General features: G+C 39.9%; 6 protein-coding genes across 6 annotated transcripts; all 6 read left to right on the forward strand.

The window, feature by feature from the left end:
* The first annotated feature begins 740 nt into the window (after positions 1–740).
* LOC121167341 (olfactory receptor 2B11-like) lies at positions 741–2,895 on the forward strand. Its single transcript, XM_040996793.1, has 2 exons — positions 741–749; positions 1,939–2,895. The coding sequence occupies exons 1-2, from the start codon at positions 741–743 to the stop codon at positions 2,893–2,895; spliced, it is 966 nt and encodes a 321-aa protein (XP_040852727.1).
* A 9,495-nt stretch (positions 2,896–12,390) lies between these two features.
* Positions 12,391–13,329, forward strand: LOC121167342 (olfactory receptor 2B11-like). Its single transcript, XM_040996794.1, has one exon. It carries the CDS (start codon positions 12,391–12,393, stop codon positions 13,327–13,329), a length of 939 nt encoding a protein of 312 aa, XP_040852728.1.
* Positions 13,330–26,061: 12,732 nt separating this feature from the next.
* Positions 26,062–27,018, forward strand: LOC121167343 (olfactory receptor 2B6-like). The gene has a single exon (XM_040996796.1). The coding sequence runs from the start codon at positions 26,062–26,064 to the stop codon at positions 27,016–27,018; it is 957 nt and encodes a 318-aa protein (XP_040852730.1).
* Positions 27,019–37,986: 10,968 nt separating this feature from the next.
* On the forward strand, positions 37,987–38,928 carry LOC121167308 (olfactory receptor 2B11-like). The gene has a single exon (XM_040996758.1). It carries the CDS (start codon positions 37,987–37,989, stop codon positions 38,926–38,928), a length of 942 nt encoding a protein of 313 aa, XP_040852692.1.
* A 17,829-nt stretch (positions 38,929–56,757) lies between these two features.
* On the forward strand, positions 56,758–57,714 carry LOC121167344 (olfactory receptor 2B6-like). Its single transcript, XM_040996797.1, has one exon. The coding sequence runs from the start codon at positions 56,758–56,760 to the stop codon at positions 57,712–57,714; it is 957 nt and encodes a 318-aa protein (XP_040852731.1).
* A 12,638-nt stretch (positions 57,715–70,352) lies between these two features.
* On the forward strand, positions 70,353–71,297 carry LOC121167312 (olfactory receptor 2B11-like). Its single transcript, XM_040996763.1, has one exon. The coding sequence runs from the start codon at positions 70,353–70,355 to the stop codon at positions 71,295–71,297; it is 945 nt and encodes a 314-aa protein (XP_040852697.1).
* The last annotated feature ends 792 nt before the right edge of the window (positions 71,298–72,089 follow it).

Raw genomic sequence — 72,089 nt, forward strand, 5'->3', positions numbered from 1 at the left:
ACAGCAGCAGATGGCAGGAATGCTTGTCCCTACTATCCACCTGGGACACCCGGGAGAAGCCTCTTTCTACTGAATTCAATTGTTGTCACCATCAGGGCATGGAAAGACCTTTTTATCCTCCATCCTCTCTGTGACCCTGACCTTCAAATATATATATATATATATAAAATAGCAAATGTTTCCTTCTCAATAATGTTCAAAATAGAATACTAACTGATTCAAAACATTTTTAAAAATCTTTTCTATTATCTGACACAGAACTCATTATTACTTTATTCTTGTTATTACAAAATTCTGACCAAAGATGACTATCACTGAAGGACAGCATTCAAGTTCACTTTTTTAGTAGCTTTGTGTCACACCTCACAGATTGACTGAGGTTTTAACTAAGCTGTCAATGTGAAAACTGTGCTTGCTTTGTAGCCTTAAAAATATAATGTAGTGCTTTTATACTACTAATTGTTTGGCAGAGAAACTCATATTTTCCCCCACTGGGATGCCATCTTACCTTTCCATATGAATATGCACCATCTTACAAAGACTGTGCATTTCATTAAACATACCTCACGATCTAAGGAGAACATCAATTCTTTCACTTTCTCAAACAGTGCTTTACTTCACCAGTTGATTTGCTTTTGTTTGTATGTGCCTTTCACTTTAAAAAAAAAAAAGTATTTGCAGCTGTCTCTGGGCTTTCCTCCTGACAGCAATTCCAGGAACGTAAAAATATATTTGTGCCCATGCCAACAGTGAGTCTTTCTTACCTATTTAGTACCTTACAACAAAACAGGATGGTAAAGTATTTTGCAAAAGGAAAATACCTACAATATAGGCAAACTCAAACAGAATGTAACAAAGTACATGTGATCAAAGTTCAAAAGCACTCAGACACACAAAAACAACAGCTTGGAAAAATGAGAAACTTGTCAGTAGCTGAACTCTTTCCGTTGATACCTACTGAAATTGATGCTAAAATAGTCACATGTTTTATTGAATCCTAAAGAGCTAAGAAATGTCCGTTTAAACCCCAGTTTTCTTACTATCCAGAAATGATCATTCATCCACTGGGAGTTGATGACAGCTCTCCTGAGATTCTCATAGATCCAGGTCTTCTCTACCGTGTTCTAGTGTCTCACCATCTCATACTTGAACTCTTGCTAGCCACTCAGTAACATCTGCTTGGCAATGATTCTCACAAGGAAACCTCCAACTCCAGAGACCAACACTGCCCCTACTCTGTCAGGGAACACAACAGACTTCTGTTAAACCCAAAAACCTACTTACCAGGTATTTATGCAAAATAAGGTTAAAAAAATGCTACTTCAGTGTTTTCCAAACATAGCCACTTCTACTTTGCATTTAGTAATCATTACAAGTGATACAGAGTTGTTGTCACACTTTCACTTTTGAAGAGGAAATTCAGATCAAGATTTTCCTTGCAGAAGGCTTTCAATTAAAGTCAACTCAGAAAATAAAATCATTGAATACCAGATCCTTTATACCATTTAACTCAGATCTGAATGGCACTGTCTATTAATGGCTAGTGCCTAACTAATTTTATTACAGTGTAAACCCATCATGTTTATCTGCTTTTCTTATTTTTTCTTGCAAAGTCACAGAAACAAGGAGAAGAGACATGGAGGAAGATCTTCCATCGTGGATTCACTCCCCAACTGGGGACCGATGACAGGAGCTGAACAAATTTGAAGCAGGGAGCCCAGAGCCTCTTCCAGGTCTCCCAAGCAGGTGCAGGGTACAATGTCTCTGTGCCTTCCCCAACTGCTTTCCCAGGTCACCAGCAGGGAGCTGGATGGGAAACAGGATCACTAGGATTAGTCCAACATCAATATGGGATCCCAGCACATTGAAGGGCAGGATTTTGGCATCTAGGCTACAACCCAAGACCACTACATCCTTTTGTGACTTTGTTTGATTCAGGTAAACAAATTGAACACAATAGCACCAATGAATGAAAGCCACCCTGAAGAGTTCATTCTACTTGGCTTTGCTGACCGACCTTGGCTCCAGCTCCCTCTCTTCACTGTTCTTCTCATCACATACCCCATGGCCTTGGTGGGAAACATCGCCATCATCCTGGTGTCCAGCTTAGACCCCCGGCTCCACAGCCCCATGTATTTCTTCCTCACCAACCTCTCCTTCTTGGACATGTGTTACACCACCAGCATTGTCCCTCAGATGCTGTTCAACCTGGGAACCTCTAAGAAGACAATCAGCTATGTGGGCTGTGCGATTCAGCTTTACATCTTCACCATAATGGGGATCACCGAGTGTCTGCTCTTGGCTGTTATGTCCTTTGATCGCTATGTGGCCATCTGTAGACCTCTGCACTACACCCTCATCATGAATCGACGTGTCTGCATCTTGTTAGCGTCCATTGTGTGGCTGAGTGGAATCACTTATGCAGTCTCAGAAGTCACTGTTACATTACAGCTCCCTCTGTGTGGTGTCAATACATTGGATCACTTGCTGTGTGAGATCCCAGTGCTGATCAAGACAGCCTGTGGTGACAAAGGGGCTAATGAACTCACACTCTTTGTCGTTTGCATTTTTATAATAGCTGTTCCTCTATGCCTAATTCTTGCTTCCTATGCTAGTATTGGACATGCTATATTTAAGATTAAATCTTCTGAGGGAAGGAAAAAGGCCATTGGAACATGTTCCTCTCATCTCATTGTGGTTTTCTTATTTTATGGTCCAGGCATTAGCCTGTACATTCAGTCCTCTTCCTCCATCTCAAGGGACCAGCCCAAGTTCATGGCTCTCTTCTATGGAGTGGTGACTCCAACAATCAATCCCTTCATCTACACTCTGAGGAACAAGGATGTGAAGGGGGCTTTGAGAAACCTGATGAACAGTAATTTCAATTTTAAGTGAAGTAGACACCAAGGGAAATGGTTTAACAATTATACTAGGTTAATATGAATGTCTCTAATACGTCAGATTTTTTTCCTCATTGTTATATTAGATGTTCTTGAAAATATGTCATATTTCTAATGCCCTTTGAGAACATACAAAGCAGACAATAAATTCAGTTAATATCAACCTGCTTGAATCTGTGGAGATGTCTTGAAACTGTCACATTCTAGTTGGTACAATAAAAATCAATTGTGCCATGTAATTAACACCCAGTAGTATAATATAACATATAAATTTACTACTTCAAATTATCCTCCAAAGTCTATCATGATACATGTTTATCAGTATGTTCCTATCAATGTCACTTGAGAATTGATCATCTTACCCTTTTTGTTTGTCCCAAGCATGCTTGTCCCAACACGGAACACTGAACATTCTATGTGGACCAGAACAAACTTTCAACAAATCATGAGTTTTCTCACTGCGTAACTTTAAGTTATTTTGATGGCATAGCTTTATAAATATATTAAAATATTAAATTATTGTGCTCAATGCTTCATTATTTTGTTTAGAAAATATAATTCCTTATTAAGTAGATTAGATAAAGAGAAAAGTTACAGATTAAAATTCCTAAGCTTTATCTTACATACCATAGCTTTGAATTTTCTGAACCAGAGTTCAAAGATGTTATCAGTCTGTTGTGCCAACATTCCTATGCTTAAACCAGAACAATGCAAAATGACTTGTGAATTGATGTAAGAAAGTCAGCAGACTCAAGAAAACAATGTGAAAAACTTTCTATAGTGTAACCTTTGAATACAAATGATACTCAAACTTGCTTAAAATGACTTAAACATCGTTAAAGGAATCACACCTGCTGTGAATATTCAACACACCGTGGCTTCATGTGTACCCTCCAAGATTAACACATTGAAATATGATGTCCAATGTGATTATCCTGAGAGATAGGATCTTTAAAGTTTGGTTCAGTCGTGTATCTTTGTCCCTTGTGAATGGTATTAAGATCGTGATAAAGTGGCTCTGTATAGAATGTGTCCTTATTGACTTGACCCTTCACATGAAGACACAGGACAGAGACACAGGACACAGGACACAGGACACAGGACAGAGATGCATCAGTAGGGCACCCTCTAGGAAGCTGAGACTAGAAAATTCCAGAAGACAAACAGCCCTGATACCTTAATCTAGCATTCCAGTTAAGAACTCTGAGAATTAAATTGCTATTGTTTACAATCTACTCCATCTCAGATATTTTGCTCTGGTAGCACAAACAGAGCAGGACAAAACGTAAAATATTATGATAAAAATTGCAATTTATGGGTATGGTAGCCTAGTGGCTAAAGTCCTCCCCTAGCACTTGCTAGGATCCCATGTGGTTGCCAGTTTGTGTAGTGGCTTCTCCATGTCCATTCCTGCTCTCTCCTTGTGACTTGGGAAAGCACACAGGGACAACCTACAGCCTTGGAATCCTGCTTTCCTGTGGGAGACCTGGAGGAGGCTCCTGCTTTTGGATCGGCTCAACTCTGCCCATTAGGACCACTTGGGCCAATTTCAGCTGATGGAGATATTCCTCTCTGTATCTCCTCATCCTCCTCTATATCTAGCTTTGAGTAAATATAAATAAACCCTTAAAAATAGCAAATGTTTGGGTAGCAAGTAGGACGTCTCTGCTAGTTGGTGTGGAATTCATACACTGAGAATTAAACACAGTGCTGTATCAGTGAAGAAACGGGCACTTCAAGGAAGGCAAGAGTCAGCCTGTGTGGCGGCATAGAAGGCTAGTCTGTGCCTGCTGCTGCTGCAAGCATACCCGTTTGTGTCCTTGCTGCTCTACATTAGATCCAGCGCTCTGCTAATGGCTTGGAAAGGCAACAGAGAATGGTTCAAGTTCATAGCACCCTACACCTGTGCAGGAGGCTCAGAAGAGGCTCCTGACTCCTGGCTCGTGACTCATGGTTCCTCTCCGTGGCTGCTGGATTCAGGTCAGCTGAGCAAAAATAACCTTAGCAGCCATTTAGGGAGTGAACCAGCAGATGAAAGATCTCTCTCCATCTCTTCTTCTCTATATGGAATCTGTCTTACAAATAAAAATATATAAACCTTTCAAAAAGAAAGGACAAAATGCAAAAGCCATGTCCTCTGGTGTGATCAAGACCTAACCAAGACACTGAGAGGAAATCTGCAGGCTAATTTGAACAATTACAACTCAGATCCACTTGGAACAATTACAGTGCTGTTCCAGTTCCTGAGGCTCATATATTTTGGCACATGCAGTTGGGAAATATCTTCAAATACTGCAAATGTATGACTGAAGGCTGGACTGATTGCCAGAGTATGTTTTTAATGTTTGCACACACAGAGAAAATAAAAATCTGTCTTCTCGGGAAGCATCTGTTATCACTTTAATGAGTTAACGTGTCATTTTTCTAGCTCAATCTTACGTACTGAATGAGAAATACATTTCCATTTGGAGATCCTTCACAGCAGGATTTCTGTCCAAGCAGTAGCTATGGAGACTAGCGACAATTGTCCTGATTATTTTCTGAGATGATCCTCTGCCATGAGCTCGGTAATGTGTATTCTGCCTGTTGGGTCTACCAAGATTATACTGTCAGATCATGGGAAGAAACTAAGAAATTCTGAGAATTACATACAAAATTACCAACAGGAAGAAACCTAAATAGTAGAGCAGATATGTGTTATTGGAACTTATGAAAATGTGTAATACTCTCCTTTCCGGGGTGTGAACATTGAGGATATAAAAACATGAACAACACCTTGACTAATACTGAGAAGTTCCATGGAAGGAAAGGCCCTTTTAATATCTGAAGGTAAAAAGTGGGCTTTGCCTTCAGAGTGAAGCCTGGCAAAGCCCAAGAGAACATTTTCAAGGAAGGTCATAGATAATTTTCACGCTTCACTAGCAAGCAATTCTTTCCTGAAAAACTAATGGAAGATCACAAAGTTTAACAATTAGAAATAATAAGCAGGAGGATGATATACACTTAAGAGACTATTTAAAGGAAAACAACAAGTGTTCCAATAATGGATTTGTCCACCCAGATGTGCTCTCAGACATGTATAGTGTAAAACCTGAGTAGTAGGATGTGCATGTTTCACGAAAAAACGACAACTAAATAGATCTATGTGTGGATTGTGATTCAGCAAATGCCTTCATGAATAATAAATATCCAGTTTTCAAACTGTGATATACAAAATTCCAACTCCTTGAAGGAGTCCCAGAGAACAATGGCGAGTGAGGATGCATTGGATGTGGTGGAGTAGGGAACTCCAAGTCGGATCATGTGTGAAGAAAAGACACTACACCAACACAGTGACAACCACTGCCCTAGTCTAACACAAGAAGTAACTATCTTACCGTATGTTCATGTTCCTAATAGTATATATGTTTGGGCTGGTGTTATGGCACAGCAAGTGTTGTGGCCCTCTGTAATACTAGCTTCGCACTTGGGTTCCACTTAGAGTTCCAGCTGCTTCCACTGTCAATCCAGCTCTCTGCTACTGTGCCTTGGAAAGCAGCAGGAGATGGCCAGGACTTGGACTCCTGACACCCATGTATGAGTCTTGTTCCTGGCTTTAGGTGGCCCAGCTTCAGTCACAGCAGTCACTGCAGAGAAAACCAGCACACGGAAAATACTTCACTCATTTTTTTTTTCTGTCACTTCCTCTCTGTGTAACTCTGACTTTCAATTAAATAAACGGTATTTTTTAAAAAATCACAGATCTGGCACAGTAGTCTAGTGGCTAAAGTCCTAGCCTTGCATGTGCTAGAAGTCCATATGGGCACCTGTTTGTACCCCGGCTGCTCCACTTCCTATCCAGGTCTTCATTTAGGTGGGCTCTGTGATCTTGACCCAGAGACCAAGGCCCTTTTGGGAACCCTACACCTGGCACTCATGGACACAGCACCAACAGCACAAGCAGGCCCAATGACCTGAGCCAGGAGACACAGGTCCCTCTAGACCCCACTTCCTGGATTCATAAAGATGACACCTACTACTTAGGCATGCTAGGGACCTTGGCCAGAAGACCCAAGATGAGGCCAGACCACACACCCTTGATGTTCATGCGTTCAGCATCCTCCTCACAGGCAGGCCCAAGGCTCCAGTCCTTGTGACCCAAGACCCACTGAACCAATCACCCCTGAGGATCATGGACCTGGAACACTCCATTTAGATGGGCTCAGTGACCTGAACCCAGAAACCACGGCCTCTCCCGGGCCCATTCTCCTGGCACTGATGGAACTATCACCCACCACACTGGCAGGCCCATAGACCTGGGCAGGAAACCCAAGTCCCACATGAACCTTCACCCCCACAACTCATGAACCCAACACCCACTACATAGATGGGCCCAAAGAGGTGGGTCAGGAGACATAGCACCAGGCCAGATCCTTCACCCACCCCTTGGTGCTCACAGAGTTAGCACTCATGTTGCAGGTGGGATGGGCACCTGTTTGTGTCCCAGCTGCTCCACTTCCTTTCAGCTCCCTGCCTGTGATCCAGGAATGTAGTAGAGGATGGCAAAAAACCTTGGAACCCTGCACCCATGAGAGAGGCCGGGAGGAAGTTCCTGGCTCCTTATTCTGGATCAGCTCAGCTCAGCCCTGGTCATGGCAGCCTCTTGGCAAGTGAACCAGTAGACACAAGATCTTTCTTTCTGTCTCTCCTTCTCTCTGCAAATCTAACTTTCCAATCAAAAAAGGAAGAAAAAAAATAGAGTACATTGATATAAAATTTAAATAAATAAAGAAATACTTTTAAATGAGAAGATAGGATTTAGAATGCTTTCACTACAAAGAAACGTTAATTATCAAGGCAGACATGTATTTTTATCCTAGTATGACATTACATGATGAATACATGTATTGTAGTATATCAGCATGCCATAAATAGGCACAATTTTATATGTCTGTGACATTTGTAAATGTATCAATTAATAGTGATTGGACTTATTTGAGTTTGTACTATTACTTTTCAATACACATATATTGATGTGTACTGACTAAACCTGAATAATCAATATTTGCTTTGTTTTAATATGACTTTATAATTGGAAGCTTGGAGCTAGCTCCCTTTTACTTTCTAAATTATGTTCTAGCTACGATAATCACCCGATAAACATAATGTACAATATCTACAAAAATAAATCACTGGTTCATCTATTGGGAATCTAAATGAGTCTATTTTGATTACATCAGGATAGTCTTGCTCCACATTCAGTTCAGTCGGTAACTGCACATACATTGAAAGCATTTCCACAGAGACTTATGCATGCCCCCAAGGAAATTTCTCTGGGATAAGGATTAATGACTTATTTGAAAACAATGCCCAAGGGTTTTTTATTGCAACAACAGCATACAGATATATGTGCAGTCTTCTTCACATTTCTACTGCTGTTTCCCTGTTCCATGGGTTGGTTTTCTCTTTGTCATCCTGAAGTTGTCCATTCAGTATCAACTGAAAAACTAAGAATTCTGATGCTAATTCATAGGTACTGTACTCACCTCTGTAATGCAATTCCACTTTCCTTCTCTGAATGTTTGAAGGATTCAGCCACAGTCATTCAGAATTTCTTTCTGTTGGAGGATATTTATCAAAATAGGGTAAGCAAAAAGATACTTGTGTTTAAAGATTTAGAATTTTCAGAAAAGAGGAGTGGTGGTGGTGGACTCTGTGTGTGTGTGTGTGTGTGTGTGTGTGTGTGTGGTGTAGTTTGCATGTGCACAGAGATTTTATAGCTGTTACATATATGCAAAGCAGAGAATGTCATTTTAAAACATCTATTTCAATTGTTCGACAAACAACTAGGTTTCTCATTGCATTAACCTTCTTCTCATTGGCTTAAATCAGACATTTAGATGTTAATTAAAACTATGTTGAACAGATGCTAAATAATTATCTGTGATATTTTCCTTAAATCAAATGGATACATTACATGAAGCGTATGGTCAAAATGATACAGGTTAAACTGCTCGTGTGTTTTCATCCAAAAACCTAGTTTCTCATTTTACTATTGCTAAATTTATACATAGATGGATAGATAGATAGATATAAATATTTAAAAGATTCTGTATGATGAAAAAGAAGGGTGCATAAGATGAATTAGAATGAGAAAGTATAGCTACAAAGGATATGTCAACACGAATAAAATGTTGCACACTATTAAAGTGAGTTAGAAATTTTGTGTGTAAGTAGATTCCTTTGCAGTGAAACAGTGACAGTAAAAGTCCTGAAATTAGAAGATCCAGAAGACAGATGGACTCTGATAACCAAAATAAAAAAGAAAGAAAGGAAACAAAGAGAAAGAAAGAAAGAAAGAAAGAAAGAAAGTCAGGAAGAAAGAAAGACAGAAAGAATGAATGAAAGAAAGGAAAGACAGAAATATGAGAATTACAGGCAAAGGATGAGCAATCTAAGCATATTATTATACAGATTAATTACAAATCAGGGGTAAATGACTTAGATTGAAACACATCAATAAATTCTCCAATGTCCCAAGGGGAAATCCAAAGAAATAAAGAGACATTAAGTTTTCAACACTCACAAACAAATTGCAGTTTGTAAGGTGGCATTATAAACAAAATTATTGAACAAATAATGGAGAGATTACTGTCTCAGATTTAGACATAATCAATTATGGCAGAACTCATGGAACATCAAATAAAACCCCCCCAAAAATGAGTGACATCATGAACAAATATAAAATGGGTATATAAAGATGTCAAACCAATAAACAACAAAATTTCAATTAATCAGTTGTTTGAACATGAGTGCATGGAAGTTTTGCAGAATACAATCTTTTTTTTTTAAAGATTTATTTTATTTTTTATTGGAAAGGCAGATATACAGAGAGAAGAGAGAGAGGAAGATCTTCCATCTGATAATTCATTCCCCAATTGAGCACAACGGCCGATGCTATGCCGGTCCGAAGCCAGGAGCCTCTTCCGGGTCTCCCACGCGGGTGCAGGGTCCCAAAGCTTTGGGTCATCCTAGACTGCTTTCCCAGGCCACAGGCAGGGAGCTGGATGGGAAGCAGGGCTGCCGGGATTAGAACTGGCGTCCATATAAGATCCCGGGCATGCAAGGCGAGGACCTTACCCACTGCGCCACCGTGCCGGGCCTGTACAATGCAATCTTTATCAATTAATTTATATCACCTTAATTTCATATGTCATCTGCATCATAGAATTTTCATCAGAAAAAGACCTGCAAAAACACAAGTCTAAATTCAGTGTACCCATAGTGAATAATGTCAAGATCCAATGAGGCTTGGAGCTGTTTTGCTCATTCAAAAAGCACTCCTAGCACTCAGATGCTTTCATTGGAATCATGAAATTCTTATGAATATTCTCAAATCTTTGCTAATTCCTTCAGGAAAATCATTCACTTTTTGATGTTTAGAATCTCCTTCATTATTGGAAAACTCCAGAAATGAATGATCTTGGAATGGTGTTGTGGCATTGCGGCCTGGCAGCTCCACTTCTGATCTAGCTCCTTGCTAATGGCTTTGGAAAACAGCAGCAGATGGCAGGAATGCTTGTCCCTACTATCCACCTGGGACACCCGGGAGAAGCCTCTTACTACTGAATTCAACTGTTGTGGCCATCAGGGCATGGAAAGACCTTTTTATCCTCCATCCTCTCTGTGACCCTGACCTTCAAATATATATATATATATATAATAGCAAATGTTTCCTTCTCAATAATGTTCAAAATAGAATACTAACTGATTCAAAACATTTTTAAAAATCTTTTCTATTATCTGACACAGAACTCATTATTACTTTATTCTTGTTATTACAAAATTCTGACCAAAGATGACTATCACTGAAGGACAGCATTCAAGTTCACTTTTTTAGTAGCTTTGTGTCACACCTCACAGATTGACTGAGGTTTTAACTAAGCTGTCAATGTGAAAACTGTGCTTGCTTTGTAGCCTTAAAAATATAATGTAGTGCTTTTATACTACTAATTGTTTGGCAGAGAAACTCATATTTTCCCCCACTGGGATGCCATCTTACCTTTCCATATGAATATGCACCATCTTACAAAGACTGTGCATTTCATTAAACATACCTCACGATCTAAGGAGAACATCAATTCTTTCACTTTCTCAAACAGTGCTTTACTTCACCAGTTGATTTGCTTTTGTTTGTATGTGCCTTTCACTTTAAAAAAAAAAAAAGTATTTGCAGCTGTCTCTGGGCTTTCCTCCTGACAGCAATTCCAGGAACGTAAAAATATATTTGTGCCCATGCCAACAGTGAGTCTTTCTTACCTATTTAGTACCTTACAACAAAACAGGATGGTAAAGTATTTTGCAAAAGGAAAATACCTACAATATAGGCAAACTCAAACAGAATGTAACAAAGCACATGTGATCAAAGTTCAAAAGCACTCAGACACACAAAAACAACAGCTTGGAACAATGAGAAACTTGTCAGTAGCTGAACTCTTTCCGTTGATACCTACTGAAATTGATGCTAAAATAGTCACATGTTTTATTGAATCCCAAAGAGCTAAGAAATGTCCGTTTAAACCCCAGTTTTCTTACTATCCAGAAATGATCATTCATCCACTGGGAGTTGATGACAGCTCTCCTGAGATTCTCATAGATCCAGGTCTTCCCTTCTGTATTCTAGTATCTCACCATCTCATACTTGAACTCTTGCTAGCCACTCAGTAACGTCTGCTTGGCAATGATTCTCACAAGGAAACCTTCAACTCCAGAGACCAACACTGCCCCTACTCTGTCAGGGAACACAACAGACTTCTGTTAAACCCAAAAACCTACTTACCAGGTATTTATGCAAGATAAGGTTAAAACAATGCTACTTCAGTGTTTTCCAAACATAGCCACTTCTACTTTGCATTTAGTAATCATTACAAGTGATACAGAGAGTTGTTGTCATACTTGTTCTTTTGAAGAGGAAATTCAGATTCAGATTTTCTTTACAGAAGGCTTTCATTTACAGAGCCAACTCAGAAAATAAATTAATCCAATACCAGATACTCTATATTGTTTAACTCAGCACTGAATGGCACTATTAATGGCTAGTGCCTAATTATATTTTATTACAGTGTAAACCCATCATGTTCTTACTTCTCTTACTTTTTTTTGCAAAGTCAGATGCACAGAGAGGTGGGGGGTGGGGGGAGATCTTCTTTCAGTGGATTTTCTTCCCCAACTGGGGACAATTGAATGGAGCTGAACAAATTTGAAGCAGGTAACCCAGAGCCTCTTCCGGGTACCCAAGCAGGTGCAGGGTCCCAAGTCCTTGTGCCATTCCCAACTGCTTTCCCAGGCCATGGGCAGGGAGCTGGATTGCAAACAGCATCACTAGGATTAGTTCAACACCAATATGGGATCCCAGCACATTCAAGGTCAGGACTTTGGCATCTAGGCTACATCTCCAGGCCATTACATCATTTTGTAACTTTGTTTCATTAAGGTAAGCAAATTGAACACAATGGCACCAATGAATGAAAGCCACCCTGAAGAGTTCATTCTACTCGGCTTTGCTGACCGACCTTGGCTCCAGCTCCCTCTCTTCATTGTTCTTCTCATCACATACCCCATGGCCTTGCTGGGAAACATCGCCATCATCCTGGTGTCCAGGCTAGACCCCCGGCTCCACAGCCCCATGTATTTCTTCCTCACCAACCTCTCCTTCTTGGACATGTGTTACACCACCAGCATTGTCCCTCAGATGCTGTTCAACCTGGGAACCTCTAAGAAGACAATCAGCTATGTGGGCTGTGCGATTCAGCTTTATTTCTTTCACACCATGGCAGGCACTGAGTGTCTGCTCTTGGCTCTTATGTCTTTTGATCGCTATGTGGCCATCTGTAGACCTCTGCACTACACCCTCATCATGAATCGGCACATCTGCATCTTGTTAGCATCCATTGTGTGGCTCAGTGGAATCACCTATGCAGTGTCAGAGGCCACTGTTACATTACAGCTCCCTCTGTGTGGTGCCAATACATTGGATCACTTGCTGTGTGAGATCCCAGTGCTGATCAAGATAGCCTGTGGTGACAAGGGGACTAATGAACTCACACTCTCTATCGTTTGCATTTTTATGGTAGCTGTTCCTTTCTGCTTAATTCTTGCTTCCTATGCTCACGTTGCACATGCTATTTTTAAAATTAAATCTTCTGAGGGAAGGAAAAAGGCCCTTGGGACATGTTCCTCTCATCTCATTGTCGTTTTGCTGTTTTATGGTCCAGGCATTAGCATGTACCTTCAGCCCCCTTCTTCCATCTCAAAGGACCAGCCCAAGTTCATGGCTCTCTTCTATGGAGTGGTGACTCCAACACTCAACCCCTTCATCTACACCCTGAGGAATAAGGATGTCAAAGAAGCATTTCTAAACCTAATGAGAAGTATTTTCAATTTTACGTGACATTTCTTAAATTTGAAAAGGAATTATTTGAGTGTTAGAGAAGCCTCTAATGTGTTTTTCTAGTAATTCACTACAAGCGTGAATTTCATGCTACTTCTCCTGCTTGTCAAATATTTCCTTTTTTTCCCCCTTTATGTCGTGTCAGGCAAGGACTACACTCAGTTAATATTCACCAAAATAATCACTAATTTTTAAACGTAAATTAAAATACTTCTTTTTGTCTGGCCCATACTAACATGGAAACTACATTAAGTGGCACATATGTGACATGTATTCAAATTGTCAGCATATAACAGCATGACTATAGCATGATTCTAATAACAGCATCTGAGAAACACTATCTCATTCTTTAACTTACACTGGACCTCAGTAAGTGTCCTAATTTCACTGTGAACTCAGTGTGATGCTCCCCATGCTTTTGAAGAATAATGAATTTATCATCCTTAATTCATGCATATGCTATTGTTTCTTTGGAAAAATACCTACTAGGATGAGTAGCTTGAATAGCCACTAGCATCCCATGTCATGGTGCTTGGGTTCAATTTCTGCCTCTGACTCTATCTTCATATATATGCAGACTCTGGTGGGTAGAGGTGATGGTCCAAGTAGCTGGGTTACTCTTGCAACACAATTGTATACCTGATTTGAGTGACCAAGTCCTAGCTTAGATCAGCCTGGTGACATTTCAGGCATTTGAGGAGATCTGGGAGCATCTCATGATGCCTGCTGTCTCCCTCTAATTCTAACTCTGTGTCTATGTCTCTCTGCTTCAAACATCAGTAAGTTTAAAAGTGCATTGTAAAATTGTTTCTTGTATATGCATATAAGGGTTTTTTGCTTTTGAAGGACATCATTAAATATTAAAATAAATTAGAAAGACAAAAAGCATGCCTTTAAACATTCTTTTTAAATATTTTAAGTCTTTTAACAGTGAAAGAACACGCAGTGATGTTAGTAATGACCACAACCTGCAGTCCTTTTTATGTAAATATTGGATCTGTTCAAAAACCAACATGGAAAAGACATTATTTGTTTCTGTAATGAAAAGCCAGCATTGTTGCCTAAGGGTTTAAGCCTCCATCTCCAGTTCTGACATTCTATATGGATACCTTGCTAATGTTCCTGGGAACATCAAAAGATGGTCCAAGTACTTGGTTCCCTGTTCTTGTATGGGAGACCTGGATGAAGCTCCTGGCTCCTGGCTCCTGGCTCCTGGCTGACTTTGGCCTGGTCCAACCCTCATAGTTGTGGCCATTTGGGAAACAAATCAATAGTTAAAAGATGTCATGTCTCTGCCTGTGTGTGTGTGTGTGTGTGTGTGTGTGTGTGTGTGTGTGTGTATTTCTACCTTTCAAATCAGTTTTAAAAAAAAAGGAAAAGAAAAAGCAACTTGGAAAAAATCAGCTTGATTCCCCCATATATGTACCTTTCCATTGATAAAAATTTTTGATATGCATGATGTTCAAAATGTGTATTGTTTAAATTGGAAGTTAGAAGTTCTGGGCCCAGTATGATAGCCTACTGGCTAAAATTTTCACTTTGTATACACCAGGATCCTATGGAAGTGCTGGTATATGTCCTGGCTGTTCCATTTTTCTTCCCAGCTCCCTGCTTGTGTTCTAGGAAAGCAATGGAAGACAGCTTTGGGACTCTGCATCCATGTGGGAGATCAGAAGAAGCTCCTGGCCCTTGGCTTCAGATCAGTTAAACCTGGCTATTGTGGCCATTTGGGAATGGAAATTCTCTCGCAGTCTCTCCTTCTCTCTGTGTAACTCTCTCACAAAAAAAAAAAAAGCTTGAAAGCTCTATAACTTAGTATAGAATTCATATCTAAAACTTAAAAGTTTGTCATAAAATTGACTAAAATTTATGGAAACAAAATAATAATTTTTTTAATACCTGAAGTTGAACTGTTGCTATAAGAATTCAAAATAATATGGTGTGATTAAGAAATAACAGAAAGAAAAAGTCCTTTGAAATTTGGAGACACCTCCCATTGTAATGATTATTGTGGCAATTATTGGAAGAATGATTGTGTGAGAGCTCAAACAAGAATTAACTGGGATCAGATTCACTGGGAAAAATAACAAATTGCCTGCTGCTGGTCCAGACTGCTGAACTTGGGATGACTTAGTTTGGAAAGATTATAAGCCAAACAACATTTTTCTTTCTATTGAGTACTAGCTGATTATCAGAAGAAAATATTAATCTGCAGACATACCCATTTGGCCCTATGAGAATAAAAATTCTGTGATGGTAAACAGCATTTCCATTATTTTTATTAAAGATGTCATTGGTGTAACAGTATTACATACTGAGAAATGTAATTCTTTTGTTTTAGTGCAAAAATCCACCAATATTTATAGCAAAGGAAAACTTACACCAACTGTGTAAAATTGTTCTTCTTAAACTATTTTCGGCTCTTGAGTAGAAAAAAGTATGTAATACAGTTCTGGTGTTAGTGCCTAGCTGAATTTTTTCCATGATGATGAAGAGTGAAAGACTCCTACAGGGAGAGTGAGAACAGTAAAAGTCAGAAAGACAGAAAGGAGACTGCGTGGCACAACAGGGTGCTCCCGAAGGAGGATTATGCAGGGCATGCTCTGGGGCACTGCTCTATCTCATCAGTCATCAGGGTTAGTTGTAGGCATTCAGCACTTTTTTTTCAAGGGGTTTCAAAATTTGGGCCCAAAGCCAGGTGCCATCTTTGTCACCTGAGAGTATTTGAGCTTGGTTCATTACTAGCATCTTTACTAGCATTTATCTACTTTGGAGAAATGAGCTCCTGTGGATTTTCTAAGAAACAGATTCACATTCAGATTTTCTTTCTCTCTGAAAGTGGCCAACACCCTACCTGCCTTCCTAACTACAGCCTTCTGTCTCCTCATACATGCTGCCTACTAGGTCTGTATGATTATTTATTCCACAAAGATTTCCTAGAAATTGTGCAGAAAAAAATCACAACTTAAAAATTACCTAGAACAGAGACAGGGGAAATTCATAGAAATATCTTATTTTACTCTACTTCATCATATTTCTGGAATATTATGTTTAGTACATCCAAGTATTCAGTTAACTTTGCAGAAACTCTGATAAAATAAGGGGTAGATGATAGTTGAAAGTAAAACTTTGTTCTTTGAAATACTTCCATTTCCTAGATTACTTTGCATTTTCTCTCCTTCATATTTATTTTTTCATTCAAAGCATGAATAATCCCGATTGCTTTTCCAAGTTTGGTGATCAGAAATATTTTTTTCATCTTTCTAAGCAACTGAGTCTTTTCTTAAGAAAAAAAAAGGGAAGATACAAAGCCCTCTTAACTCTACTGATAATGACAGTGAAGGAAGCATTCACATATTCAATTTTTTTTTAAGATTTATTTTTATTATTTTTTCATTGGAAAGGCGGATATACAGAGAGGAGAGACAGAGAGGAAGATCTTCCGTCCGATGATTCACTCCCCAAGTGAGCCGCAACGGACCGATACTATGCCGATCCGAAGCCAGGAGCCTCTTCCGGGTCTCCCACACGGGTGCAGGTTCCCAAAGCTTTGGGCCGTCCTCGACTGCTTTCCCAGGCCACAGGCAGGGAGCTGGAAGGGAAGCGGGGCTGCCGGGATTAGAACTGGCGCCCGCCCATATGGGATCCCGGGCGTGCAAGGCGAGGACCTTTAACCACTTGCGCCACCGCGCCGGGCCCCACATATCCAATTTTTTAACATAGGAATTTAGATGTTCATGGATCTCCTTTCACTGTTCTTCTCATCACATACCCCATGGTCTTGGTGGGAAACATCACCATCATCCTGGTGTCCAGGTTAGATCTCCGGCTCCACAATCCCTTGAATCATGACTGTGACTCAATAAATGCCTTCATGACTAATAAATATTTAGTTTTCAAACTGTGATATATATAAAATTCCAATTCCTAGAAGGATTACCAGAGAGTAATGGTAACTGAGAATAATAAATGAAAAATTTTGGGGAAAAAAAAAAGTTCTAAAAAACAATTACAACACATACATAAATATTAGAGCTAGTCAGGGCCATTTTGACCATCTTCACAAATGTCTCTTGGCTGGGCAAGGATAAACTCCTTCAAAGACGTGGTACAGGAATATTTCTGTACCACCTTCTGTATTCACCTTTTGTTTATTGATTGATTGATTACACTATTAAACAAATGTCCAACTTTCCAGCTCTTTAAATTCTTTCCTAAAATGAATCATGACATAGAATGTGATATGCAGAAAGCCAGGCAGTTGGAAAAGATGGAGCGAGGGTGTGTCGAGCACAGCTCATTGGCTAGCAAGGCTACGACAAATTTCTGGCTGTGTGGCAAGGCCAGGCATGATGTCTCTGGTCACGTCATTGCTGCCTCACCCCATTGTATGGACATTCCATCACCTCTCTAATATTTCATAGAATTATCCTGAGGATGTTGTTGTTTAATTGTAAATGTGAAATGATTCCTATAACTGGTATATTGGCTCAAACTGCTCAGCCATGTTATGGTAAAAGCGTCTTTAGCAACTTAATGCAATGACACACAGATAAAAGCATACAATAGTACAACTGAGCCCTCAATGTCCCCAAACATCCTGCTATGTGCCCACCTTTGTCCTGGAGCTCACCCTAATATAAGTAATGTTTTCCTTAAGAAATGGCTTGATAATATCTTGGAACAGATGGCAATCGTGGAGGTACAAAGAGTTTATTTACTGTGCAGCCTCAAACTGTTACAACACATGAAATGACGCATTTTGGTTTCTCACCATGGAAAGCAGAAAATATATGGGGCATCTTCTAAAGGGAGACAAATGTGAACCCCCAAAGAAAAATGGTTTAAAACTTCTACCTTATGGTGGCACTTGTATTTAGAAGGAAAAAAAAACAGATTAAAGAGACAAAAAGAAGTTTCTTGTAGAGGCCCTCTGTTCATAGAAGGCTGAGTTGCCCTTATCCTTTTCACTGACCTTTGACAAAAGAACAAAAAACAACTGAATCAGAACTAGGTAAAAGTGCTAAGTAATTAGTATATGACTTATAATAAGATTAATTAACAATCTATGATATATGCCTTTATAAATTCCTTTCATTTATGAACTTTCTTTTTAATTATGTATTCTTGATATTTTAAGTAATATTAGTTTAGGTTTAGTGAAAATTGATTTTGGATATAAGTAAACCACTTGTCACTATGTAACCGCATGTGCTGCCAACCGTGGAGTTCCTGGCTTCAGCAGGGTGACTGCAGGTTTGAATGAACAATGGTTTGTTGAAATGTTTTCTTTGGGGTACAATAGTAATAATAATAATAATGTTTTTAGGGTTGTATTCTCTTAACCATGAAACAAAAATGAAACAATTGGATGTTGTGCAAAAGTTTGTGATGATTTCTGTATAAAGAAAGCAGCTTTTTGTAAGTTATTCATTATCAGCATCATGTCGTAGTGGTCCACGTCTCTTGTCTTCATTCCCTCCGATTCACGCACCCTTCCTGAGTTCTGACCTCGGCTGGAGCTGGTCCATGGCAGTGATATATGACAGCTTTCAGAAAGGCCACCTTTTGTGCCTCACCAGGTGGCAAAAAAATCACTCTTTCAATTAGGCAGCACAGGAATTGCCCTGCCACTACGTAATGAGTTGAGGGACCAACCATGAGAAATGCCTTCCCCACAGGTTCACACCAAGACAAAGGGGAGTCTGGGAACCCTTGAGCACACAGATGCTTCCTGAACCCTGGTGTCTCTACCGCTTTCAAGAAGCACCCCATCTCCCAGCTCTCACCTGGGAAGCCTTGTTCCCTTTGTTTTTGTTTCCACATGGACTTAATCACTTCACAAATAAAACTTCTCTGTCTACAACTGATTCCCAACTTTTAATTTCTACACTAAGCTGAAGAAAGAACCCACTGGGATTTACCAGTAACATGAAAAAGTCAAGAAAGTTAATAATATGATGAACACAAAAAAGAAGACTTGGGTATTTTCCAGGACCAACTGAATAAAAGATAACACTTAGTAGGATTATATAGGAGTGTATCACTGACTGGGAAAGATCATGAAAAAGGAGATGTATATATAAGAATGAGGTCATGCTAACATGATTTAGCAAGCATATTGTACATTCTATATTTCAAATATTATTTTATCATTCAAAAATTCTTCAAAGTAGATACAGTTAAGTCCTGGTGTTCTATTGCACATAGAGTGAATAGCCATAATATCAATATAGCATAATTTATCCTTCAAAAAAACTATAAGCCCCAGCTGTAGGGAAAATGCCTGGTTTAACCAGTATCTACTAACCAGTACTTGGTTAAGTATCCAGTGTTTGGAGAGAAGCTGTTAATATCTGGCAGGCATTCTGGGCCTGGTTAATGCCAAATGTGTGTTAACTATATCAGTGTGCCAGCAGAGTTGCCTATTCTATATTTCTAAGTTAGATATATGAGGGGGAGATACCAGCATGCTGACACACTGGCATGCTTACAAATGGAGTCTGGGAACACACATGCAGGTATACATGGGCCCTGGGCAGATGGGAGGGCCTCAGACCCACACATCACACAACCACATGATCAGGCTTGGAGACCTTCATACTTGCAGGCATGGGGACTGTGGATTACTCTAGCAAGAGGATATGGGGAAGTGTTGGCAGGAGGAACACTGAGCAAATATGTTACAGGTGAGGAATGGCTGCTGGGGGAATTATACCAATTAGGTTACTGCACTTGCAAGTAAACAAAAGGGCTAAGACCAGATGGTTTGGAGGAGAGAAACCAGAGCACCCTTCTGGGTCAGACCAATGTACCCACCCATGTAGGAGACCTGAGCTGGGTAGTTGGTTTTGAACATTACTCACCAGTGCACAGGTGAGGTTGTAAGGATAAAGGAACCCTACTCTACTTACTGTTAGGATTGCAGGCTGGTGCGTTCACTATGAAAGTCAGTATGGAAAACATTAGGCAATTAAAAATTCACCTACCATATGACCCAGCAATATCACTTCTAGGAATATATCCAAAAGACTTGTTACACAAGAAAGCAACATGCACCCCAATGTTCATTGCAGCACAATCAACAATTACAAAAACAAAATAAACAACCTAAATGCCCATTAACAGAGGACTGGATAAAGAAACTGGCTCATCTACACTATGGAATACTACTTACCCATTAAAAAAAAAAAGAAGTACAATTGTTTGTGGCCAAATGGACCAAACTAGAGACCATTATGCTAAGGGAAATGAGCCAATTCCAAAAGGTCAGATATCGCATATTTGCTCTAATATAAAATAATATGATGTCAAACCTAGGGATATTATATATCAATCTTACTCAATATCACTTTATACTTGTACCTTCTGTAATGAGATCTTTTGATGTAATTCATTACCCAACCATCCATAAGAGGTTGATTATTTATAATTACCTGAGATGGTCAATGTCCCTTTTATCACTGTTATTGGTACTGCCCATAAATAATGAAGATCTAGTCCTCATTGTACCTTCATTAGGGCCCTGGGATACAAGAATGAACTCACAACGAAATGACTGACAGTCTCCTACATGGCTGGGAGACACTCCAGTGGCAGCATGATGAACTTTGGAAAGTTCACAAAAGATACCCATTGTGAGACTGGCTGGGAGAACAGAGGGAAGAGAAGAAGGCTTGGAGAAGGAGAAAGGGAGACCACAGCACCAAATAACTGTATCAAAAAAACAAGTAAAAAAAGAAAAAAGAAACAGAAGACTAAATAATAAATTTAAAATGTGAAGATGTTCTTATGTTTTCACTTAGGATTATATTTCTGATAGACATCTGTTTATAGGTATTTGAACCAATATTTAATTTATTATAATTGCTGCATGATGATCAAAACACACACACAAGGAAAATCAGAAGCATTTGTCCCACACCTTCCCGCATACCTTGAACCTCCTCACCCTATTTGACGGTCCTCATGGACCTGTAATCTTGTCATATATGTGCACTATCAAAAATTAAATAATACAGGAGAATGGTGCTATAGTTCAGTGGCTAAAATCTTTACCTTGCATGTACCAGCATCCCATAGGGGAGCCAGTTCATGCCCCAGCTGCTCCACTTCCTATCCAACTCTCTGCCTGTGGCCTAGGAAAGAAGGAGAGGATCACCAAAAGGCTTTGGATCCTGCACCAATGTGGGAGACCTAAAAGAACCTCTGGGTCCTGGATTCAGATCAGCTCAGCACTGGGCATTGCAGCCAGTCGACGAGTGAACTGGTAGATGGGAGATCTTTCTTTCTCTCCTCTCTGTAAATAGCCCTTTTCAATAAATTTTTTTAATGAAATAAAAGAAAAAATAAAAATTTAATTCAATTAAAGAAGTCAAATAAACAAATATAAAAAAAACCTATGAGATGTGATTTAGAATGTTTTCACCACAAAAAAAATGTTAATTATTAAAGGAGACAAATTTTTATACTAGTATGGCATTACATGATGAATACATGTATTGTAGCATCTCAACATGCCATAAATCAGCACAATTTTATATGTCTTTAACATTTTTAAATTTTCAATTGCTAATAATTGTTCATATTCAAGGGTTGTAATATTACTTTTCATTACATATATTATGTGTGCTAGCTAAACCTGAATAATCAATATTTGATTTGCTTCAACATTACTTTATCATTGGAAGCTTAGAACTCCCTTTATCTTCATGAAATATATTCTACTTACTATAATCATCCAATAAACATAATGTGTAATATCTACAAAAATAATTATTATCTCATGTATTGGGAATTTAAATGAGTTTATATTGAGCACACCAAGAGTATTGCTCCACATTCATTTTAGTAGGTAACTGATTACCCATTGGAAGCATTTCCACAGAGACTTATGTATGCCCCCAAGGAAATTTCTCTAGGATAAAAATTAATGACTTATTTAAAAACAACACCCAAGGTTATTTTTTTCTAACAACAGCATACAAATATATGTGCTATCTTCTTCACATTTCTATTTCTGCTTTCCTGCTCCTTGGGTTGATTTTCCTTTTGTCATCCTGAAGTTGTCCATTCAGTGTCAACTGAAAAACTAAGAATTCTGATGCTAATTCATAGGTACTGTACTCACCTCTGTAATGCAATTCCACTTTCCTTCTCTGAATGTTTGAAGGATTCAGCCACAGTCATTCAGAATTCCTTTCTGTTAAAGGATATTTATCAATCTAAGGTAGGCAAAAAAAAATACTTGTGTTTAAAGATTTTAAATTCTCAGAAAAGACGTGTGTGTGTGTGCGTGTGCAAATCTTGGTAGCTGTGAAGCATATGAAAAGCAGGAAATGTCATTTCGAGTAACCTTTCAAATCTTTCAAAACATCTGTTTCAATTGTTCAACAAACAGCTTGGTTCCTCATTGCAATTAACCTTTTTCTCATTCACTTACACCAAAATTTCAAACATTTTAATTAAATTTTAATTAAAATTTTAATTTAATGTTGTATATTGATACTGAGGCCTTGTTGGGGCTTTTAACTGACCGGATCTTTACTCTGTTAGACCTATCTTCAGACCATAGAAGGTCTCCCCAAGAGGCCACTGAACTTATCTGGACAATAAGACGCTGAACTTTATGCTAGGCATGTGTTTGCAAGCAATGAATCTCAACTGAACTTGAACTATGGTTATGCAACAAGGTGGAGGAATCCACCATGGGGGGAGGGGTATGGGAGGGGTGGGGGGAATCCCCAGCGCCTATAAAACTGTACTACATAATACAATGTAAGCAACAATAAATAAAAAAAAAATTTAATTTAAAATAATACCCAAAAGAAATTAAAGAGTTAAACATGAGATTATCATCAAATCATGGGAATATATCACATGAATTATTTCATAGCATATGGCCAAAATTACACAAATTCATTTGCTTTGTATATTTTATTCCAAGAAGCTTGGCATCAGAAAAAAATAATCTTTCAGTTTTTGTTCTTTTATTATTGCTAACTCTAAAAAAAGACTCAATTACAAAATAACTAAAGACTGTGTATGAATAAAGGGAAGTGAGAGTAAGATGAGCTAGAATGAGAAAATATACCTACAAAGAAGAGCTCAACAGGAATAAAATGCTGCACACTATTAAAGTGAGTTTAAAATTTTGTGTATACATAGCTCCCTTTGCATTGAAAGAGTGATGGAAAAACACGGAAAGAAGATCCAAAAGACAGATGGACTCCAAGAACCACAAAACAAAAATTGAAATATGAGAATGACAGGGAAAGGCTGAGCAATCTGATAGATTAAATCTAATAGATTAAATGCATTTCAAGGGTAAATCATTTAGATTGAATCACATGGATTAATTCTCCAGTGTCTCTAACAGAAAATCCAAAGAAATAAGAGATTTTGCAGTGATCTACATTCACAAACAAAACTATACCCAATGAGGAGAAAATAAAAACAAAATAACAAATTATAGAAACTTAACAAAATTACCGAGCACATAATGGAGAGATTACCATCTTAGAATTAGGTATAATTATTTATGAGAGAACTCATGGAGCATCAAATAAAACACAAAAAACTGAGTAAATTATAATAAACAAACATAAAATATGTTTATACAGATGTCAAACAAAAAAAAAACAAAATTTCAATAATTCAATTATTACAAAATGAGGAGATGTAAGTTTTGCAGAATACAATCTGAAGCAATGAAATCTTACCAAACTTACTTCATATGTCATCTGCCACACAGAATCTTCAGCAGAAAAAGATCTGAAAACACACAAATCTAAATTCAGCGTATCCATTTTGAATAATGTCAAGCTCCAACGAGGCTTGAAGCTGTTTTGCTCATGCAAAAGCACTTCTAGAACACAGATGCTTTCATTGGAATCATGAAATTCTGGTGTATACTGACAAAACTTTGCTAATTCCTCTGGGAAAATGAATTCTGTTTTGGTGTTTGGAATCTTCTTCATTATTGGAAAACTCCACAAATGAATGATCTATGAACAGTGTTGCAACATAGTGTCCCAGCTGCTCCACCATCAATCCTTCTCTTTGCTCTTGGCCTGGAAGCAGTTGAAGATGCTCTGAAAGCTTGGCCCCTGACTCTCCATCAGGGGAACCTGGAACAAGCTCCTGGCTCCTGGCTTCAACTGCTGTGACCATCAGAGCAGTGAACCCATGCATCAAAGATCTTTATCTCCTCCTTCCTCTCTGTGACCCTGACTTTCTAGGAAATAAATAAATCTTTAAAAACAGAATTTAACCATTTCTTAAAATATACATAGTAATAGTCCCTTTATTTTAAGCTTTAAAATAGAGTACTAAGCAATTAAATGAATTTTTTTAAAACGCCTTTATATTATCTGATGCAGAGTTCATTAATGATTGATGACATTATGACATTATTCTTGTTATTAAAAATCCTGACCGAAGGTAGGATGAGCGTATTAATGCCCAACCTTCACATTCATTCTTAGTAGCTTGGTGTCAGGCCTCTCAGAATAATTTTGAAGGTCAATGAAGCAGCTGATATGCAAACTAGGATGGCTTTGTAACCTTGAGAACATACTGTGGTACCTTCATACTACTGATTGCTTGGCAGAGCAACTCATATTGTTCCACACTGGGTGCCATCTTACCTTTTCCTATGAATATGCAACATCTGACAAAGACTATGAATTTCATGAAACATACTTCACTATCAAAGGTAAACAGTAGTGCTTTGTTTATCTTTCTCCAAAAAATTGTTTGCTTCACTAGCTGATTTTGTTTTGTCTTTGAATGTGCTTCTCAGATGGAAAACAAAGAATTTAAGGATGGGCTCTGGGCTTTCCTTTTGACAGCAACTACCTGAAGTTAAAAATCTTTTGTGTCTATGCAATTAGTGAGTCATTGTTAACTATTTAATAAGTAGAACAAGAAGATAAAAAGGCTTACTAAAGGAAAAGTCCTACAATGCAGAAAAATTAAATAAAATTTGACAAGGATGAACCATGGTCAAAGTTCAAAAGCACACAGACACACATACTTGTCAATTGTTGGACTCTATCCAGTTATTCCAATGCAAACTGATACTCAAATATTCACATATTTGATTTAATTCCAAATAGCTGATGAAGATGCATTTCAACACAAGTTATCTTACTGTCCCAGATATGTCTCTTCCACTAACTACTTGCAGTTGAGTAAAGCTCTCTTCATAACTCTCATAGATCCAGGTTGTTTCCGCCTTTCTCTAGTAATATTACCAACTCAATATTGGAACTCTTGTCAAGGTTTCAATGACATCTGCTGGCACTGATTCTGAACAGAGCTTACGTTGCCCCTACTCTGTCAGGCTACACAGTGGAATTCAGTTTCACAGCCTAACGGCCTCCTTAGCACACTTTTATACAGGCTAAAGTTTAAACCATATTACGGTAGATTTTTTTAAGATGTACTCACTTATGTTTTTCATTTAATAATTACTAGGACAAATAGATACTTACTGTCATGCTTATTGTTCTGAATAAGAAATACAAACACAGAATTTACTTATTAAAGGCAATAAGCTTTAATGTGTAGTGCTATCAAGGAAAATATTATCATCTGACACCACCTCATTTATTATTTAACTCAATTACTGAATGACATTATTAATGACCAATCAAGGACTGTTATGTTACTTCTCATTACTCGATCATTTACCACTATGTTCCATAGGGATAAAAAAAATTGAACACAATGGCACTGAGTAATGAAAGCCACCCTGAAGAGTTCATTCTACTTGGCTTTGCTGACCGACCTTGGCTCCAGCTCCCTCTCTTCACTGTTCTTCTCATCACATACCCCATGGCCTTGGTGGGAAACATCGCCATCATCCTGGTGTCCAGGCTAGACCCCCGGCTCCACAGCCCCATGTATTTCTTCCTCACCAACCTCTCCTTCTTGGACATGTGTTACACCACCAGCATTGTCCCTCAGATGCTGTTCAACCTGGGAACCTCTAAGAAGACAATCAGCTATGTGGGCTGTGCGATTCAACTTTACATCTTCAGCATAATGGGGAGCACCGAGAGTCTGCTCTTGGCTCTTATGTCCTTTGATCGCTATGTGGCCATCTGTAGACCTCTGCACTACACCCTCATCATGAATCAGGGCATCTGCATCCTGTTAGCATCCATTGTGTGGCTCATTGGAATCACCTATGCAGTCTCAGAGGCCACCCTCACACTACAGCTGCCCCTGTGTGGTGTCAATACATTGGATCACTTACTCTGTGAAGTCCCATTTCTGATCAAGATAGCCTGTGGTGACAAGAGGGCTAATGAGCTGATACTCACTGTGGCGTGCTTTTTTATGGCAGCTATTTCTTTAGGCTTCATCATTGTTTCCTATGCTCTCATTGGACGTGCTATATTTAAGATTAAGTCTGAAGGACGAAAAAAAGCCTTTGGAACATGTTCCTCTCATCTCATTGTAGTTGTCTTATCTTTTGGTCCCGGCATTAGCATGTACCTTCAGCCCCCTTCTTCCATCTCAAAGGACCAGCCCAAGTTCATGGCTCTCTTCTATGGAGTGGTGACACCAACACTCAATCCCTTCATCTACACCCTGAGGAACAAGGATGTAAAAGAAGCATTAGGAAACCTAATGAGAAGTATTTTCAGTTCCAAGTCATGCATCTTAAACATCAAATGAAATTATTTGACGCATAGAGAACCTTTGAATGGGTTTTTCTAGGAAATCATTCTTGATTTACAATCGAATTTCATGCTACGTGTCTTTCTTGCAAAATATTGCATGTTTATTTTTCCTTGTAGTCATGTTAGGTAAGGATTATACTCAGTTAATATCACCAAAATGATCACTGATTTTTAAAAGCACATCAAAATACTCCTTTCTGTTTGTCACACACCAAAATAGAAAACACATTAAGTGGTAAATACATAATATGAATTCAAGTCTGTCAGCATAACTACGGCATGTCATCTGAGAAACATTATCTCATTCTTCAACTCGCCCTGTACCTCAGTAAGTATCCTAATTTCACTGTGAACTCAGTATGAAGCCCACTACGTTTTTGAAGAATAATGTATTTATCATCCTCAATTCATACAGATGCTATCACTTCTTTGGAATAACATTTTGTAGGATTAGCCTCTTTCATGCCCGTTCAGACACTTACAGCCCATATCAGGGTGCTTGGGTTCAATTCCTGCCTATGACTATGACTCTATCTTCATATTTATACAGACCCTGGAGGGTAGAGGTGATGGTCCAAGTAACTGAGTTACTGCTGCACCCATGTGGGAGACTTGGATTGACTGTCCAACTCCTATCTTTGTCCTCAGCCTGGGGACATTGCAGGCATTTGAGGAGTGATTCGGTGGATGGGAGTGTCTCTTGCTGGCTCACTCTTTCTCTCTGTTTCTATCTCTGAGTTTATGCCTCTCTGCTTCTAAAATAATACGTAAAGTGTTTTTTTTTTTAAGTTTTTTTTCTTCATTTGAAAGGGGATTTACAGAGAGAAATACCTTCCAACCACTGGTCTACTTCCCAAGTGGCTACAATGGCCATAGTTCAGGCGATCCATAACCAGGAGCCTGGAGCTTATTCCAAGTCTCCCATGTTTGTTCATAAACCTAAGATTTTGGGCCATCCATGACCTCTTTCCCAGTCCATAAGCATGGAATTGGATGAAAACTATAGCAGCCGGGACATGAACTATCCCCTCTATGAAATCCTAGCACATACAAATCAATATAGTGAGCCCGGCGCCATAGCGCAAGTGGTTAAGGTCCTCGCCTTGCACGCCCGGGATCCCATATGGACGCCGGTTCTAATCCCAGCAGCCCCACTTCCCATCCAGCTCCCTGCTTGTGGCCTGGGAAAGCAGTCAAGGATGACCCAAAGCTTAAAGTTCTGGGGCCAGTATTGTGCCATAGTAAGTTAAGCCTCCACTCTCCACTTGAGGCATTGGCATCCCATGTGGGCACCAGTTCAAGTTCCAGCTGCTCCATTTCTGATCAAGCCCCCTCATAATAATTTTTTTATTATTATTTAAAGATTTTTTTTTATTTTTATTGGGAAGGCGGATATACAGAGAGGAGGAGAAATAGAGAGGAAGATCTTCCGTCCCATGATTCACTCCCCAAGTGAGCACAATGGCTGATGCTATGCCGATCCGAAGCCAGGAGACTCTTCCAGGTCTCCCACGCGGGTGCAGGGGCCCAAAGCTTTGGGCCGTCTTCGACTGCTTTCCCGGGCCACAGGCAGGGAGCTGGAAGGGAAGCGGGGCTGCCGGGATTAGAACTGGTGCCCATATGGGATCCCGAGCGCAAGGCGAGGGCCTTAGCCACTGCGCCACTGCGCCGGGCCCTCCCTCATAATAACTTAGGAGAGCAGTATAACTGGTTCAAATCTTTGGGTCCCTGCCTCCATGTGGAACATCAAGAAGAAGCTCCTGGCTGCTGAGTTCAACTCAGCTGAACTCTAGCTATTGTGGCCATTTGGGGAGTGATCAACAAATAGAAAATCTCTCTCTCGATCGCTCTGTTTCAGTCTCTTTCTCTCTGTGAAACTCTGTCTTTCAAATAAAAATGAAATAAGTAACAAAAAATGAAAATTCTAACAGTGTAGATCTCACATCTAAAATTTAAAAGTTTGTCATAAAATTAAATAAAGTTTATTAAAACAAATTAATACATTTTATACTTTTCTGGAGTTTAACTGGTCCCATAAGAATTCAAAATGATATGACATGATTAAAAAATAAAGAAAAGTAAGAAGTTATTTAGAATTTCAAGATGTCTTCTGTGTAGATTATTATGGCAATCATAGAAAGGATAAGTATGTGAGAGCTCGAACAAGAATTAACTGCAATCAGATATACTGGGAAAAATGACAAGTTGCCTGCTGCTGGTAAAAGTGCCAACTTTGTCACTTGAGGATGTTTGAGCTTGGTTCATTATCTATACTTGCATCCACCTACTTTGGAGAAATGAGCTCCTGTGGGTATTTAGTGGCTTTTCCAAGAAACAGAATCATACTCAGCTGTTCTTTCTCTGAAAAGGGGGCAGGACCCTACCTGCCTTCCTAACTACAACTCCTTCTATCTCCTCATACATGCTGCCTACTAGGTCTGTATGATTATTTATTTCACAAATATTCCCTAGTGATTATACAGAAAAAAATTACAAATAAAAAAATTCTAAAAGCAGAGACGGGGAAATACATAGAAATATTATATTTTACTGTACTCGTTTTTTCTGGAATATTATGTTTAGTACATCCCAGTATTCAATTAGCTTGAAGAAATTAAAGAAACAAGGGGCAGATGATAGTGAAAGTTAAAATTTGTTCTTTGAAATACTTCAATTTCCTAGACTACTTTGCATTTTCTGCCATAAACATCATACAATTTAGTATTGTTTTTCATTTTTCTTTTTTTTTAAAGATTTATTTATTTTTATTAGAAAGGTGAATATACAGAGAGGAGGAGAGACAAAAAGGAAGATCTTCCATCCAATGGTTCACTCCCCAAGTGACTGCAACGGCTGGAACTGAGCCAATCTGAAGCCAGGAGCTAGGAGCTTCTTCTGGATCTCCCACGCGAGTGCAGGTCCCAAGGCTTCAGGCCATCCTCAACTGCTTTCCCAGTCCACAAGCAGGGAGCTGGATGGGAAGCAGGGCCACAGGGATTAAAACCAGAGACCAAATGGGATCCTGGTGCGTTCTAGGAGAGGACTTTAACCATTACGCTATAACGCCAGACCTTTTCTTTGTTTCTTTCTCTCTTTCTTTCTTTTAATTTTATTTATTTGGGGAATAGGGTAAAGACACGTTTAAACAAATGGAGAAATATTAGCCAGTGTGAAGCAGAAAGGGCACATTCCAGGAAACAAAAGAGGAAAGAACAACAGCAGAGGAGGGCCTGGAGACTGACAGACACAGGGAAGCAGCAGGCACAATGGTGTGGTGTTGCAGTGACTGATGCCCCAGTGGCATTCAGTGAATGGTGATCTGAACTCCACCGGCAGCTGAAGGAATAGCGCCCACCAAAACCAAAGATAAATGTGAAGCACATCCCAGTAAAATAACAACACAAGACTAAATTAATGAACAATCCATTGCTATAATGACACTACTAAATTACCACCTATTTGTATTAACCCTGAATATAAATGGCTTAAACTCATGGATCAGACATCATAGACTTAAAAAATCCATCATAGGCTGGATTAAAAAACAAAACCCATCTATTTGTTGCCTACAGGAGACATAGCTCAGCAACAAAGATCAGCGGAAACTATATCTCATGGATTTTGATTTTTTTGTTAGTTTCATCTCTTCAAAACACTTTCTTCTGATTAAATTCTTCAGTGATTCATAGATCATACAGAAACATCATTTTCTTCAAAAAGGTTCTTGATTTTCCTTTTCATTTCTTCAGCAACACATTAATCATTCAGTAGCATGTTATTTAACTGCATGGTGTCGTTCATCTCTTTTTTTCTAGCTGTTGTCGGTTATGTTTTGTGGCTCTTCACTTAAGGGGATGTATAGTAGCTGTGTAATGGAGACTATCATATCTAGCAGCATGTTATTTAACTTCATAGCATTGTAAATTTCTATTTTTCTTTCTGTTGTTGATTTTGTATTGTGGCTTTTCATTTAAGGGGATACATAGTAACTGTGTAATGGAGACTATCATATCCAGATGTGAAGATACAATGCAGTATGCATCTCTACTTCCAGACAAAGATGGACTCCCAATGAAGCTGCTTACTATATCTTGACAATAGAATGCTGGACTCTCTGTCCATGCTTGCAATGACGGACATATGATTGTGTATGAAGAACTATACCACATCGCTTCTCGGCCTTTTGGCTAAGATCAAGTGTAAGAACTATACTATAGCAATGATATAGGGGAACTCAGTGGGTGGGTAGGGAATTGAGGGGGGGAGTGAAATCTCACAATCTATGGAACTGTAACATAAAATGATAATAATGAAAAAAGTAAAATTAAATTTAAAATAATAATAATAAATGAAATACATATAAGTATGTATTATTTGGAAACTACAAAAATGGTTAAGCAATTAGCAAAATTCAGATAAACAAGTTATAAAATGTTCATCTACTGAAATAATATTATTAAAATGTCCATCCTAATAAGAGCAAAACAGTTACGACACAATTATTTGATAGCATTTTTCACAGACATGCACAAAACACTTCTAAAATCTGCACACAACCATGAAGAACCAAAAATAGTTGAAACAGTTCAGAGGAAAAAAAAACTGGAGGTCACACTTTCCCATTGGAAGTTGTATTGCAAATCAGTAGCCCCAGTCTGCAATGGTGGCAGTCCATATCAGTGCTAGTTTGAGTCCTGGCATCCCCTGCTAATGTGCCTGAGAAAAAAGAAAAAGATGGCCCAAGTGCTTGGGTCCTTGCCAACAGATGGGAGACCAAGATGGAGTTCCAGGTTTCTGGCTTCTATCTCTCCATACCTAGGCACTGCAAACACTCGAAGAGCAAATCAGCACATGGAATATAAAAGTTGTTTTCTCTCTCTCTCTCTGTCTCCCTGTCTCTCTCTCTCTCTCTCTCTCTGAAACTCGAGTTTTCAAGTAAATAAATTAAGCTTTTTTGTGTGTGTAGTGAGCCTTATTTTGGTTGCAACTGAGAGAACTTGCACAGACATCTTTTTTCTGGTCAGTATTCCCTAAACAATATGATAAACAGCTATTTCCATATCACTTAGGTTATATTAAGTTGTATAAGTAATCTAGATAATGATTAAAAGCATACAGGAGTATTGTATGATTATATGTGTATAGCAAGATATCTTATTTATTTACTTTCAAAATTATTTATTCACTTTCAAAACAGAATGACAGGGAGTGAGTTATTTCTCATTTCTTGATGTACTCTCCAAACAGCCACAAGAACCAGTGTTGGACCAGGCCAAAGCCAGGAACCAGAGCTTCACTCAGGTGGCAAGGGATCAAGCACTTGGGACATCCTCTGCTACTTTCCCTAAGCCTTTGAAAGGAAGTTGAATCAGAAACGGAGCAGCTAAGACATGAACTGATGTTCATACAGGGAAACCAGGCAATGGCTTTTATCAATTGTGTCCTAACACCAACCCCTAGAGGGCATTTTATAGAAAGGATTTGGGCATCCACATATTTTTGGTTTCCACTACGGGTTCTGAACACCAAGAGATCACCTGGTCTATTGAAATCCAATGTTCAATGTGCCAGGAAATGGAGTGACATCATGACACACTTAACCTTGCAACTACTTTAACAGTAGATTAACTCTCAGACACAGTGCAATGACTAACTAATTGCACATAAGAAACCTTGCCATTAAGAACTTTGTCCCAAGGAACTTTCTCTAACTCATCAGGGAAAATGATAAATGAATGACCTGTTTGAAACATTGCCCAGGAGATCACAGGAAGAGCTTACAAATAACTCACCCACAAATCATTTTTGGTATTGTCAACAAAGACATATTTTTTTTTCTTTGAAACATGCATAAATCAACAGGAAAATGAGCAGTTTTGAAAACAATTTATTAATGCTATACTCCTCTGTGAATCACAACTTTTTCTCTGAAGTTTGAAAAAGCCAAACATATGCCTTAGTAATTCATTTCTACATAAGGTAAGTAAGAAGATAATACCCTCTTTCCCGTAGCACGGAGGAATATTTCTTACTTCATTTGCCTATTTGGTGGTTTAGAGATCACATGTTTACATCATTTTTCTTTCCATAATTCAGTCCCACAGGCTCAGGGATCACCCTCCATCGGCCCTCACTGTTCTCCCCTATAGTCTTACAATAGTATAGTCCTTCAACAATTGTCACAAATCCATTATTCTTCTGTTTAACTGAATATACTGTTCTGGAATTTGTGTAGATCATTGTGAATAATATCTGTATGAAAGACACAGAATACCTGCTTTAAGAACTCTTTTCCAAACTTTGCAGATATCTCATTTGTGGACTTTAGGAACAACTAGATTTCTTTTGTGACCAAATCCCATTTCAATCTCTGAATTAAATACAACTTTAAAGTATTTAAATGTCGGCACCTGGTGTGATGGCATAGAGTTTAAATCCTTTCCTTGCATCCACTAGTATCCTATATGGTCACTGGTTTGTATCCAGGATGTTCCGCATTCCATTTAGCTCCCTTTCATTACACAGTGAAATAAAAATTGCTGTACAGTTACATGGAATGCTCTGTTTGATGAAAATTCAGTATGAATATGATATATCAGAATGAAAACTGAGTGCAGCTAAGGAAGACACAGCAATTGTAATGAAGGCTGGCATTTAGTAAAGAAAGCATATATGGATAAATAGACTCGCATATCCTCATAGTTATCAAGAATCATTGAAAGGGAAAGATACAACAGGCTTGGAACCCAAGAGCTAAAACAATAAAACATCATGAGAATGGCATGGAAAAGATGGGACATCTCTTGGTAGAACTACAGAGGTTGAGCAGGTTGCAGTCAGTCACATTGAAAAGGCACATCTAAACTTGTTTCTTTAAGGAAACATCCAGAGGTTGGAACAGAGTTACGGTCCTCAGCTCAGGCAGAACAGCTAACTAAGTGGATTCATGCCTCATAATCAAATGAAAACAGATTCCAAAACACACCAGTGCCTCTTAAAACCAGGATGTTTCAGGCTTCCAGAGTCAGGGCAACAAAAAATTCCCCATATGTAATTCCTTTAAAGGAGTAACTAGAAGCAACCTGATATGAACCAACCATTTTTCTGTTTCTTTGTTTCCACCGTATTCTGCTGTTCCCACACTGTTCTGCCATTACCCAGTGGGATCTCTCCCTCTGCAGTACTTAGGCTGCACCAGGTCGGGAATTGCAAGTAAAATCAATTTGGCAATAACTAAGCTTGCTAGAACTTCTTCTAATGAGAAAAAAGCCAGAATTAATAAAATGAATAGCATAATCAAAAGTACAAATAATACAAATTTAATGAAATTATTGAGGGCTTACATGATTATTTATTAAACTTTTCACATGAGATCAAATCAGAAATAACTCAATAATATGCAAGCTTTGAGAGAAAGCATAACATGATGCAATGTTAAGTGAACAATAGATGTTTGCATAATTATTTAATAATGTGGGCAGGTCAAAATTTTTAGGATATTTATTTCTTAAAAACTTATTTTTATAAGAAAGGCAAACTAACAGAGCGAAGGAAAGACAGAGAAAAAGGTTTTCCATACACAAGTTCACAACCCAAATGGCTGCTATGGCCAGAGCTCAGCAGATCTGAAACCAAGAACTAGTGGCTTCTTCTGGGTCTCCCACATGGGTTCAGGTTCCTAAGGATTTGAATGATTCTCAACTGCTTTCTCAGGCCACTAGCAAGCAGCTGGATAAGAAGTGAAGCAGCCAAGACATGAATTTATGCCCATAAAAAAATGCCAGCTCCACTAGCAAGTATTATGCTACTACCCCATGGCTCTGATCCCTAAAATATTTATTTTAACTACCAATTAATTTATATCGTGTCTATTTTATTTTCTATGTATAACATAGAAAAGAAGTTGCACTAAGATTTGTTTCTCAGTTCAATATGCTAATATAAAATCTTGATCAACATTCAACATAAACAAAATTAAAGAAGCCACACACATTCAAGAAATATTGCTGCAGTAAAGACACAATCTTTGCAATACTGAAACTGCTCATCTAAGCTTATCAATAGCTCATCTAAGGAATTAGTAACTTTTTGGACCTTAGATATTCTCTAATGACAGGCAAATAATAGGAACGAAAATTTAACAATGTTCTAAAATAAAACTTACTAAAAGTTCCAGTATTTGGTAACTGATTCCATTGTTTTAAAAAAGCTTATTGATGTGCTTAGCAAACAGAGATTACTAAGAATGAGAAGAGATTTATTATTTTATAATTAGAATAGTACATTTCTGGTCTAGGATGCCATGTCATGAAAAAGTAATGTCCACAGGTTAGCTCTTAGTACTTTTGTGAGACATATAGTAGAATTATTTTTATTAATTACATTGCATTATGTGACACAGTTTTATAGGCACTGGGATTCCCCCTACCCCTCCCCAAACCCTCCCTCCATGGTGGATTCCTCCACCTTGTTGCATTACCACAGTTCAAATTCAGTTGAGATTCTTTCATTGGAAGTATTTGCCAAGCATAAAGTCCAGCATCTTATTGTCCAGATAAGTTCAACGGTTTCTTGGTGAGAACATCTCTGGTCTGAAGGTAGAGCCGGCAGAGTATCATCCCAATCAATTAAAAGCCCCAACATAACATCAGCAACAATTTACAATGTTATGGTATTAATTGACATGGTATTGATTAACCAATATGTTAAAAGGAAAATGCAAGTTCTTAACCACATCCTGTGACTTCTTCATAGACATTTCAATTTTGGTTTATATACAACCGGGTTCTATACACCTTAAAATGGCTATGGATTACTATTCAGCTGTCTCATGTCTATTTTTATTTTAGTATTTAGCTATTTATAGTGTTGAAGCTGAACTTGGTTGTTTTTTGGGTGGTCTGAACTGGCTTATAACTCTAACAAGACATGTGTCAACAGTTTAGGTGCAGAACATTTTTAGGAGGGGTGTGCAGAGAAATCTTCAATACCCTAGTGAGGAGTAACTAATCTTTGTGTCCCACCTAGTGAGGTATGAGTGAATCCACGCTGACCATTTCCTGTCTGATTCTAAGCTTTCCTTGTTGTTGTCTGTCCATTCTGGATTTCTGTTTGTTTGTATGTTTGTTTGTATTGAGGGGTTTCTGGAGCAATCCTGATGGTCATTGCAAGAGAGGGTGGGTACCAACAGCTGGAACCAGACAAGGACAAGAGAAAACTCCCCTCCCTAGGCCCGAAGGAAGTTTATTGTTCTTCTGTTTCTGCGGACCACTCAGGGCTCCTGGTTGTCGTTCCGATGATGCTGGTTCCTGCAAGGAAGAGTTGATTGCAGAATGGTTTTAAGACTTAATAGCAGAGAATATGAAAGCTATACTCTATAACTTTACAAACCAATCTGTTACCTACAACCACTAACTGACTAGCAGAAACTATCTTATATCTGAATATTTTCTATCTTAGAGAAGACTATAGCTTTCACGATATACACTACACTTACAGAGAGATAACAATACAAGTGAAGACCCTCACTACCTGATGAAATTTTGTCAAAAAGCTTCTTATTCGGTTAGTTGATTTTGTCATTTCAGTGTGCCTTTTAGCTGAAAGACAAAGAAATATGTCCTGAAAATACAACAAAGCTGATGGATTTGAGTAATTCTTGGCCTGAATTGGAATGTTCACACTTCTCTAGGCAGCACAGGCCTAAATTGCATGAATGCATCGATAGCATAACTGTCCAAATCCAGTCAAAAAGAAAGTAAGTCCTCTCAAAAAGGGAAAACTTCTGCAAAGTGGATAAAATAAACTTTATCATGAATACTCTAACATCCAGAGTTTAAATAAAATAATTTTTTTAATTTTTTAAATTTTTATTGACAATCTTTACATAGTTAATTAGGGTAAAAAGGTTCAAGGGCTACAGGAAAGTGGGTAAGACTTATTTTTTCCATATAGTTTCCTTCATGTTTAAAGGGGGGGTATTAAGGGAGAAGGCCCACCCAATTTCCCACCCTCCCCAGGTCCCGGATGTAGGATATGCTCTGAGGTTCTTGCTCAGGTGGCTTTGATAGTTCAACAGTTATGAATCGCTGCCAATCTTGACACTCCAAGCACTGTGAGGTCTTTGAAGAATCCACTGGTTAACATAGTCCATCATAGAGTCTCTGTTTGACCCATATTCCACAAGAAAAAATATTACATAAATTAAAGCTCGAACATTAAGAAATTCATTTCATTGCAGCTTTACTGTCTCAGTTTAAATTGAGAAGAAACTTATGTTAGAAACATTAAAATTTCTTTCCCAATCACAAATAACTGTGACATATTTACTTAAGGCCAGAAAAGTCTTCTTATGATCATGGAGACAATGAGTAATTATTTCACTGTTTATTAGAACTGGACAGGGCAATTTGGACCATCCTCACAGATCCATAATTTCTCTTCTTTCCAACACTTTTCCTACTTCACCACCTTTGGGTGTTCTTCATATTCAAAACAAAGCCTTGCAGAAATAGTTCTGAACATGAATCACTCAATTTCTCTGACCTGTGCCACACCTACTGAATCATGCACCTGGAGATAGGAAGCAACAAACTGTATTGCAACAGCCTTCTTAGCTGATTTTTATGCAATTCAGAGTATCAACACAGTATATTGAGGGTTTCCAAATAAAGAACCTTCTCATTTTAATTTAACATTCACCAGAATCTCAAGGAAATAATTGTAATTATTCAGAGGGGGAAACTATATTCTATAAGTTACCTTAATTGTTTGAGATATCCATCTTTATTTTATCTTGACATGAAATACTAACACCTGGTGACGATTGTTTATATTATCTTCCCTGAAAGTTACTTAACCATACTTTTCATACTTTTCAATGCAAAATATTGTTTTATCAATTCTCATTAGCTCTTAGTACCTTAATAGGCACTACGCTGTTTGTGTGGAACAACTCAGAATCATGGAACTGATGAATGAAAGCCACCACCCTGAAGAGTTCATTCTACTCGGCTTTGCTGACCGACCTTGGCTCCAGCTCCCTCTCTTCACTGTTCTTCTCATCACATACCCCATGGCCTTGCTGGGAAACATCGCCATCATCCTGGTGTCCAGGCTAGACCCCCGGCTCCACAGCCCCATGTATTTCTTCCTCACCAACCTCTCCTTCTTGGACATGTGTTACACCACCAGCATTGTCCCTCAGATGCTGTTCAACCTGGGAACCTCTAAGAAGACAATCAGCTACATGGGCTGTGTGATTCAGCTTTACGTCTTTAGCCTAATGGGAGGCACAGAGTGTCTGCTCCTGGCTCTTATGTCCTTTGATCGCTATGTGGCCATCTGTAGACCTCTGCACTACACCCTCATCATGAATCAGGGCATCTGCATCCTGTTAGCATCCATTGTGTGGTTGAGTGGAAGCATCTATGCAGTCTCAGAGGCCACTATTACTTTACAGCTGCCTCTGTGTGGTGTCAATACATTGGATCACTTGCTGTGTGAGATCCCAGTGCTGATCAAGACAGCCTGTGGTGACAAGGGGACTAATGAACTCACACTCTCTATCGTGTGCATATTTTTAATAGCTATTCCTCTATGCCTAATTCTTGCTTCCTATGCTCACATTGGACATGCTGTATTTAAGATTAAATCTTCTGAGGGAAGGAAAAAGGCCATTGGAACATGTTCCTCTCATCTCATTGTGGTTTTCTTGTTCTATGGTCCAGCAATAAGCATGTACCTTCAGCCCCCTTCTTCCATCTCAAGGGACCAGCCCAAGTTCATGGCTCTCTTCTATGGAGTGGTGACACCAACACTGAATCCCTTCATCTACACCCTGAGGAATAAGGATGTGAAGGGGGCTTTGAGAAACCAGGTGAGGGTTATTTTAAACTCTAAATGACAGTAGACACCAATGAAATGTTTTACCAATTAGAGTAGGTCAAAGCTAATTTCTCTAATAAATTAATTGTTGTTCCTCATTAGCATATTACATGCAGTTGTGAAATATGTCGTATTCTCACACTCTTTAGAAAGATGCAACACAAGGAATAAATTCAGCTAATAGTCATCTACTGGGGAACATGCTGTGGGGGTGGAGGACACTAAGGTGTAAAGAGAACAGTTCCCCTGTTGGCAAGACCTTGTGGATGCCTCTCCAACCATTCAATGCAGTTTCACATCCTTTACATGGAGATTCAAGCAATCCATAAAGAATTCTGAAATCTATTGAGGCATTGCTATTTGCTCTTCTGTGATGGTTTCTGCATCTGAGGTGGGCTTAGGAACCAGTGTTACTGATAACACCTTGGCAGGTGGATCTCTTACAATTTATGAGAATTAATGCACGCAGGAGTACAATTAAGTCCATGCCATTCCTAGACTCCTTTTTGTGTGCTTAGCAAATGACTCATCACCTGGCTCAGACACATAGCATGCCTTCTGGGAAATGGCTTGATAAGTACCCTAAAGATTGATGAAAATGAAAGGAGAATAAGCTTAAACTGCTATAGTGATAAATATAGTGACTATAAACTTGAGGGTTAGTGTGTCTTTGTAATTTCTTTGGAACATAGAAAATGTATTTGCTTCAGAAGCTTTTATGACTCTGGCTGGAGGAATAATGGATGCTTGCATCAAATTTATAGAAATATGCTTTTAAGTATTTTTTGATTGGTTATGGGGTTGTAAAGCCTATAGTTGTATGGACATTTAATGTTTTTAAACTTTTATTTTGGATCTTTATTTTTTTTTCTTAGACAGTGTTTTTATCATTTAGTTGTAGACAAATTGTAAAAATCAAATGATTTTCATTTTGACATATTTCTCCCTTTAAATGGTAAATAACTTGTAGAAATATAAATATAGTAGGAATGTACTACTGATTGATAAAAGCATGTGTACCCTGGTCTTGAGTTCCTGGCTGTCATCAAATGGCTACTATGATTTTAGTATTTTGCAACGATTCTAGTATTTTGCAAATTATATTTTAAAACACCTACTTAACTATGAAGCAAAAATAAGAATAATCAAGTGTCTGTGCCTGCTTGGCCATTTAGTCAAGAAGTAAAAACAAAAATAGAACAATCAAAGATTTGTACAAAAGCTTGTGATTTCTGTGTAAAGAAGTAAGAGCTGTTTATTCTGAGCACCAAGTGACTCTTGTCTGCTCTCTTTTCTCGCCAATTCCACAAACCCTTCCTCGAGCTCTGAACTTGGCTGGAGCTGGCCTCTGGCAGCCAACCACAAAAGAACACAATGGAAATATCTTAAAAGTGTTACATTCTAGTTCCTACATATGGAATAATCATCTTTTGTAGTTAAAAACCTGTCAATGTACATCATTATATCAATTGATTACCTCACACTACCTTCCAAGTTATATCATGATAAATATTTATCAAAGTGACCTTATTAGTATCAAATGAGAAATGATCATCTTACTCTTCACGTTTGTCCTAAGCATAAATAAATAACATGGCACACTGAACTTTCCATGTCAACCAGAACAGGTTTTCAACAAATCGTGAGTTTTCTAACTGTTTAACCTTAAATTATTTTTATGTCAGAGCTTTTTAAAATATAATACTAAATTAATTAATGTGCTCAATGCATTATTTTCATTAAATAATTTACAATTATATATTAAACATAACAAGAGACCAATTATGCATAAAATTCTTTTTAAAGATTTATTTATTTTTATTGAAAAGTCAGATATACAGAGAGGAGGAGAGATAGAGAGGAAGATCTTTCATCCAATGATTCACTCCACAAGTGGCTGCATCGGCCAGTGCTACACCAAACTGGAGCCAGGAGCCAGGAACTTCTTTCCAGGTCTCCCACATGGGTGCAGGGTCCCAAGGCTCTGGGCCATCCTCAACTGCTTTCCCGGGCCACAAGCAGGGAGTTGGATGGGAAGTGGAGCAGCCAGGATTAGAACTTGCGCCCATATGGGATCCTGGCTCATTTAAAGATAGGACTTTAACTGCTACACTATCGTGCCAGGCACCAATTATGCATAAAATTCTTTTTTTTTAAGATTTATTTATTTATTGGAAAGTCAGATATACAGAGAGGAGGAGAGACAGAGAGGAAGATCTTCCATCTGATGATTCACTCCCCAAGTGAGAGTAACGGTGAATGCTATGCCGATCCGGAGCCAGGGTCCAGGAACTTCTTCCGGGTCTCCCACGCAGGTACAGGGTCCCAAATCTTTGGGCCATCCTCGACTGCTTTCCCAAGTCAAAAGCAGGGAGCTGGATGGGAAGTGGAGCAGCCGGGATTAGAACTGGCACCCATATGGGATCCCGGCGCGTTGAAGGCAAGGACTTTAGCCACTAGCCCATGCTGCCAGAACCTATGGATAAAATTCTTAATGTTTATCTTACAAAGACTAGCTTTGAATTTTCTGAACAGGAGACCAAAAAATGATATAACAGTCTGAGGTGCCAACATTCCTGTGTAAAATGCTATTTGAATTGGTGTGAGAATCTGGAAACAGATCATTTGTTTTTCTAAAACAGAAGGTTACTAGCCTACTATACAAAATCAACAGGAGGATCTTTTCATCATGTGATTTTGGGAACACAACTGATGCTCAAAATTTGTTGAAAGTACTTAAACTTAGTTTTAGGAATCACATCTGTTATGTGTATGTATCATGCCATCGCTTGAATATGTCCTCTCCAAAATCCACACAATGAAGTTTAATGTCCAATGAGATTATCGAAAGAGATAGAATCCTTAAAGTTGATCAATTCATAAAACTTTCTGCCTTGTGAATGACAGGAAGACCATTATAAAATGGCTCTGTGAGAATGTGACCTTTCTATACTTGAGCCTTCACATGAAGGCACAGCATTAAACACTGGAGAATGCAGCGGTAGAGTACCATCTTGGAAGCTGAGACCAGGAAATTACCAGAAATCAAACATTCATGATGTCTTGATCTAGAAATCCCACTTTAGAACTCTCAGAATTAAATTCCTATTATTCATGAATTACTCAGTCTCAGGTATTTTGCTCTAGTAGCGCAAACAGATCAGGACCAAATTAAAACTATTACGATAAAATGTCAATTTATGGATAGCAATTAAGGACATCTCTGCTGGTCAGTGTGGAATTCATACATTGAGAATTAAACACAGTGCTGTATCAGTGAAGAAACGGGCACTTCAAGAAAGGCAAGAGTCAGCTTGTGTGGTGGCATAGAAGGCCAGTCTTGTGCCTGCTGCTGCAAGCATCCCGGTTTGTGTCCTTGCTGCTCTACATTAGATCCAGTGCTCTGCTAATGGCTTGGAAAGGCAATGGAGAATGGTTCAAGTTCTTAGCACCCTACACCTGTGTAGGAGACCCAGAAGAAATCCTGGCTTCTGGCTAAGCATGTGCAGCCATTTGGGAATGAACCAGCAGACGAAAGATCTCTCTCCATCTCTCCTTCTCTATATGAAATTTGTCTTACAAATAAAAATAAATAAATATTTCTTAAATGAAAAGACAAAAGCCATGTCCTCTGGTGTGATCAAGACCTAACCAAGACAGTGAGAGGAAATCTGCATGCTAATTTAAACAATTACAACTCAGATCCACTTGGAACAATTACAGTGCTGTTCCAGTTCCTGAGGCTCATACATTTTGGCACATGCAGCTGGGAAATACCTTCAAATACTGCAAATGTATGACTGAAGGCTGGCTAATTATTTTTAAAATTTGCACACACAGAGAAAACAAAATTCTGTCTTCTCGGGAAGCATCTGTTATCACTTTTATGAGTTAACGTGTCATTTTTCTAGCTCAGTCTTACGTACTGAATGAGAAATACATTTCCATTTGGAGATCCTTCACAGCAGGATTTCTGTCCAGGCAGTAGCTGTGGAGACTAGCAACAATTGTCCTGATTATTTTCTGAGATGATCCTCTGCCATGAGCTAGGTAATGTGTATTCTGCCTGTTGGGTCTACCAAGATTATACTGTCAGATCATGGGAAGAAACTAAAAAATTCTGAGAATTACATACAAAATTACCAACAGGAAGAAACCTAAATAGTAGAGCAGAAATATGTTATTAGAACTTATGAAAATGTGTACTACTCTCCTTTCCGGGGTGTGAACATTGAGGATACAAAAACATGAGCATCACCTTGACTGAAGTTGAGAAGTTCCATTGAAAGAAAAGCCCCTGATCATTGCAAGGTGGATGGGATTGGGAAGGGAGCGAACTTGGAGTCCAGGAACTAAAACATCTACCAGCCTGTTGGCTGCTGGTGGGTGCCAGGCCAGGATCGTCTCCATGCTCAGAGCCCCGATTCCAGCCACCGCGTCCACGTGGTGACCTGTCCCTGGGCGGCCAGTGCGCCATTCGGTGCCAGGATGTGCCTACTTGCTTGCTGTCTTGCCAGCTCTGGGGTTTTGGGCTTTGAATTGCTGCTTAGATAGCTCAATGTTAAGCCCACTGTACTTCTGCAATGTCAATCAATCCTAAAGAATCCCAACGAAAGAGTAACTTTTTCTTTGAAGGTAAGTGAGAGTAATGTGATCTGGTAGGTTGAAGGAGAAGGACCAGATGATCTTTATGGATAAGACTGATACACCAAACTCCTTTAAATCCTGTGTAGTAATCAATGTGTATAATCACTGCACAATACTGACCTCCAAACACAAGTCCATGCAAAAGCTAAATCTCGTGCTTGTCTAGCAGGATCATATACTATTACATGACAGGATGATGGATCAGGAGATGGGTCACATTAGGCAGGGCCATGGCATTAACTAGCACACAGGAGACCCATATCCAGGGGTACATTCTGTGGGGGATGTGTTGGCCAAACCCTGTGAAAATACTAGCCTCACTAGTTAGCTCAAGAGTTGAAGTGGTGATGGAGTAAGCCAGGTATGACCAAGGAGCCCAACATCACTCACAGGTAAAGGAACCAACAACAGTCTGGACTGGTCAAGGCAGCAGCACTCGAATGTGCATCCTGAACAGGGTATGGGGTGGGCCATGTTGCAACATTCACCAGCTCATACAAGGCCAAATGGAAGGCGAGACTATACGGGACACAGGCCAAAAACCCAATGGCATGTATGAGAACTGGATCTTGGAGTGGGTCAAGTGGAGGAACTTGGGAAACTCCCCTGGCGGGTCATAGCTCCCGCGGGTGAATACATGGTACAGGTGTGGGGGTTGGGCAAACTGGGCAAAGTAGCTCCAATGGCTGGCTAATGTGTGAATTGGGAGTGGAACATGGTGTATCAGGCAGGACTGAGCAAACCTTAGCCCACAAGCAAAACTGGAAACCAGGATGGAGCACAGGTCATGCTGAGCTAGATTCTTACACCTACTGGTCTTTGTGAGCCAGGGACGCTAAGCCACAGTGTCAAAGGCAGGGGTCAGGACAGGTGAGGGGCTGAGCCAAGCTGAGTCAGAGCAACCACTGGCATGCACATCATCTATGGCTGGGAACACCCCCAGGAGGGGAGCTAGGGGCACACCCTGGCTGGGTTGAGGTTCCCATCAAGAGGTGCATGGTCTGGAATGGGGGCTGCGTTCTGATCAGGATACAGTTGTCATCTCCCTTGGTACAAGTATGGACTGGGACTGGACGCACCAAGCTGGGCTAGACTCCAACACCATCTGGTGCTCTGGAGGACCCTGGTAGATGTAGGATGAACTAGGCTAGGTCTCAGCCCCTACTGAGCCATGTGTGAGTTGTTCGTAGGTATGGATAAGCCATGACTGGGCTGGCTCATGGATCCACTGGTATGCATGAAATCTGGCATTGGGAGAGGTTCTGATGGAGGAGCCTGAGCAACTCCTCTGACAGGACACAGACCCGGCAGGTAAACACAAGAAGCAGGATAGGAAACAGCCCAAAACATGCCATGGAAAGTTTCCCACTGGCATATGTTTGGCATGAGTTGGGGACTGACAAGGCTGAATCAGTTCCCATCATTCACAGGCAAATCTGAGCACCAGAACTGTGTGGATTGAGCCAGGTTTGGTCATGCCAAAAAAACCATGCACATTATAGAATGCAAAGGTGAGGTTACCTGCACCTGACGTGACTGCAACACCCAACCAGCACACATGAGAACCAGGAAGGGAGAAGGCCAAGCCAGCAGGGAGACTATGAGGGTTCTCCCCTGCTGGACAACTACTCCTACTGGAAAGTGTGTGTTAGGATGGGAGCAGACCAGACTAAGCAGGGCTACAACACCTGTGGGCCTCATGTGGACTAGATCAGGGAAAAGTCAGGCTGGGCTGATTATTCTTATTTGTGCAAACAAAATTAGAGTGGGTGTGGGTTTGTTGGGCTTAGTCATAGCATCAGCGGGCAGCACCTGGCACTGGGGGCTAATTCTGTCAAGTCAAACTACAGAATCACCTGAAGAGTGCATAATCCAGGAGTGGGAGAGGCCTGGGAGGGAAATAGTGGGCTCCTCCCTCTTGAGTTACCACTCACACAAGAGGGCATGAAAACTAGGACAGGGATTAGGGTGGCTAGACAGAAAGACACCCAACAACATCTTTGTGGGCTGGACAGTTGAGCTGGTTAGATGGAACTAGGCTTCTTCAATGTCCATTGACATGTTCAAATGCTGAATCTGATGTGGGACAGACTGGACTAGTCTGCTACACATACTGGCAAACCAGGGCAGGGAGCGGGCCTGGTGGGGATTATTGTGGGTCTCTCCCACTAGGCTACAGCTCCCACTGGTTTACATGAGGGCCCTTGTGTGCTGGGCAGAACCAGGCTGGACTGCAACACCCATTGGTTCCAGTGGAAGTCAGGGCTGGAAACAGAACCAACCCAGCAATTGCAACCACCAGCTGATTGGGGTGATGGACTGTGCCAGGCCCTGTACTTGCTAGTACATACAAGAATCTGGTCTGGGAACACCTCAGACAAAGTTTCTTTGGGGATCTCCCCAATCAAACTGCTGGACTCAGAACCCTAACCATGAAAAGACAGAGGACAGAACAGGTCAATCAACCACCTCAGCCATATGTTGGCAGTGAAAAACTGGGAAAACAGAGACTCTAAGATGGACTATGTCAATCAGTGGATTCTTCAACAACTTCACTGTGCTTAGAATGGTGAGATTGGCAGCAATTCATAACTGGTAAACTATCAAAACCACTTGAGCATATCCCACATCAGGGACATGGGGTCAGTGGGGAACTGGGTGGGTCTTCTCCCTTAATATTCCCCTTTTCCTCAGATACATGAGGGAAACAATGTGAAAATAATAGTCTTGCCCACTTTCCTGTAGCCCTTGAACCTTTTTACTCCAATTAACTATGTAAAGATTGTCAAAAATATAATGAAAAATGGGGGGGAAAGTCAGAAAGGCCCCTTTTACCTCTGAAGGTAAAAAATGGGTTTTACCATCAGAGTGAAACCTGATAAATCCTAAGAGGAAATTTTCAAGGAGGTAATGAAAAAATTTTATGCTTCCCAAACAAGTAAATCCTTTCCTGATGAATAAATAGAAAACCACACAATTTAATAATTAAAAATAATAAATATGTTAAAAGAAATGAAAAGAAGTTGGATACACATTTAAGAGACGATTTGAAGGGAAAAAAAAAGTAGTGTTTAAGCAATGGCTTTGTCCACACTGGAGGTGTTCTCAGACCTGTATATTCTAACAACTGAATAGTAAGAAGTGCATCTTTTTCTGGAAAAGACAACTAAATAGTTCAATTTCTGGATTGCAATTCTATAAATACCTTCATGAGTAACTAACAAATAACCAGTTTTCAAACTGTGATGCACAAAATCCCAATTCCTTGAAGGAATCCCAGAGAATAATGTTGACTGAAGATAATAAATACATCTTTAAAAAAAATTCTGGGCCCGGCGCGGTGGCGCAGTGGTTAAGGTCCTCGCCTTGCACGCCCGGGATCCCATATGGACACCGGTTCTATCCCGGCAGCCCCGCTTCCCTTCCAGCTCCCTGCCTGTGGCCCAGGAAAGCAGTCGAGGACGGCCCAAAGCTTTGGGACCCTGCACCCGCGTGGGAGACCCGGAAGAGGCTCCTGGCTTCGGATCGGCATAGCATCGGCCATTGCGCTCACTTGGGGAGTGAATCATTGGATGGAAGATCTTCCTCTCTGTGTCTCCTCTGTGTATATCCGCCTTTCCAATAAAAAAATAATAAAAATAAATCTTAAAAAAAAATTCTACTATACAACACTAACATATACATACAAAAGCATTTGCATTTTCTATACTTTTCTTTATTTAACTCTTTTGCTTGCTTATTAATTTATTCATTTATTGCACTAATACGTAATTTCCAGTTTTCCACCTTTTATAAACTAGACACCTTTTAAAAACTAGACACACAGTGTGTATGGGTCCTGGACAGGTGCGAGGGCCTCAAGCTTGCACACCACACAACCAGATGATTGGGCTTGGAGACTTGCATACTTGCAGGCATGGGGGCTGTGGATTGCTCACGCAAGGGAATATGGGGATGTGTGGGATGGAGGACCACTGAGGGAGTATGTTCCAGGTGAGAAATGATTTCTAAGGGAAATCCACCAACCAGGTTACTTGCAGATAACCAAGGGGGCTGGGACCAGGTGGCTTGGAGAAGGGAAACCAGAGCATCCTTCTGGGTCAGACCAATGTACCCACCCATGTAAGAGACCTGAGTTGGGTTAGTTGGTGTTGATCACTACCCACCAGTGCACAATAAGCTAGAGCTAGGGGGCCTGCCAGACAGGGCTAGAGAACAGTATACGTCAAGGAGTGCCAGGGCAGGTAGTGGACCTTGCTAGGCTGGGCCTAACACTAACCGACAAGTGAGAGTAAAAGTGTGGGAACAGATTCTGTGGCGCCATCTGTGGGCTTACCGCTGAGAAACTGCAATACCCACATGTTTCCTCAAAAGCTGAGGGTGGTAGCAGGCTGAGCTAGGCATGACAATGGAATTGACACTTGTGGGAACATGCATTGGGATTAGGCCAGGCTACTCCAGGCTGAGACACCTGCAGATGCACCCCAGAATTGGGTGTGGGGCAAACCAGGTCACAAAATCCAACAGCAAGCACAAGGCTGAGAGTGGCTGGTGAACAATGCCTGGCAGAGGACTAGCACCACCTGACATTCGTGAGATCTGGTCTAAGAGTGAGCCTGGTAGGGGAACTTGGGGAACTCCCCTTCTGGGCTGTAGCTCCCTCTGGTGAGCACAAGAGCCAGGGCTGCATGTGGGCAAGGCTACTCCACTTGTTGAAAGCTGTGTGAACAGGCTTCTGAGAACCGGGGCGGGGGGGGGGGGGAGGTAGCAGTTGTGGGCTGTGGTCCATGCAAGTCTGGGCCATTCTGTAGCACTGGAATGCAGAGGAGCCAGGACAGGCTACAGGCCATGGTAGGCTATATATCACAAAAATCCAGATTGGATGACAGCTAGAGATTCAAGTAGACTGGGCAGGATTAAGCTGTAAAAACCTATTGTAAATTGGAAATGTGAACCATTCTACCGGTCTATGTTGTAACATCCAATGGCAAGGACCAAGATGAGGGTTAAGTCATGCCAAGCTGGGTTGCACCAACCACCAGCATGCACAAGAACTGTGGCATGGTAGGAAAGCTGAGAGGATGTCCCTGCTGCATTGCTGGTCCAACTGCTGAACCCAACAACCAGGAATGGGGTGAGTCCAAGCTGAACATGGCTACAACTTACCTCAGCATGTGTGTGGGCTGGTCTGGGAATGTGTCACATGGGGGTAGGCTCCAGTACCAACTGGAACTTGTGAGAGCCAGAGTGTCTGTAGGATGGGCTGAACTAGGTGTCTTCATCTCATCAGCCACATGGGAACTGGGTCTGAGCTATAACACCCACCAGGTAGAGCCAAAATGGGTGTGGAGTGGTTTCCAAGGTCACAGTACCCACTGGTGAGGGTCTGCAATGGAGATGGGCCAAATCAGTCTGAGCCAGCTACCCACCAATGTGCATGAGATCAACGACGGGGAGCTCATCTGACAGGAGGTTTGGAAGACTCCTTGTAAGATAAAGCCCCAGCAGATGAATGCAAGAACCAAAGCTTGGGGTGGTCCATCCCAGGCTGGGCTGTAGGACCTGACGGCATCAGTGTGGGTAAGGTGTTGAGGTGGCCAGGTTGGGCTACGCTGGAACAACCACTGACATGTACAAAAGTCAGGATGATGTGCAGGCCAGGCTGTCTTTAGAACAACACCCACAATTTTACATTAAGGCCAGGACTGGGGGCTGGCCAATCTGGGCCAGGCTAAAACACTCCTCTGAGAATAACAAGGTGAGATGGGTCGTACCAGTTTGAGCCATAGCATCTGCCAACACATGCAAGGCCTCAGAACAGGACAAAATCTCGTGGAGAGGGGATGCAGAGTCTCCCCAGCTGGGGCATTGTTCCCACTGAGGAGCATGAGTACTGGGACAGGGTGCAGATTGAGTGCAACAACTCTGGGCAGGGTTGCAACAGCATTTGGCATGAGTCTGAGCTGGATTTGTTGGAGGACTGGGCTCAGCCAGGCCATTAATCTACTGGTACATGCAAGGGCCTGGATATCTGCCAACTGATCTGTCTTTGCTCTAGCATCTGCTAGCATGAGCTAATACAGTGTGCAAGTCATATCAGACTGAATCACAGTACTCCCTGGAAAGACTAAGATCCAGAACTGGACCGGGGCTAGTAGGAAAACTATGAGAACTCCTCTGGTGGGCTGTGTCTCCTGCTGGAGTGCATGAGAGCCAAGACTTAGGGTGGACTGGGATGAACAAGCTGACAACATCCGTTGGCATATGTTTGGAATGGTTCCTGAGGTGAGTGAGCTGAGCCAAGCTGCAACATAAATAAGTGCATATGAGAATCCAATAGGGAGATGGCACTAACTGGACTTTTCTGCAGCATATATTGGTGTGAATGAGCAGAAACCATGACTCGGGCCATGCCTAGTGGGGTTTATTTGAGATCATCCAAACTAGACTTCAGTTCCCACTGCTGTGCATAAGGGCCAGATCTGTGCCATGCTAGGCTGGACTGGGTGGCATCACTCCTCAGTTTGCATGGGATGTGGGGCTGTGGACAGAACTAATCAGGCAACTACAATCACTAGCATGTGTGTAGGCTAATACAGGTGACAGACTGAATCAGATTCTGTACTGGCTGGCACATTCAACATTCAGGTCTGCAGTCGCCCCAGGTGTGTTTTTTGGGAAAATCTCCAAATGCATCACTGGATTCAAAATTCCAGCCACAGGGAGAATCATAGAAACTGTGGTTCAGCCTTGCAATTTATGTTTGGGACTAGGCTTCCTTGATTGTTATGTCTTTGCAATGGACCGCATGCCCAGGTACATGAGCTGAACACTACTGTGGATTCTCACACAATACAACTTGGAAGGATTCTCACCTTGAAGCAATAAAACCAACGATGCTTAGGAACCCTCAAAACTATTCAAGCAATATTCTCTGAACATTCTCCTACATATTTGGGTTTCTAAGGTGACATCAAGTGGACATACTCATCCCTAGTTATTGATGATGTAGTTAGGTAACTGGGAGCTGGTGACACAGGAGAAAAGGAAAGAAAAAGGAAAATCAGAAGTATTTGCCCCACCCATTCTCCCCCATACTTGACACTTCCCATCCTATTTGATGGTCCTCATTGGCCTGTAATCTTGTCATTTTTGTGAACTATCAAAAATAAAATAAAACATGAGCCCAGTGCTATGGCTCAGTGGCCAAAATCCTCACCTTGTATGTGGCAGAATCCCATAGGGGGACCAGTTCATGTCCGAGATGCCCCACTTCCAAACCAGCATCCTGTCTGTGGCCTGGGAAATCAGTAGAGGATGGCCAAAAGGGTTGGGACCCTGTACCCATGTGGGAGACCTGGAAGAACCTCTGGATCCAGGCTTCCAATCGGCTCAACCCTAGCCACGTGGCCACTTTAGGACTAAACCAGTGGATGGAAGATCTTTCTTTCTCTCCTTCTCTCTGTAAATCTCCCTTTCTAATCAAAAGTTTTAATAAAATAAAAATTAAATCATAAAAATAAGCTAGAAGATATGATTTAGAATGTTTTCCCCACAAAGAAATGTTAATTATTAAAGGAGACAAGTCCTTTATGTCCTTTTTAACCTCACTTCCTCCAATAGTAAGATTTATCAAAACTTTGTTCCAGAACAACAGCAGAATATCACAACATTCAACTTAATGCAGTGAAGGACATTCCCATCACAAGCAGGATCATTAAAGCCACACTCTAACAGCTACGCCCACTTCTATTTCAACACTTTCTATCCAATAGCTTCTTTTTCAACAGTCACATGTCCATCATTCTGCTATTTAAGTGTATCATGACATTGTAGATATAGACAATGGTAGAAAGTGTAACATCCTATTGTCAAGGTATATTCAACAGTTTCATTGGGAGTCCACCTTTTATTCAGGAGTAGAGATGCATATCGCACTGTATCTTCACTTCTTGGTATGCTTGTTCAATTATAAAGTTCCTCTTGGAGCAGATATCTATATGCATGTTTACCTATATATCTGTTGATCTTGTATTTTGCATGAATGTTGCCTTATATCAGAGAGGATATACGATATTTGTCTTTTTGGGATTGGCTTATTACAGTGAGCACAATAATAATAATAAGTTTTTGAGGGTAAAGCAGAGAGGGCACAATCCCAGGAAATGGGAGAGGACAGGCCAATGGAAGAGGGACACCTGGAGACAAATGGACATGGGGAAGCAGCAAAGACAGTAGAGTGGTGTGGCAGTGACCAGATACTCCAGCTGTGGTCAGCAATTGACAAATGGAGTTCAAGCAGTGTCCAGATGGAAAGGGGAGCTCACAGGGACCTCAGGAGGTGAACCCAGATGTACAACTCCCCATCATGTTGATATGCTTGACTTGACCATGAACAGAGGCAGAGTGGCAGATTCCAATCAGGTGGGTGTAGGAATAGGGTGGAGTTCATGACTTACACTCCCACCAGTGCTACATCTGGCACCATTTTGTGTGCTGAGGTAAAAGCTGTGGAGCTGGAGGGACAGAAGTGAAGTGTGTGTGCACTAAGCTAGAAGCAAGTTCATTTCTGGCTCATTTCTGGCATTCATTGCACTGGTCCCACAAGCAAAACAACACCATCTTAACATCCTACAACACACACACACACACACACACACACCCCGAAATACTTGCTCTACGAGATAAAAAATACTGACAGCATTATAGTAATTTATTTTAATTCTGTAAGGCTAATATTTTAAGCATTAAAATTTTTGGTTTTTTAATAATCACATATCGGCAATGGAAATTCAGAATTTGAGTTAGTGCAATTATATTCAATTAGATTTGAAAATCTTGGTAACATATAATGGTTTGTCTTTATTAAAATGTAATGGCTTCTGTATACAGGCATCTTAATAGTATCTGGAAACACATCCTTGGTTAAATGGTGTACGCTTGCATACATAGCTGTGTCAATTGATTTGGCTTTTGTAACCAGTAAATATTTACTATCTCTCCATTCCCATAGGATCCCATGTAAATATTCAAAGTTTGTTGAATTGTACATATATTAAATCAGACTTTCTAAAAAGAAAATGAAATTTAAAGCTGGCTGCTCAGTGTATGATTCAGAATGATACTATGCTATTAAAATATTACTTCTTATGAAAAAAAGAGACACATATTTTTATCCTAGTATGACATTGCATGATTTATTGTAACATCTCAACTTGTCATAAATAGGCTAAATTTTATGTGACTTTAACATTTTTAAATTTTCAATTAATAATTGTACATATTTAGGAGTTGTAGTATTACTTTTCAAAACATATATCGATGTGCACTGACTAAACCTCGGTAATCAATATTTGATTTCCTTTAAGATTACTTTATCATTGGAAGCTTAGAACTCCATTTTTCTTCACAAAATATACACTAGTTACTATAATCACCCAATAAACATAATGTATAATATCTACCAAAAAATTACTATTTCATGTATTGGGAATTTAAATAAGTTTATATTGAGCACACCAAGAGTATTGCTCCACATTCATTTCAGTAGGTAACTGATTACACATTGGAAGCATTTCCATAGAGAATTATGTATACCCCTAAGGAAATTTCTCTAGAATAAAAATTAATGACTTATTTGAAAACAATGCCCAAAGGATTTTTTTTCTAACAGCAGCATACAAATATATGTGCCATCTTTTTCACATTTCTATTGCTGTTATCCTGCTCCATGGGTTGATTTTCTCTTTGGCATCCTGAAATTGTCCATTCCATGTCAAATGAAAAACTAAGAATTCTGATGCTAATTCATGAATACTACACTCATCTCTGTAATGTGATTCCACTTTCCTTCTCTGAATGTTTAAAGGATTCAATCATATTTCTTCAGGATTCCTTTCTGTTGAAGGATATTTATCAAAATAAGGTAAGCAAAAAGATGTCTGTGTTTAAAAATTTGAAATTCTCAGGAAAGACTTGTGAATATAAAGGTATCAAACAAATAAACAATAGAATTTCAATATTTCTATTGTTTGAATATGAGTACATGGAAGTTTTGCAGAATACAATCTTGATCAATTAAATCTTATCACACTTATTTCATATGTCATCTGCAACATAGAATTTTCAGATCTTGCAAGCTGTTATGCATATGAAACACGGGGAATGTCATTTACATTAAACTTTCAAATCTGTCAAAACATCTAATTCAATTGTTCAACAAACAACTTGGTTGGTTTCTCATTGCAATTAATCTTTTTTCATGCACGTAAACCAAAATATCAAATAAAATTTTAATTAAAAAGACATCCAACAGAAATTAGAGTTAAATGTGAAATTTTCATCAAATTATGGGAGTATATCACATGAATTATTTCATAGCATATAGTCAAAATTACACAAATTCAATCCTTTATATGTTTTCTTCCAAGAAGCTTGGTTGAGATAAAAATAATCTTTCAGCCTTTGTTCTTTTATTATTGCTAACTCTAAAAAAAGACGTCATTACAAAATAACTAAAGACTGTGTATGAATAAAGGGAAGTGAGAGTAAGATGAGCTACAATGAGAAAATAAGCCACAAAGGAGAGCTCAACAGGAATAAAATGCTGCACACTATTAAAGTGAGTTTAAAATTTTCTGTGTAAATAGCTCCCTTTGCAGTGAAAAGTATTGCAGAAGGAAAAGTATTGGAAGCAGAAGATCCAAAAGACAGATGGACTCCAAGAACCACAAAAGAAAAATTGAAATATGAGAACTACAGGGAAAGGCTGAGCAATCTGATAGATTAAATTTAAGATTAAATGCATTTCAAGGGTAAATCTTTTAGACTGATTCACATGGATTAATTCTCTAGTCCTCCAACAGAAAATCCAAAGAAATAAGAGACTTTGAAATGATCTACATTCACAAACAAAACTATACACAATGAGGTGTAAATATAAACAAAATTACAAATTATATAAATTTAAAACATAATGGGGAGATTACCATCTTAGAATTAGACATAATTAGATATGGAAGAACTCATGGAGCATCAGATAAAACACAAAACAACTGAGTACTTTATAATAAACAAACATAAAATATGTATATATAGATGTCAAACAAATAAATAACAGAATTTCACTAAATCAATTGATTGTAAACTAGCAGATATAAGTTTTGCAGAATACAATCTTAATCAATGAAATCTTATCACAATTATTTTATGTCACCTGCAACACAGAATTTTCAGCAGGAAAAGACCTACAAAAACAGAGCCTTAAATTCAGTGTATCCATCCTCAGTAATGTCAAGCTCCAATGAGGCTTGAAGCTGTTTTGCTCATGCAAAAACATTCCTAGAACACAGATGCTTTCATTGGAATCATGAAATTCTGGTGTATACTGACAAAACTTTGCTAATTCCTCTGGGAAAATGAATTCTGTTTTGGTGTTTAGAATCTTCTTCATTATTAGCAAACTCCACAAATGAATGATCTATGAACAGTGTTGTAACATAGTGTTCCTGCTGCTCCACCCTCAATCCTTCTCTTTGCTCTTGGCCTGGAAGCAGTTGAAGATGCTCTGAAGGCTTGGCCCCTGACTCTCCATCAGGGGAACCTGGAACAAGCTCCTGGCTCCTGGCTTCAACTGTTGTGACCATCAGAGCAGTGAACCCATGCATCAAAGATCTTTATCTCCTCCTTCCTCTCTGTGACCCTGACTTTCTAGGAAATAAATAAATCTTTAAAAACAGAATTTAATCATTTCTTAAAATATACATAGTAATATTCCTTTTATTTTAAGCTTTAAAATAGAGTACTAAGCAATTAAATGAATTTTTTTAAAACGCCTTTATATTATCTGATGCAGAGTTCATTAATGATTGATGACATTATGACTTTATTCTTCTTATTAAAAATCCTGACCGAAGGTAGGATGAGCATATTAATGCCCAACCTTCACATTCATTCTTAGTAGCTTGGTGTCAGGCCTCTCAGAATAATTTTGAAGGTCAATGAAGCAGATGATATGCAAACTAGGATGGCTTTGTAACCTTGAGAACATACTGTGGTACCTTCATACTACTGATTGCTTGGCAGAGCAAATCATATTGTTCCACACTGGGTGCTATCTTACCTTTTCCTATGAATATGCAACATCTGGCAAAGACTATGAATTTCATGAAACATACTTCACTATCAAAGGTAAACAGTAGTGCTTTGTTTATCTTTCTCCAAAAATTGTTTGCTTCACTAGCTGATTTTGTTTTGTTTTTGAATGTGCTTCTCAGATGGAAAACAAAGAATTTAAGGATGGGCTCTGGGCTTTCCTTTTGACAGCAACTACCTGAAGTTAAAAATCTTTTGTGTCTATGCAATTAGTGAGTCATTGTTAACTATATAATAAGTAGAACAAGAAGATAAAAAGGCTTACTAAAGGAAAAGTCCTACAATGCAGAAAAATTAAATAAAATTTGACAAGGATGAACCATGGTCAAAGTTCAAAAGCACACAGACACACATACTTGTCAATTGTTGGACTCTATCCAACTATACCAATGCAAACTGATACTCAAATATTCACATATTTGATTTAATTCCAAATAGCTGATGAAGATGCATTTCAACACAAGTTATCTTACTGTCCCAGATATGTCTCTTCCACTAACTACTTGCAGTTGAGTAAAGCTTTCTTCATAACTCTCATAGATCCAGGTTGTTTCCGCCTTTCTCTAGTAATATTACCAACTCAATATTGGAACTCTTGTCAACGTTTCAATGACGTCTGCTGGCACTGATTCTGAACAGAGCTTACGTTGCCCCTACTCTGTCAAGCTACACGGTGGAATTCAGTTTCACAGCCTGACGGCCTCCTTAGCACACTTTTATACAGGCTAGAGTTTAACAGACATTATGTTAGAGTTTTGAAGATGCAATCACTTCTACTTTTTAATAATCATTAGGACAAGCAGATACTTACTGTCATGCTTATTGTTCTGAATAGGAATCTCAGGCTCAGAATAATTGTGAAATGCAATAAACTTTAATTTGTAGTGCTATCAAGGAAAATATAACCATCTGATACCAGCTCCTTCACATTATTTAACTCAGTTACTCAATGATATTGTTAATGACCAACCAATGACTATTTTATTACTCTTCATTTCTCCATCCTTTTACCACTATGTTCCATTAGGGGGCAAAAAATTTAAACACAATGGCACTGACTAATGAGAGCTACCCTGAAGAGTTCATTCTACTTGGCTTTGCTGACCGACCTTGGCTCCAGCTCCCTCTCTTCACTGTTCTTCTCATCACATACCCCATGGCCTTGCTGGGAAATATCGCCATCATCCTGGTGTCCAGCTTAGACCCCCGGCTCCACAGCCCCATGTATTTCTTCCTCACCAACCTCTCCTTCTTGGACATGTGTTACACCACCAGCATTGTCCCTCAGATGCTGTTCAACCTGGGAACCTCTAAGGAGACAATTAGCTATGTGGGCTGTGCGATTCAGCTTTATATCTTCACCCTAATGGGGGGCACCGAGTGTCTGCTCTTGGCTGTTATGTCGTTTGATCGCTATGTGGCCATCTGTAGACCTCTGCACTACACCCTCATCATGAATCGGCACATCTGTATCCTGTTAGCGTCCATTGTGTGGTTGAGTGGAATCACCTATGCAGTCTCAGAGGCCACCCTCACACTGCAGCTGCCCCTGTGTGGTGTCAATACGTTGGATCACTTACTCTGTGAAGTCCCATTTCTGATCAAGATAGCCTGTGGTGACAAGAGGGCTAATGAGCTGATACTCACTGTGGCGTGCTTTTTTATGGCAGCTATTTCTTTAGGCTTCATCATTGTTTCCTATGCTCTCATTGGACGTGCTATATTTAAGATTAAGTCTGAAGGACGAAAAAAAGCCTTTGGAACATGTTCCTCTCATCTCATTGTAGTTGTCTTATTTTATGGACCAGGCATTAGTATGTACCTTCAGCCCCCTTCTTCCATCTCAAGGGACCAGCCCAAGTTCATGGCTCTCTTCTATGGAGTGGTGACTCCAACACTCAATCCCTTCATCTACACCCTGAGGAACAAGGATGTAAAAGAAGCATTAGGAAACCTAATGAGAAGTATTTTCAGTTCCAAGTCATGCTTCTTAAACATCAAATGAAATTATTTGACGCATAGAGAACCTTTGAATGGGTTTTTCTAGGAAATGATTCTTGATTTACAATCGAATTTCATGCTACGTGTCTTTCTTGCAAAATATTTCATGTTTATTTTTCCTTTTAGTCATATTAGGCTAGGATTATACTCAGTTAATATTCACCAAAATGATCACTGATTTCTAAAAGTACATTAAAACACTTCTTTTTTGCCAACACTGAGATAGAAAGTACATTAAGTGGTAAATATATGATATGAATTCAAATTTGTCAGCATGCAACAACACGGACTGCAGCGTGTCATCTAAGAAACATTATCTCATTCTTCAACTTGCCCTGTACCTCAGTAAGTATCCTAATTTCACTGTAAACTCAGTGTGAGGCCCAGTATGTTTTTGAAGAATAATGTATTTATCATCCTCAATTCATACAGAATATGGTAGATTTCATAGCCCAAATCCCCTTCTGTGACATATTGGGCGTCATTTTTTGTAGTGAGTTAAAGTTTTGGGAATGGGAGGAAAACAAAAAGCTGTGCACGCCCTAAGCCGTGAGTGACCTCATTTCTGGCTCAGTGCATTATGCTGACTGTACAGGGAAAACAGTACTAATTGACATCCTACAAATTCCATACACAATAGGGCAGGTGGAACAGACCTAACAGCCAACAGATCCAGAATGCACCAATACCACCTCAAGAGCCATCTTGTACAGTGTGGAAAAGGCTGTGAGACTGGAGGGACAACAATGAGTGGCATGTGCACTAAGCTAGGAGCAAACTCACTTCCAGCTCAGTACATTGCACTGGTCCCATAAAGAAAATAGCATTTACTTACAAGTCCAACCAAAAACAGGTCTGTGCAGCTCTCAGAACTAACAGCCAGCAAGTTCCAGCAATATTAGCACCACCAACACCAACCCAACTATTTAGGACACCTGGTGTCTCCCGAATCCTGGAAACTGCTCATATCAAAAGTGGGAGAAAGATTTTACAGGCAACAGTGCAGCAACAGCACAGGATCATGGGAGGTGGCGGGTGGAGAGCCATGAAAGAAACTGGGGTTATAGAATCTCTGGTGGAAGTCTAACACAAGAGTCCAGACCTGAAACTCACTGGAGGGAGTGGCACAAGTGACTACAAATGAAGAACTGGGTGTCAAATATAACCAGTGAAATCAGTCTATAGACCAGTGGGTGACACAGCTTTGAAACCTGCCCTAAGGAGAAGAATCTGCTCACCAGACGTGCAATGACGAAGAGCAAAAGAAGAAACAAAGGCACAATAAGTATTATTGAAGATTTCCCTGCAAAAAAAGCAAAAGTCTTTGCCAAACTCAGAGTTAACTGAGGAACACAATGAAGAAATAGGGGATAAAGGAATTTTAAAATTTGTTATAAAGCTTAATCGAGAGCAAGAAGCACATACAGAAATTTAAGGAATATGTCCCATAGTAGTAGCAAGAGTAATAATCAGGCACAATAATGGGAAATGAAAAACACAATGAACAAATTAAAAATTGAGTAAAAAACCCTCAAAAATAGAATGAATGAGGCAGAAGAAAGAATCTCAGAAATGAAGATATTTCTTACCACAATAGGGAAACAATCAAAAAGCTGCAAGTGGAGCTCAGTCATGTTAAAAATAAATTTTAAAAAGTATTCAAGAATTAAGAGACACTATTTAAAAGGCCAAATATAGGAGTTATATGAGTTCCAGAAGGTGTAAAAAGAGAAGCTGGGATTAAAGATGTATCCAAAGAAACAATACAGGAAAACTTCCCTAATCTGTAAAAAGAATTGGGAAACAACATGCAAGAGGGGCACAGAATCCCCTAAGATTGAACAAAAGTGATCTTCACCAAGATGCATGATAATCAGGCTCTCTTTTTCTGAAATCAAGGGAAAAAAATCCTTAAATATGAACATGAAGAAATCTACATATAGAGAAACCACAAACAAAAAAATCTGACAGGCACAGTGCAGTGGCCTACTGGAAAAAGTCCTCACTTTGAATGCGCTGGGATCCCATAGGGGCACCAGTTCTAATTCCGGTAGTTCCATTTCCCATCCAGCTCCCTGCTTGTAGCCTGGGAATGCAGTCAAGGATGCCACAAAGCCTTGGGATTCTGTACCCGCATGGGAGACCTGAAGGAATTTTCTGGCACCTGGCTTCAGATCGGCGCAGCACCAGCCATTGCGGTCAGTTGGGGAGTGAATCACCAGATGGAAGATCTTCCTCTTTGTCTCTCATCTCTGTGCATATATGACTTTCCAATAAAATAAATTAATATTTTTTAATTGACATATAGAGAAACCCCAATTAGATTCACAGCTCACCTCTCAGAGGAAGTTACAGGCATGAAGAAATTGGAACAATATATTTTGGGTTCTAAAAACAAAAAAATGTCATCCCAGAATTATGTACATAGCAAAGATTTCCTTTGGACATTGGCAGGGTGACATCATCCTTGGACTGGCGAAAACAGCAATATTTCAGAACTATCCAAACCACTTGAACAGAATCCTCAGAATATGTACACATTGAGACCCTGGGTCGATATAAGTTGGCGGTTCCTTATCTCTCAGTACTGGGAAGTGTAGAAAGTCATGAGCAGCTTCCTGCTTTATCTCTCCCCTTACCAAAAAAAACAAGAAATAGCAAATTTTGAAGCAATGAGTTCACCCAATTTTCCTTCCCAACCTGATAAACCACGCAATCATTATTTTAAAATGATATTTTTTAAAAAGGAAAGAAAAAATACCTTTCACAGTAAAAAAAAAAAAAACCAGTTCTAATATTCTTCTATCCATGCCTGCACTACAAATGATATTTAAGAGTAAAGGAATGGCACCCATCAAAACCAAAGGCAAATGTGAAGGACATACAGTACAATAGCAACAGAAAGCTAAATCAAACAATGATCAACCCACTTGTAGTATAACAGGAACAAATTACCACATACTTATGTTAACTGTGAAAGCAAGCGTTTTAAACAGATGCATAAAATATCATAGATTAGTATACTGGATAAAAAATAAATCCCATTTATTTGTTGCCTACAGGAGACACAACTCACCAACAAAGATCAGCAAAAACTGTATCTCAACATTTCAATGTTTTTGTTTTTAGCTTCATTTCTTCTAAACAGTTTTTTATCATTAAATTCTTCACTGACTCTTAGGTTGTATAGTAGCATCATTTCTTCAAGACAATTCTTGATTTTCACTTCTTCAGCAGCACATTGGTCATTCAGCATGTTATTTAATTCATGGCATTGTAAATTTGTCTTTTAATTCCTGTTGTTGATTTTGGTTTGTGGCTTTTTATTTAAGGGGATGTACAGTCACTGTGTAATGCAGATTATCATATGCAGATGTGAAGATACAATGCAGTGTGCATTTCTACTTCCAGATCAAACAGAGACTCCCATGGAAATTGTTACCTAGATCTTGACAATAGGATGCTGGATTCTCTGCCAGTGTTCATGCCGACAATGTCAGCATATAATTAAAAAGCAGAACAATGAACTCAAGACTGTTTCTCAAAAACTATATTATAGTAACAATAGAGAGGAATTCAGTGGGGCATGGAATGATTTAAGAAGGGGGTAAGTTTCCTCTCTGTATATCTGCCTTTCCAATAAAAATAAAATAAATCTTTATAAAAAAAAAAAAAGAAGAAGGGGGTAAGTGGATTCCAGAGCCTATGAAAGTGTATCATGCAGTAATTTAAAAAGGAAATATATATATATATATGTTTCAGTGTTCATATACTGAACTAGCAAAAAATGGTTCCGAATTTTTAAAAATCCAGATAAATAAGAATATATCAAAGTCCCATCCATTGAAACAATACGCTTAAAATGCCCATCTTAATAAAACAAAACACTCCATGCTCGGACCCCTGACTCCAGCCACTGCAGGCATGTGGTGAGCTGTTCCTGGACCTGCCTGAGCTGAGGGACTGCTCACTTCAGGGTGAGTATACTGAGGGGGGAAGTCTCAGGGGCTGTGCAAGCCTGGGGCCCACCTGCTGCCACCATTGAACAGTGGATGGGATTGGGGAGAGGCGCAACCTTGGACCTGGAGGTTGAAACTTCCAGCAGCCTGCTGGCTGCTGGTGGGTGCCAGGCTAGGGCGTCTCCATGCTCGGATCCCTAACTCCAGCCACTGCGTACACATGGTCAGCTGTCCCTGGGTAGCCAGTGCGTCATTTGGGGCCAGGCTCTGCCTGTTGGCCGCATGGCCAGGAACTCTGGAATTTTGGTTCTTTGATTCACTGCTTAGGTAGCTCCACATTGAACCCACTGTACTTCTGGGGTGTGAATCAATCCTAAAGATTCCCAATGACAGAGTAACTTCCTTTGAAGAACTTCTAATCACTGCACAATGCTGACCTCCAAACACAAGTCCATGCAAAAGTTAAATCTCATGGCTTGTCTAGCAGGATCATATACTATTACCAGACATGATGATGGATCAGGAGATGGGTCACATTAGGCAGGGCCATGCCATTAACTAGCACACAGGAGACCCATATCCGGGGGTACATTCTGTGGGAGATGTGTGGGCCAAACCCCATGGAAATTCTAGCCACATTGGTTAGCTCAAGAGTTGAAGTGGTGATGGACTAAGCTAGTTCTGACCAAGGAGCCTGCCATCACTCACAGGTAAAGGATCCAACAACAGTCTGGACTGGTCAAGGCAGCAGCACTCAAATGTGCATCCTGAACAGGGTATGGGGTGGGCCACGTTGCAACATTCACCAGCTCATACAAGGCCAAATGGAAGGCGAGACTATACGGGACACGGGCCTAAAACCCAATGGCATGTATGAGAACTGGATCTGGGAGTGGGTCAAGTGGAGGAACTTGGGAAACTACCCTGGTGGGTCTTAGCTCCTGCTGCTCCAGACCTGGGGGTCAGACAAGCTGGGCGAAGCAGCTCCAATGGCTGGCTAATGTGTGAATTGGGAGTGGAACAGGGTGTGCCAGGCAGGACTGAGCAATCCTTAGCCCACAAGCAAAATTAGAAATCAGGATGGCGCACAGGTCATGCTGAGCTATGCTCTTGCACCTACTGGTCTGTGTGAGCTAGGGACGCTAAACCACAGTGTCAAAGGCAGAAGTCAGGACAGGTGAGGGGGTGAGCCAAGCTGAGTCAGAGCAACCACTGGCATGCACATCATCTGTGGCTGGGAACACGCCCAGGAGGGGAGCTAGGGGCACACCCTGGCTGGGTTGAGGTTTCCATCAAGAGGTGCATGGGCTGGAATGGGGGCTGCGTTCTGATCAGGATACAGTTGTAGTCTCCCTTGGCACAAGTGTGGACTGGGACTGGACGCACCAAGCTGGGCTAGACTCCAACACCATCTGGTGCTCTGGAGGACCAGGGTAGATGTAGGATGAACTAGGCTAGGTCTCAGCCCCTACTGAGCCATGTGTGAACTGTTTTTAGGTATGGATGAGCTGTGACTGGGCTGAAATATCCAACAGCAAGAACCAGATTGGGTTGAAGGCCAGTCAGGAAAAGCCACTGTTCCTGCTAGGACAGGAGGTGAACTGAGTAGGACTGGCTCATGGACCCACTGGTATGCACGAAATCTGGCATTGGGAGAGGTTCTGATGGAGGAGCCTGGGCAACTCCTCTGACAGGACACAGACCTGGCAGGTAAACACAAGAAGCAGGATAGAAAACAGCCCAAAACATGCCATGGAAAGTTTCCCACTGGCATACATTTGGCATGGGTCAGGAGCCGACCAGGCTGAATCAGTTCACATCATCCACTGGCAAATCTGAGCACCAGAACAGTGTGGGTTGAGCCAGGTTTGGTCGTGACAAAAACCAGTGCACATTACAGAATGCCAAGGTGAGGTTACCTGTACCAGATGTGACTGCAGCACCCAACCAGCACACGTGAGAACCAGGAAGGCAGAAGGCAAGCCGGCAGGGAGAATATGAGGGTTCTCCCCTGCTGGACAACTACTCCTACCGGAAAGTGTGTGTTAGGATGGGAGCAGACCAGACTAAGCAGGGCTACAACACCTGTGGGCCTCATGTGGACTAGATCAGGGAAAAGTCAGGCTGGGCTGATTATTCTTATTTGTGCAAACAAAATTAGAGTGGGTGAGTGCTGTTTGGGCTTAGTCACAGCATCAGCTGGCAGCACCTGGCACTGGGGGCTAATTCTGTCCAGTCAAACCACAGAATCACCTGGAGAGTGCATAATCCAGGAGTGAGAGTTGCCTAGGAGGGAAATAGTGGACTCCTCCCTCTTGAGTTACCATTCACACAAGAGGGCATGAAAACTAGGACAGGGATTAGGGTGGCTAGACAGAAAGGCACCCAACAACATCTGTGTGGGCTGGATAGTGGAGCTGGTTAGATGGAACTAGGCTTCAATGTCCATTGACATGTATGAGAGCTGAATGGGATATGGGACAGACTGGACTAGTCTGCTACACATACTGGCAAACCAGGGTAGGGGACAGTCCTGGTGGGGGTTATTGTGGGTCTTTCCCACTAGGCTACAGCTCCCACTGGCTTATGTGAGGGCCCAGTGTGTGCTGGGCAGAACCAGGCTGGATTGCAACAACCATTGGTTCCAGTGGAAGTCAGGGCTGGAAACAGAACCAACCCAGCAATTGCAACCACCAGCTGATTGGGGTGATGGACTGTGCCAGGCCCTGTACTTGCTAGTACATACAAGAATCTGGTCTGGGAACACCTCAGACAAAGTCTCTTTGGGGATCTCCCCAATCAAACTGCTGGACTCAGAACCCTAACCATGAAAAGACAGAGGACAGAACAAGTCAATCAACCACCTCAGCCATATGTTGGCAGTGAAAAACTGGGCAAACAGAGACTCTAAGATGGACTATGTCAATCAGTGGATTCTTCAACAATTTCATTGTGCTTAGAATGGTGAGATTGGCAGCAATTCATAACTGGTGAACTATCAAAACCACTTGAGCATATCCCACATCAGGGACATGGGGTCAGTGGGGAACTGGGTGGGTCTTCTCCCTTAATATTGCCCTTTTCCTCAGATACATGAAGGAAACAATGTGGAAATAATAGTCTTGCCCACTTTCCTGTAGCCCTTGAACCTTTTTACTCCAATTAACTATGTAAAGATTGTCAAAAATATAATAAAAATTAAAAAGTTTTAAAAATAACAGAACAGTTAAAACACAATACCTTTGAATAATTCTGATAGCATTTTTCACACACATGCACAAAACACTCCTAAAATCTGCACACAACCATGAACAACCAAAAAGAGTTGAAACAGTTCAGACAAAAAAAAAAATCTGAAGATCAGACTTTTCTATTTCAGGTTGTGTTACATATCAATAGCCACCACCTGCAATGCTGGCAGTCCGTATCAATGCCAATTTGAACCCTGACAGTACCTGGTAATGTGCCTCAGAAAACCAAAGAATATGGCTCAACTGCTTGACTGTCTGCCACCATATGGGAGACCAAGATGGAGTTCCAGGTTTCTAGCTTCTGTCTGGCCATACCCAGATGTTGCAACCGTTGGAAGATTGAATCAACATGCAGAATATCAATGTTGTTCTCTCTATCTCTTTCTCCTTTTATAACTCAGAAGTTCAATAAATTAAGCTTTCTGTATTGAGCCTTATTGTTGTTGCATCAGAGAGAACATGTACAGACCTCTTTTTTCTGGTCAGTATTCCCTAACCAATGTGATATAGCAGCTATGTACACAGCACTTATGTTATACTAGGTTGTATAAGTAAGATGGATAATGATTTAAAGAATACAGGTGTATTGTCTGGTGACAAGTGCATATTAAGAAATTTTATTTTAAAAAACATTTATTTATTTTCAAAAACAGAATTACAGGGAGTGAGCTATCTTCCATTGGTTGATTTACTCCCCAAATGGTCACAGCAGCCCATGTTGGACCAGGCCAAAGCCAGGAGCCAGGAGCTTTATTTGGGCGGCAAGGGATCAAACACTTGGGACATTCTTTGCTGCTTTCCCTAAGCCTTTGAAAAGGAGTAGGATCATAAACGGAGCAGCTAAGACATGAACTGATGTTCATACAGGGAAACCAGCATTACAGATAATGGCTTTTATCCATTATGTCCTAACACCAACCACTAGAGGGCATTTTATAGAAAGGATTTGGGCATCCACATACTTTTGGTTTCCACTATGGGTTCTGAACACCAAGAGATTACCTGGTCTATTGAAATCCAATGTTCAGTGTGCCAGCAAAATGGAGTGACATCATGACACACTTAACATTGCAACTACTTTAACAGTAGATTAGCTCTCAGCTTCAGCTCAGTGAGTAACTAATTGCACATAAGAAGCCTTATCATAAAGAACTTTGTCCCAAGGAACTTTCTCTAACTCATCAGGGAAAATGATAAATGAATGACCTGTTTGAAACATTGCCCAGGAGATCACAGGAAGAGCTTACAAATAACTCACCCACAAATCATTTTTGGTATTGTCTTCCTAAGACATAATTTTTTCCTTTGGAGCATGCATAAAAAAATAGCAGTATTGAAGACAATTTGTTAATGCTGTACTCATCTGTGTACTACCACTTTTTCTCTGAAGTTTGATAAATTCAAGTGTATGTCTTAGTAATTCATTTTTACTGAAAGATACTTATCAACGTACGGTAAGTAAAAAGATATGACTCTTTTGTGTCAGGGAGGAATATTTCTTTATGTGCTATTTGTTGGCTTAGAGATCACATGCTAACATCATTTTTCTTTTCATGATTCAGTTTCATATTTCAGGAATTTCCCCTTCCACTCTGCCCTCCCCCAATTTTCCCCTATATTATTATTACAAAACTATAGTCTTCAACAATAGTCACAAGTCTATAATTCTTCTGTTTAAGTGAAGATAATACACTGGAATTTGTGTAGATCATTGTGAATGATATTTGTATGAAAGGCACAGAACATCTGCTTTAAGAACTCTTTTTTGGGACCGGCACAGTAGCCTAGCAACTAAAGTCCTCACCTGGAATGCGCCAGCATCCCACATGGGCGCCAATTCTAATCCTGGTAGCCCCACTTCCCATCCAGCTCTCTGCATGTGGCCTGGGAAAGCAGTTGAGGATGGTCCAAAGCCTTGGGTTCCTGCACCTGTGTGGGAGACCGGGATCAGCGCAGTGCTAACCATTGTGGTCACCTGGGAAGTGAATCATCAAACCAAAGATCTTCCTTTCTGTCTTTCCTCCTCTCTGTATATCTGAATTGCAATAAAAATAAATAAATCTTTAAAATAAAAAGAACTCTTCCAAATTTTGGAAATAGCTCATTTATGGACTTTAGGAACAACTAAATTTCCTTTGTGACCAAATTTTCTTTCAGTCTTTGAATTATTTAAAACTTTAAATAATTTAAATGTTGGGACCCAGTGTGATGGCTTGGAAGCTAAATCCTCGCCTTGCATCCACTGGTATCCTTTATGGACACTGTTCCACTTTCCATTTAGTCCCCTGCTTGTGTCCAGGAAAAGCTATAAAGGATGATCCAAAACTTTGGGACCCTGCACAAACATAGGAGACATAAAAGAAGCCTCTGGCTTCTGGCTTCAGATTAACTTGACTCCAGCTATTGCAGCCACTTGGGCAGTAAGTCAGCAGATGGAAGATCTTTCTGTGTCTCCTTCTCTCTGTATACCTTTCCAATAAAATTTTCAAAAATATCTAAAAGTCAAGAAATACTATATCTGATAGATACTAAAAAGCCTGAATGATGCATAAAGCCTGTATTCAATCAGGTTATATGCAATACAAATTACTTTTTTGTTAATATTTGTTTATCTGTATTGGAAAGTTATAATTTACAGACAGAAGGAGAGACAAAGACCTTCCAAATGCGGCTCACACCCCATATGGCCATGACAGCCAGAACTGAGCCAACCCAAAGCCAGGAGTGTGAAGCTTCTTCCACATCTCCCACATGGGTGTAGGGTCCAGATGTCTTCAGCCATTCTTTACCTCTTTCCCGGCCAAATGAATGGCGTTGTGTGTGAAGTGTAACAACAGGGACATGCACCAGTGCAAATATGGAATTCTGGATGTTGCGGGCTAAGGATTAGCCAATTGAGCCACATGAACTGACTTTTTATAAAGTATGTTGAAAATTTCCTGACTTGACTGGTCCTTATATTTAATTCAGATGAATTGGTCATATTTTTAAAAATATTTTCTTAATATTATCTTCATTATAAAGAAATAAAATATGTTGTATGTATACATAGAGTGTTTTGTTTGATGAAAATTAAGTGTGAGATCAGAATGAAAATTGGGTGCAGTTATGAAAAACATAGCAATTGTAATAAATGCAGACATTTAGGAAAACATGGATAGAATCTCATGTAGTAAAATAGTTATTAAAAATCATTGGAAGCCAGGCCCGGTGCAATGGCGCAGTGGTTAAGGTCCTCGCCTTGCACGCCAAGGATCCCATATGGGCCCCGGTTCTGGTCCCAGCAGCCCCGCTTCCCTTCCAGCTCCCTGCCTGTGGCCTGGGAAAGCAGTCGAGGACAGCCCAAAGCTTTGGAACCCTGCACCCGCGTGGGAGACCCGGAAGAGGCTCCCACACATAGCATTGTGTATCGGCATAGCATCGGCCGTTGCGCTCACATCGGACGGAATATCTTCCTCTCTCTCTCTCCTCTCTGTATATTCACCTTTCCAATGAAAATAAAATAAATCTTTTAAAAAAATCATTGGAAGTAAAAGACACAACATGCTTGGAACCCAAGAGCTAAAATGATGAAACACCAGGAGAATGACATGGAAAAGATGAGACATCTAATGACAGAATTACAAAGGTTAAACAAATTACAGTCACATTGATAAGGCACATCTAAAGTTGCTTCTCTAAGGAAACTTCCAGAGGTTGCTTCCCCCTAAAAATAGGAAATTTCAGTCTTCCAGAGTCAGGGCAACAAGAAATTTCCCATATTTAACCCTTTCAAAGAAGCAGCTTATAGTAACCTGATATGAACTAGCTGTTATTGTATTTCTTTGCTCCAAACTTATTCTGCTGTTCCCATATTGTTCTGCTATTGCCCAGTAGGATCTCTCACTCTGCAAATCACAGGAACAAAAATTTACAAATGTTCTAAAATAAAAGTTACTATAATTTCTAGTATTTCCTAACTGATTTCCCTTTTTTTTTTTTTTTCAAAGCTTAGTGATGTGCTTAGCAAACAGAGGTTACTAACGATGAGTAGAGATTATTATTTCCTTATATTAATTCTACATGTTTGGTCTGGGATAGCATGTCATAAAAGGGTAATGTTCAAAGTTTAGCTCTTAGTAGCTTTGTGGGACACCTGGCATAATGGCTTTAAGACTTAATAGCAGAGTATGAAAGCTATACTCTGTAACTCTACAAAACAATCTGTTACCTACAACCACTAACTGACTAGCAGAAACTGTCTTAGATTGCCATCAGAATATTCTCTATTGTGCAGAAGACTGTAATTTTCATGAAATACACTTTACATAAAGAAAAATAACTATACAAGCGGAAACTCTCACTACCTGATGTAACTTTCTCAAAATGCTTCTTATTCAGTTAGTTGATTTTGTCATTTCAGTGTGCCTTTTAGCTGAAAGACAAAGAAATATGTCCTGAAAATACAACAAAGCTGATGGATTTGAGTAATTCTTGGCCTGAATTGGAATGTTCACACTTCTCTAGGCAGCACAGGCCTAAATTGCATGAATGCATCGATAGCATAGCTGTCCAAATCCAGACAAAAAGAAAGTAAGTCCTCTCAAAAAGTGAAAACTTCTGCAAAGAGGATAAAATAAACTTTATCATGAATACTCTAACACCCAGAGTTTAAACAAAATAATTATGCAAGAAAAATGCATATAAATTACACCTTGAACATTAACAAATTCATTTCATTGCAGCTCTACTCTCTCAGTTTAAATTGAGAAGAAACTTATGTTAGAAACATTAAAATTTCTTTCCCAATCACAAATAACTGTGACATATTGACTCATGGACAAAAAAGTCTTCTTATGATCATGGAGACAATGAGTAATTATTTCACTGTTTATTAGAACTGGACAGGGCAATTTGGACCATCCTCACAGATCCATAATTTCTCTTCTTTCCAACACTTTTCCTACTTCACCACCTTTGTGTGTTCTTCATATTCAAAACAAAGCCTTGTAGAAATAGTTCTGAACATGAATCACCCAATTTCTCTGACCTGTGCCACACCTACTGTATCATGCACCTGGAGATAGGAAGCAACAAACTGTATTGCAACAGCCTTCTTAGCTGATTTTTATGCAATTCAGAGTATCAACACAGTATATTGAGGGTTTCCAAATAAAGAACCTTCTCATTTTAATTTAACATTCACCAGAACTAGAGGGGGAAATTATATACTAACAGTTACCATATTTGTTTAAGATATCAATATTTAATTTATTTTATCTTGAAGTGAAATACTACCACCTGGTGAAGATTCTTTATATTATTTTCTCTGAAATTTATTTAACCATACTTTCCATGAATGGATGCCAATGCATAATCGTGTTTTATCAATTCTGGTTAGCTCTTAGTACCTTAATAGGCACTACGCTGTTTGTGTGGAACAACTCAGAATCATGGAACTGAGTAATGAAAGCCACCACCCTGAAGAGTTCATTCTACTCGGCTTTGCTGACCGACCTTGGCTCCAGCTCCCTCTCTTCACTGTTCTTCTCATCACATACCCCATGGCCTTGCTGGGAAACATCGCCATCATCCTGGTGTCCAGCTTAGACCCCCGGCTCCACAGCCCCATGTATTTCTTCCTCACCAACCTCTCCTTCTTGGACATGTGTTACACCACCAGCATTGTCCCTCAGATGCTGTTCAACCTGGGAACATCTAAGAAGACAATCAGCTACATGGGCTGTGTGATTCAGCTTTACATCTTCAGCATAATGGGGGGCACCGAGTGTCTGCTCTTGGCTCTTATGTCCTTTGATCGCTATGTGGCCATCTGTAGACCTCTGCACTACACCCTCATCATGAATCGGCGTGTCTGCATCCTGTTAGCATCCATTGTATGGCTCGGTGGAATGGCCTATGCATTCTTAGAAGCCACCCTCACACTACAGCTGCCTCTGTGTGGTGTCAATACATTGGATCACTTGCTGTGTGAGATCCCAGTGCTGATCAAGACAGCCTGTGGTGACAAGGAAGCTAATGAGTTAATCCTCTCTGTAGTGTGCATTTTCATGTTAGCTGTTCCCCTATGTTTAATTCTTGCATCCTATGCTCACATTGGACATGCTATACTTAAGATTAAATCTTCTGAGGGAAGAAAAAAGGCCTTTGGAACATGTTCCACTCATCTCATTGTAGTCTTCTTGTTTTATGGTCCAGCAATAAGCATGTACATTCAGCCCCCTTCTTCCATCTCAAGGGACCAGCCCAAGTTCATGGCTCTCTTCTATGGAGTGGTGACTCCAACACTCAATCCCTTCATCTACACCCTGAGGAACAAGGATGTGAAGGGGGCTTTGAGAAACCTGGTGAGCAGAATTTTCAGTTCCCAAGAGTAGGTAGAAGACATCCGATAATTTTTTAAACAAAGAGAGTATGTTAAATTGACTTCTCTAATAAATAAAATTCTATATATTCACTTGCAAAACATTGAATGAATATATTTCTGATTTTTGTTGTAATCATATTGAACAAAGATGATACTCAATGTTCATGCATCACCATGAGCACTTCAGGGAAATACAGTTTAATAGTTTTATTCCGGTTTTTACATGCCAAGATAGTAGCACTAAGTAGCTAAAAAAATTAGATACATAAACTCCATAATTAAAGCTTATCTTCCTAAGAACAATTCATCAGTGGCCATCCTAACATCTCTTTATACTCTCTCCAAGTTTGTCCAAAGTCTATGTGGGCAGTAAGTTCCATTCAAAGAAATGTTAATCTTACATATTTCATTTCTTAACCTTAATTTATGCAGATGCTAGTGCTTTAAAATGTATCATAATTTTCTTTAATGAATAAATGTGTTCTTTATTTTTAATTCAAGAAACTTTCCATTATTCTTCCTTCCATCTGCTGGCTCATTTTCAAGTGGAGCTGAGACAGTTCGAAGCCAGATTTTCTCTCGGGTCTCCCATATGGTTCCAAGGGCCCAGGGACTTGGTACATCTTCCGCTATTTTTCCAGGCCATTAGCAAAGAACTCAGTCAGAAGTAGAGCCACTACTTTGAATGCAAACGTGCCCATATGGAACGCTGGTGCCGCAGCTGAGGCTAAATCTGATGCACCACACTACCAGTCATATGTTTTTATTTTTAAGTTGACAGATAATTCTGTGCTTTTACTGT

The sequence above is a fragment of the Ochotona curzoniae genome, unplaced genomic scaffold (genome assembly GCF_017591425.1).
Source record: "Ochotona curzoniae isolate NIBS_2020 unplaced genomic scaffold, NIBS_Ocur_1.0 patch361, whole genome shotgun sequence".
NCBI lineage: Eukaryota > Metazoa > Chordata > Mammalia > Lagomorpha > Ochotonidae > Ochotona > Ochotona curzoniae.

Bases quoted from the DNA above. Each gene is read 5' to 3' on its own strand.
- LOC121167344 (XM_040996797.1), top strand. From the start codon at position 56,758: ATGGCACTGACTAATGAGAGCTACCCTGAAGAGTTCATTCTACTTGGC.
- LOC121167342 (XM_040996794.1), top strand. From the start codon at position 12,391: ATGGCACCAATGAATGAAAGCCACCCTGAAGAGTTCATTCTACTCGGC.
- LOC121167343 (XM_040996796.1), top strand. From the start codon at position 26,062: ATGGCACTGAGTAATGAAAGCCACCCTGAAGAGTTCATTCTACTTGGC.
- LOC121167312 (XM_040996763.1), top strand. From the start codon at position 70,353: ATGGAACTGAGTAATGAAAGCCACCACCCTGAAGAGTTCATTCTACTC.
- LOC121167308 (XM_040996758.1), top strand. From the start codon at position 37,987: ATGGAACTGATGAATGAAAGCCACCACCCTGAAGAGTTCATTCTACTC.